At 40.8% G+C, this 71,758-nt stretch overlaps 2 protein-coding genes across 11 annotated transcripts; one reads left to right on the top strand and one right to left on the bottom strand.

Moving 5' to 3' along the window:
- Positions 1-14,920: 14,920 nt before the first annotated feature.
- si:dkey-154p10.3 (zinc finger protein 454) lies at positions 14,921-27,324 on the bottom strand. 4 transcript variants are annotated; one of them, XM_021612701.2, is made up of 8 exons: positions 27,105-27,324; positions 26,175-26,727; positions 25,307-25,997; positions 23,225-23,321; positions 21,571-21,783; positions 18,887-19,020; positions 17,719-17,842; positions 14,921-17,514 (listed from the first exon to the last, which is right to left on the bottom strand). In XM_021612701.2, exons 2-8 carry the CDS (start codon positions 26,715-26,717, stop codon positions 17,307-17,309), a joined length of 2,010 nt encoding a protein of 669 aa, XP_021468376.2. In that variant the 5' UTR covers positions 26,718-26,727; positions 27,105-27,324; the 3' UTR covers positions 14,921-17,306. The 4 variants fall into 4 exon arrangements, with proteins under 4 accessions (XP_021468376.2, XP_036841415.1, XP_021468375.2 ...); XM_036985520.1 differs by having other exon boundaries at positions 27,045-27,323; XM_021612700.2 differs by having other exon boundaries at positions 27,079-27,322.
- Positions 27,325-27,514: 190 nt separating this feature from the next.
- LOC110529981 (serine/threonine-protein kinase PRP4 homolog) lies at positions 27,515-69,674 on the top strand. 7 transcript variants are annotated; one of them, XR_005052887.1, is made up of 17 exons: positions 27,515-27,614; positions 28,153-29,298; positions 30,024-30,161; positions 38,427-38,567; positions 39,041-39,122; positions 39,368-39,583; positions 43,672-43,745; positions 45,119-45,228; positions 45,467-45,614; positions 46,255-46,392; positions 59,995-60,148; positions 62,686-62,800; positions 63,246-63,397; positions 63,622-63,708; positions 64,704-68,320; positions 68,697-68,746; positions 69,347-69,674. XR_005052887.1 is itself a non-coding variant. In XM_021612697.2 (15 exons), exons 1-15 carry the CDS (start codon positions 27,562-27,564, stop codon positions 64,908-64,910), a joined length of 2,934 nt encoding a protein of 977 aa, XP_021468372.2. In that variant the 5' UTR covers positions 27,515-27,561; the 3' UTR covers positions 64,911-69,674. The 7 variants fall into 7 exon arrangements, 2 of the variants coding, with proteins under 2 accessions (XP_021468372.2, XP_021468371.2); XR_005052886.1 differs by having other exon boundaries at positions 64,704-68,339; XR_005052884.1 differs by having other exon boundaries at positions 68,697-69,674.
- The last annotated feature ends 2,084 nt before the right edge of the window (positions 69,675-71,758 follow it).

Genomic DNA, 71,758 nt, shown 5'->3' with positions numbered 1-71,758 from the left:
ATTGAGAAAAAAATTGCAAACAATAACAGAAATGTTAAAGAAATATCCATATAGAAAAACATTGTGTAGCAATCTAATAAAGAGATTATGACAATTTTCACAATACAATTACAGGGAATAATAGGAAACATAGGCTTTTAGCGTTTTTGTTTTTGTCGTTGCCTGTTTTGCATGTTATTTTGGCATTAATACGTGTCACATATCAGTTTGCAAACAATGTAAAACATTATTGAGTTAATAAAGCTGCATACAAACATGGTCTCTTTTTTTTGCTTTCTTGAGTAAGGCAGCTCCAAAATGCTTTCTGTGGTGGTGGGGCAGCCAGCAGAAAATACGGAGCATAGGAGTTGGTCATGTTCTCTAGTTTCACAGTGATTGGCTCAGTGTTCTGTCACTCATGGGGACACTACACACAAAATCTACGGGGAGAGCTCGGAAAGTCAAGCCATAGAGTTACATTAGAAGTGCCCATCCAAGAAGGCTCAAGGTCATTGGCCACAGATAAAATTACGTCAAATCACATTATATCTACCGTAGCTTTGATTGGCATGATCATGTCAACATCATACTTTCAAAATCTTAGCTAGAAAGCTAGACAAGCAGTCATCATCATGAATCAAGTTGACAATCTACTGGCAAATCATTTTCTATCCTTGTCATATGAAGAGAAATTATAGATAAAATGTATCGGTGCTCATCGGCCATTGGACATAAACATTACACAACCAGTCGGAAATCCCAAATTCAAAAATGAGTGGTTTGGAAGGAAGTGGCTAACTGCAAGCGTTCCAAAGCAATCACTAGCCTGCTATTCAGTGGAGAGGATGTGTGGTCCAAGTCTGGGTTTAAGGGTCTCTTTTCCAAGCTTAAAAGGATAAACACTCAAATGCTAGCACCATGGGTCAGAAAATGTTGAATACATTGGCCATGCTGTCAATCCAGCATGACTTCTGCCGTGTTCAAAACAACTAGATACTCGGAACTGGGAAATCTCAGATTTCAGTGAGTTCAAGACAACTGGGGACTTGGAACAAAATGAGCTCTGACTAGGAAAATATATTTTGAACGGTAATCCAAATCGGAATTCCAAGTCAGGAACTCGGGTCTCTTTCTAGAGCTCCAACCTGAAGATCACTGGCGTCATGACTCAACCTTGTTTTTTTGTTGTCTTGAAAGCACCATACATCCAGAGAATGCCAGACTTTGATGACAAAGTTTGCTGACAAAATTTACCCACAAGAAGTATCGCCGCGCCAACAAGGTGAGTCCAAAAATGTATTGTATGCTGCTGCATAGATTATGTAATATACCAGAGAGATATATATACACAGTAGCTAAGAAAGTAATACTAAGTGTATGTTGTGTAGTAAGCTCTTAGTAGCCCATGTGTCTCACACTAATAATTTGGTCTATTTACCCCTCCTAACTTAGCCTACGGTTCTGACTTGGTGTAACCTAACCATGTAACCTATAGCCTGTTTTAGAGAAATATCATCATCGAATATTGTAAGAGCTTTCAATGTCTTCTTACATGCCCCATTATTTATCCTACGCTTCTGACTTGGTGTACAGGGAGAATACTGTCGCTGTACATTTCAAAATTAATGAACAAATAGTTATATTGACTACGTCCATCTTATTTCACTCATTAATGTCTTAATTGAAATTAAGGATTGCCTCTTATCCGCTTATCATTCCCGTATGCCATATTTTGTATATCTCAATTGTCAGTAGAAACCACATTTGTTTAAGCAAGTCAGCCATATCAGCTATGTTTTTTAAACTTTTTGTAAATGAGGATGAATTAACTGTTTCGCTGCCAGACAATGCTCCTCTGATAGCCAGGTGTAGCTGTTGTAAGGATTCAATCCAGGGTGCTGAAAAGAAACCTCTGATGTTGGGACAGCTTTATATAGGCCCTACAGTTTGTGGACACCGTTTTTCAATGTTATAATGCAAGTAATGTATTGTTTAGTGTTGTGTTGTGTAGTGTAGTGGCTTTCCTGACATGCAGCTTCTCAGTCAGTGAGCGAGCACTGCAATTCCTCTTCCAACTACATACAGTCCCTGAACCCACATCAGATCTATATTGTACATACTGATCAATGCATTTCTAGGTTGTTATTGATCATACCTCTGACTGCTCTATTTTCATACTCTGGTTGGCACTGGTTGTCTCTGTTGTGTTGTGTTGGTGGTGGCAACTCATCAATGAAAGATAAAAAACTGTAATTGACATACCAAAGGGATAGTTCACCTACATTACAAAATGACAAAGTAATTTAATGCAGATGCTACCATGATTACGGATAATCCTGAATGAACCGCGAATTATGATAAGTGAAAAAGTTAGACGCATAAATATCATAGCCCCAAGGCATGCTAACTTCTCACCATTGCAATAACAGGGGAGGTTAGCATTTTTGGGGGGGTGTGCCAGAACCCCGGAGTCGCCTCTTCACTTTTGTCATTGAGACGGGTGTTTTGCGGGTACTACTTAATGAAGCTGCTAGTTGAGAACTTGTGAGACGTCTGTTTCTCAAACTAGACACTAATGTACTTGTCCTCTTGCTCAGTTGTGCACCTAGGCCTCCCACTCCTCTTTCTATTCTGGTTAGAGCCAGCAGTAGACAGCATTGTACGAGTTCAGTTTCTTGGCAATTACTCACATGGAATAGCCTTCATTTCTCAGAACAAGAATAGACTGACGAGTTTCAGAAGAAAGTACTTTGTTTCTGGCCATTTTGAGCCTGTAATCGAACCCACAAATGCTGATGCTCCAGATACTCATGGTATAAAGGCCAGTTTTATTGCTTCTTTAAATCAGAACAAGAGTTTTCAGCTGTGCTAACGTAATTGCAAAAGGGTTTTCTAATGATCAATTAGCCTTTTAAAATTATAAACTTGGATTAGCTAACACAACGTGTGATTGGAACACATGAGTTATGGTTGCAGATAATGGGCCTCTGTATGCCTATGTAGATATTGCATAAAAAATCTGCCGTATCCAGCTACAATAGTCATTTACAACATTAACAATGTATACACTGTATTTCTAGACCCACTCCCATTTGCATACAACCCCCACAGATGATGCAATCTCTATTGCACTCCACACAGCCCTTTCCTACCTGGACAAAAGGAACACCTATGTGAGAATGTTATTCATTGACTGCAGCTCAGCGTTCAACACCATAGTACCCTCAAAGCTCATCAATACCCTGGGACTAAACACCTCCCTCTGCAACTGGATCCTGGACTTCCTGACGGGCCGCCCCCAGGTGGTAAGGGTAGGTAATAGAGGTTGACCGATTATGATTTTTCAACGCCGATACCTATTCCGATTATTGGAGGACCAAAAAAGCCGACACCGATTAATCGGACGATTTAAAAAAAATGTATTTGTAATAATGACAATTACAACAATACTGAACACTTATTTTAACTTAATATAATACAACAATAAATTCAATTTAGCCTCAAGTGAATAATAAAACATGTTCAATTTGGTTTAAATAATGCAAAAACAAAGTGTTAGAGAAGAAAGTAAAAGTGCAATATGTGCTATGTAAGAAAGCTAACGTTTCAGTTCCTTGCGCAGAACATGAGAACATATGAAAGCTGGTGGTTCCTTACCACATGAATCTTAAATATTCCCAGGTAAGAAGTTTTAGGTTGTAGTTATTATAGGAATTATAGGACTATTTCCATCTATACCATTTGTATTTCATTAACCTTTGACTATTGGATGTTCTTATAGGCACTTTAGTATTGCCAGTGTAACAGTATAGGTTCCGTCTCTCTCCTTGCTCCTCCCTGGGCTCGAACCAGCAACACAACGACAACAGCCATCATCGAAGCAGCATTACCCATGCAGAGCAAGGGGAACAACTACTAGAAGGCTCAGAGCGAGTGACGTTTGAAACACTATTAGCGCACGCTAACTAGCTAGCCATTTCACTTCGCTCACACCAGCCTCATCTCGGGAGTTGATAGACTTGAAGTCATAAATAGCGCAATGCTTGACGCACAACGAAGAGCTGCTGGCAAAGCGCACAAAAGTGCTGTTTGAATGAACGTTTACGCTCCTGCTTCTGCCTACCACCGCTCAGTCAGATACTTAGATACTTGTATGCTCAGTCAGATTATATGCAACGCAGGACACGCTAGATAATATCTAGTAATATCATCAACCATGTGTAGCTAACTAGTGATTATGATTGATTGTTTTTTATAAGATAAGTTTAATGCTAGTTAGCAACTTACCTTGGCTTACTGCATTCGCGTAACAGGCAGTCTCCTTGTGGAGTGCAACAAGAGAGAGGCAGGTCGTTATTGGTGCAACTAGTTAACTGTAAGGTTGCAAGATTGGATCCCCCGAGCTGACAAGGTGAAAATCTGTCGTTCTGCCCCTGAACAAGGCAGTTAACCCACCGTTCCTAGGCCATCATTAACTGACTTGCCTAGTTAAATAAAGGTATAAAAAAAAACGGCAAATCGGCGCCCAAAAATACCGATTTCTGATTGTTATGAAAACGTGAAACCGACCCTAATTCATCAGCCATTCCGATTAATCAGTCGACCTCTAGTAGATAACAACACATCCGCTACGCTGATCCTCAACACAGGGGCCCCTCAGGGGTGCGTACTCAGTCCCCTCCTGTACTCCCTGTTCACTCATGACTGCACGGCCAGGCACGACTCCAACACCATCATTACATTTGCCGATTACACAAAAGCAATTACTGACAATGACCAGACAACCTATAGGGAGGAGGTCAGAGACCTGGCCGTGTGGTGACAGGACAACAACCTCTCCCTCAACGTGATTAAGACAAAGGAGATGATTGCGGACTACAGGAAAGAGGACCGAGCACGCCCCCGTTCTCATCGACGAGGCTGAATTGGGTTGAGAGCTTCAAGTTCCTTGGTGTCCACATCACCAACAAACTAACAATGTCCAAGCACACCAAGACAGTTGTGGAGAGGGCACGACAAAACCTATTCCCCCTCAGGAGACTGAAAAGATTTAGCATGTGTCCTCGGATCCTCATAAGGTTCTACAGCTGCACCATCGAGAGCACTGGTTGCATCACTGCCTGGTATGGCAACTGCTCGACCTCTGACCGCAAGGCACTACAGAGGGTAGTGCGAACGGCCAAGTATATCACTGGGGCCAAGCTTCCTGCCATCCAAGACCTCTATACCAGGCGGTTTCAGAGGAAGGCCCTAAAAATGTTCAAAGACTCCAGCCATCCTAGTCATAGACTGTTCTCTCTGCTACCGCAAGGCAAACGGTACCGGAGTGCCAAGACTATGTCCAAGGGGCTTCTAAACAGCTTCTACCCCCAAGTCATAAGACTCCTGAACATCTAGTCAAATAGCAACCCAGACTATTTTCATTCCCCCCCTCCCTTCACACCACTGCTACTCTCTGTTGTCATCTATGCATAGTCACTTTAATACAGTGCCTTGCGAAAGTATTCGGCCCCCTTGAACTTTGCGACCTTTTGCCACATTTCAGGCTTCAAACATAAAGATATAAAACTGTATTTTTTTGTGAAGAATCAACAACAAGTGGGACACAATCATGAAGTGGAACGACATTTATTGGATATTTCAAACTTTTTTAACAAATCAAAAACTGAAAAATTGGGCGTGCAAAATTATTCAGCCCCTTTACTTTCAGTGCAGCAAACTCTCTCCAGAAGTTCAGTGAGGATCTCTGAAGGATCCAATGTTGACCTAAATGACTAATGATGATAAATACAATCCACCTGTGTGTAATCAAGTCTCCGTATAAATGCACCTGCACTGTGATAGTCTCAGAGGTCCGTTAAAAGCGCAGAGAGCATCATGAAGAACAAGGAACACACCAGGCAGGTCCGAGATACTGTTGTGAAGAAGTTTAAAGCCGGATTTGGATACAAAAAGATTTCCCAAGCTTTAAACATCCCAAGGAGCACTGTGCAAGCGATAATATTGAAATGGAAGGAGTATCAGACCACTGCAAATCTACCAAGACCTGGCCGTCCCTCTAAACTTTCAGCTCATACAAGGAGAAGACTGATCAGAGATGCAGCCAAGAGGCCCATGATCACTCTGATGAACTGCAGAGATCTACAGCTGAGGTGGGAGACTCTGTCCATAGGACAACAATCAGTCGTATATTGCACAAATCTGGCCTTTATGGAAGAGTGGCAAGAAGAATTTCTTAAAGATATCCATAAAAAAGTGTCGTTTAAAGTTTGCCACAAGCCACCTGGGAGACACACCAAACACGTGGAAGAAGGTGCTCTGGTCAGATGAAACCAAAATTGAACTTTTTGGCAACAATGCAAAACGTTATGTTTGGCGTAAAAGCAACACAGCTCATCACCCTGAACACACCATCCCCACTGTCAAACATGGTGGTGGCAGCATCATGGTTTGGGCCTGCTTTTCTTCAGCAGGGACAGGGAAGATGGTTAAAATTGATGGGAAGATGGATGGAGCCAAATACAGGACCATTCTGGAAGAAAACCTGATGGAGTCTGCAAAGACCTGAGACTGGGACGGAGATTTGTCTTCCAACAAGACAATGATCCAAAACATAAAGCAAAATCTACAATGGAATGGTTCAAAAATAAACATATCCAGGTGTTAGAATGGCCAAGTCAAAGTCCAGACCTGAATCCAATCGAGAATCTGTGGAAAGAACTGAAAACTGCTGTTCACAAATGCTCTCCATCCAACCTCACTGAGCTCGAGCTGTTTTGCAAGGAGGAATGGGAAAACATTTCAGTCTCTCGATGTGCAAAACTGATAGAGACATACCCCAAGCGACTTACAGCTGTAATCGCTGCAAAAGGTGGCGCTACAAAGTATTAACTTAAGGGGGCTGAATAATTTTGCACGCCCAATTTTTCAGTTTTTGATTTGTTAATAAAAAAGTTTGAAATATCCAATAAATGTCGTTCCACTTCATGATTGTGTCCCACTTGTTGTTGATTCTTCACAAAAAAATACAGTTTTATATATTTATGTTTGAAGCCTGAAATGTGGCAAAAGGTCGCAAAGTTCAAGGGGGCCGAATACTTTCGCAAGGCACTGTAACTCTACCTACATGTACATGCTACCTCAACTAACCGGTGCCCCCGCACATTGACCCTGTATCGGTAGCCCCATGTATATAGTCTCGCTATTGTTATTTTTCTGCTGCTCTTTAATTACGTGTTACTTTTATCTCTTATTCTTTCCGTATTTTTTAAAAACTGCATTGTTGGTTAAGGGCTCGTAAGTAAGCATTGTAAAAACATCTAGCTGTTTTAGTAAGTTTCACACAACCCCATGTGCTACACTCATCTGAGGGGTCGGCTGTGAATGCACTCACACGCTATTAACTTATGATAATTGCTTAGGTTCCGCTCACTACAGTGTTGTCCGCTTAGAACATAATGTTGATGTCCATTACTCTCTTAATTGTCACCACCACACACACACACAGTGCTTCAATTGAAGGTAGCTCTTTATGTGTGGCAATTTGAATGACTTGAAATCTTATTGTTGTGGTTATTTCGATGCATTCAGACATTCGTGTTGTTGTCAACAACAAAAAGTCCATCTGCGTCTTCTCTCTTAGTATGACAATAACTCTGACCTGAGGGGTGGCTGTACAGTCATGGCCAAAAGTTTTGAGAATGACACAAATATTAATTTCCACAAAGTTTGCTGCTTCGGTGTCTTTAGATATTTTTGTCAGATGTTACTATGGAATACTGAAGTAGAATTACAAGCATTTCATAAGAGTCAAAGGCTTTTATTGACAATTACATGAAGTTGATGCAAAGAGTCAATATTTGCAGCGTTGGCCCTTCTTTTTCAAGACCTCTGCAATCCGCCCTGGCATGCTGTCAATTAACTTCTGGGCCACATCTTGACTGATGGCAGCCCATTATTGCATAATCAATGCTTGGAGTTTGTCAGAATTTGTGGGTTTTTGTTTGTCCATCCGCCTCGAGGATTAAGCACACGTTCTCAATAGGATTAAGGTCTGGGGTTTCCTGGCCATGGACCCAAAATATCGATGTTTTGTTCCCCGAGCCACTTAGTTATCACTTTTGCCTTATGGCAAAGTGCTCCATCATGCTGGAAAAGGCATTGTTTGTCACCAAACTGTTCCTGGAGGGTTGGGAGAAGTTGCTCTCGGAGGATGTGTTGGTACCATTCTTTATTCATGGCTGTGTTCTTAGGCAAAATTGTGAGTGAGCCCACTCCCTTGGCTGAGAAGCAACCTCACACATGAATGGTTTCAGGATGCTTTACTGTTGGCATGACACAGGACTGATGGTAGCGCTCACCTTGTCTTCTCCGGACAAGCTTTTTTCCGGATGCCCCAAACAATTGGAAAGGGGATTCATCAGAGAAAATGACTTAACCCCAGTCCTAAACATTCCAATCCCTGTACTTTTTGCAGAATATCCGTCTGTGCCTGATGTTTTTGCTAGAGAGAAGTGGCCTCTTTGCTGCCCTTCTTGACACCAGGCCATCCTCCAAAAGTCTTCGCCTCACTGTGCGTGCAGATGCACTCACCTGCCTGCTGCCATTCCTGAGCAAGCTCTGTACTGGTGGTGCCCTGATCCCGCAGCTGAATCAACTTTAGGAGACGGTCTTGGCGCTTGCTGGACTTTCTTGGGAGCTCTGAAGCCTTCTTCACAACAATGGAACCGCTCTCCTTGAAGTTCTTGATGATCCGATAAATGGTTGATTCAGGTGCAATCTTACTGGCAGCAATATCCTTGCCTGTGAAGCCCTTTTTGTGCAAATCAATGATGGCGGCACGTGTTTCCTTGCAGGTAACCATGGTTGACAAAGGAAGAACAATGATTCCAAGCACCACTCTCCTTTTGAAGCTTCCCGTCTGTTATTCAAACTTAATCAGCTTGACAGAGTGATCTCCAGCCTTGTCTTCGTCAACACTCACACCTCTGTTTAACGAGAGAATCACTGACATGATGTCAGCTGGTCCTTTTGTGGTAGGGCTGAAATGTAGCGGAAATGTTTTTTGGGGGATTCAGTTCATTTGCATGGCAAAGAGGGACTTTGCAATTAATTGCAATTCATCTGATCACTCTTCATAACATTCTGGAGTATATGCAAATTGCCATCATACAAACTGAGGCAGCAGACTTTTTTTAGGGGGTGGATCAGCTTAATATTGCGAAAAGAATGTTGCTTCCATCAATGTAATTGTCTGCATCATTTCCAATCCCCCATATATTGTTTGGGTAAATATATTTTTCCATACACGCATTCAAACATATACACATACGCATACCTATATAGACATAAATACTTAAAAAAAATAATATACCTTTATCATTATTCCCCGCAAACCCTACCACCCTTCCCCCAATTGGAGTAAACTAATAAACACTTTGGCTTTTACCTTCAATTTATACATCTTATACACATTTTACAGACACAGTCTACTTTACAATAGTTCTCTCTTGTTTGTTCTTAGTCCTTCCTCTATTTCTATTTGTAACTGTGCTATTTCTCAAAAGTTCTGAACCTGTATACATTTTACAGACCCTGTATGGTTTACATTGTTTATCTTGTTATTAGTCCCACCCTTCAGCTCCATTCAACCCCTCCCATCTATCTCTCAACATCAACCATTTCGGGATTTCTATTTGCCATATATTTTTCAACTGTGCTGTGATGCTTCACAAAATAACTGAACCTTTCTATTCTCATAGCTTCTACAGATTGTAAATTTAAAATAATAATTATATTATTGATTGATTGACTATGGCTTTTCAGATCACCCAGTATTGCTATCTGTAGCGTTAGTTCTAGGCAAATGTTGCAATTCTTCAGCCATTCCTGGACCTGTGACCAAAAACGAGCTACATATGGACAATACCAAGATAAATGATCTAAAGACTCTGCCTCCTCACAGCAGAATCTGCAGAGCTGGGAAGATTGTATCCCCCATATATATAACATTATATTAGTTGCAAGAATTTTGTATACTAATTTAAATTGAAAAATTAGAAGTTTTGAATCCGGTGTTGTTTTGCGTATCAATTCATAAACCATGTGCCATGGAATGGGTACATTGAAAATCTCTTTCCAACTATTTTGCAATTTATATGGCACAGCTGTCAGTTTTTTGGTCCTTAAATGAAATTGGTATGTGTTTTTATTTATCACACTTTTCTTTAACCATTTTATGTTCTTTAATACAGGGCCGACATACAAGTTCCTTACTTTTTTCCCCTTCTACTTGCCTCTTCCATTTTTGTGGTAATGCTGCAATTAATTGGTTGTAATTTTGGGTAGAGCAGACATATCCATATGTCTATGTTAGCTGCATTTGTGACATAACTCCACCAGTCCTATTTATGATATCATTCACTAAAATGATACCTTTTTTAAAAATGTATTCTATCAATTAGTATATTTGAATTTAACCACAATATTTGTTGTATTATTTGTCTTTATTATTTGTCTTTTCAGGTGGATTAAACTGAAATTGCAACCAACTTTCTAAGGCTTGTTTAAAAAAATAAAGATATTTTGGAGATTATTTCCTTTTCAAACAACCGAAGATGAGCAGGTGTTATCTGAATAAAGGGAAAAAGGCCCTTCTTGAACATAGGATGAGACATTCATACTAATTTACTAGAGAACCAGTTTTGATTTAAGTATAACTTTTGTATGACTGATGCCTCTAGTGAAAGGTCTAATGCTTTAATATTTAATCATTTCTGCCCTCCGAATTCATATTCATTGTATAAATATACCAGTTTAATTTTATCTGGCTTGCCCTTCCAAATAAAATTGAATATTTTTGGTTCATATAATTTAAAAAGCAGGTCACTAGGTGTAGGCAAAACCATAAGCAAATATGTCAACTGTGATATGACTAAAGAGTTAATCAGGGTGATTTTTCCACAAATAGACAGGTATTTTCCTTTCCATGGTAGCAAGATCTTATCTATTTTTGCTAACTTTCTATAAAAATGTATTGGAGTGAGAATTTTTCTTTTGGGATTTGTATACCGAGTATATCCACATCTCCGTCAGACCATTTAATTGGTAAACTACATGGTAATGTAGAATTTGCATTTTTTTAGTGATCCAATACGTAATTGTCACGACAGATTTCCTCCTCTTCCTCTGAAGAGGTGTAGCAAGGATAGGACCAATATGCAGCGTGGTAGGTGTCCATGTTATTTAATAAGAAAACTCAACATGAAAATATATTACAAAATAACAAAGTGAACTGGCAACGAAACAGTCCCGTGTGGCACAAACACAGACACAGGAAACAATCTAGCCCGGCCGATACGAGGAGATGGAATGTATCGCAACGGGGCATGCACCCTTACTGGGGACACCGTGCGCTCCACAGCATAACACGGTGCCTGCCCGGTCCCTCTCGCTCTCCGGTAAGCACAGGAAGTTGGCACAGGTCTCCTACCTGGCGTAGCCACACTCCCTGTGTAAAACCCCCCAATACATTTTTGGGGCTGCTTCTCTGGCTTTCTTGCCAGTCGCGTTCCCTCGTATCGTTGGCTCCTCTCTCCGGCTGCCTCCACCTGTTCCAATGGTAGGCGATCCCTACCAGCCAGGATCTCCTCCCATGTGTAGCAACCCTTGCCATCCAAAACGTCATCCCATGTCCAGGAATCCTGACATTGCTGCTGCTGCTTCTCCTGCTGCACTTTGGGTCGGCGATATTCCCCTGGCTTAGCCCAGGGTCCTCTCCCCTCTAGGATTTCCTCCCACGTCCAGGAGTCTTGTGTCCTCGGCCGCTGCCTGTCACCACGCTGCTTGGTCCTGTTGTGGTGGGTGGATTCTGTCATGACAGATTTCCTCCTCTTCCTCTGAAGAGGTGTAGCAAGGATCGGACCAATATGCAGCGTGGTAGGTGTCCATGTTATTTAATAAGAAAACTCAACATGAACACAAATACAAAATAACAAAGTGAACTGGCAACAAAACAGTCCCGTGTGGCACAAACACAGACACAGGAAACAATCACCCACAAAAGCCAACACAAAACAGGCTACCTCTGATTGAGAACCATATCAGGACAAACATAGAAATAGACAAACTAGACATACAACATAGAATGCCCACTCAGCTTACGTCCTGACCAACACTAAAACAAAGAAAACACAAAAGAACTATGATCAGAACGTGACAGTAATATAGTACACTTATCATAATTTGGTTTTAATCCAGAAATGATAGCAAAAGTATCTAGTTCCTCTATGAGGCCGTGGAGAGACTCTAATTGTGGTTTTAAAAGAAAACATGAATCATTAGCGTACAATGACACCTTAGTTTTTAAGCCACGGATTTCTATTGTTTGATCTAATCTTAACAGCTAACATTTCGATGGCAATAATAAACAGATATGCCGATAGTGGACAACCTTGTTTTACTCCTCTAGATAGTTAAAAACTTTGAGATGTAGCCTTTATTTACTATTTTACACCTAGGTTTACTATACATAACTTTAACCCATTTTATAAGAGATTGAAATATTCTAGGCATTTATATATAAACTCCCGTCGTACTTTATCAAAAGCCTTTTCAAAATCAGCTATGAAAACCAGGCCTGGTGTCCCTGATATTTCACAGTATTCTATTGTTTCCAGTACTTGTCTTGTATTATCTCCAATGTATCGTCCATGTAAAAAACCTGTCTGATTAGGATGAATAATATCTGACAATACTTTTTTAATTCTATGCGCCAAGCATTATGCTAGGATTTTTGCATCACAACACTGAAGTGTAAGAGGTCTCCAATTGTTTTAATGGACTGGATCTTTATATATACCACTTGGGTCCTGTTTCAGTAATAATGATGTCAGACCTTCTTGTTGCGTATCTGATAATCTACCATTTATATAGGAGTGGTTAAAACATGGTAATAATGGTCCTTTGAGTATATCAAAAAAAGTTTTGCAAACTTCCACTGGTATGCCATCCAGCCCTGGAGTTTTCCCATCCTTAAAGGCCCCAATTGCATCAAGCGGTTCCTCCTCTGTAATTTGGCCTTCACATGAGTCTTTCTGTACAGATGTTAATTTTACATTATTAATAGGAAGAAAATCCATACAATTAGTTTCAGTTAGTGGAGATGGAGGAGCCTGAAACGAAAACATATTCTTAAAGTACTTTACTTAACCAAAATAATAAAGAAAACAAAGATAACTAAGGCCAGGGCGTGACAACTTTCCTCTTTCATAATATCATTTGGTGAATCATGCGTGACTCCATAATTTGTAACAAGTTTCAATACATTTTTTTTGGTAGCATTTCTATGTTGAAGATTGAAAAATAATTTGGTGCATTTTTCCCCATATTCCATCCAGTTCACTTTATTTTTATAATATATTACACTGGATCTTTCTTGAATAAATTCCTCCAACTTATTCTGTGCCTCTATGTTACCGTTTTCATTGCTATCTAACTGTACTGTTAGTCCTTCCATTTCCTTTGTTAATATGGACTCTTTTGATCTAAATTGCTTTTGTTTTACAGATGACTACTGAATTGCATGGACTCTAAAGGCACACTTAAAAGTGTCCCATACAATATGGGGATCTGCTGTACCTATGATATGTCTGGAAAAAGTCAGTTATACATTCTTCTGTCGTAGCTCTAAACAATTTATCATCTAGTAGGCTTTGATTAAATTTCCAATATCCTCGCCCACGTGGAAATTCTGTAAGAGTAATATATATGCCGATTATGTGATGATCCGACCGCATTCTGTCCCCAATCAACGCTTTTTTACTTTTGGAGCCAGAGAGAATGGCATAAGAAAGTAGTCAAGATGACTAGCTTGATTAAGCCTCCTCAATGTACATCTCACTAGATCAGGGTATTTAAGTCTCCATATATCCACTAATTCCAATATATCCATGACATTCATGATTTCCTTAAGTGCCTGAGGGTGATAGTTTGTAGTGTGATATTATATTTTCAAAGAAGCTTGGATCATCATTATTCGGACCGTACAGGTTAATAAGCCATATCTGTTTATTGTCCAATAACATATTTAAATAATCCATCTACCTCGAGGATCTGTTTGGACAATTTGCACATTTGGATCAAAATGATTGTTAATAAACGTCATGCCCTGGCCATAGAGAGGCTTTTATTCTCTATTTTGGTTTGGCCAGGATGTGACTAGGGTGGGCATTCTAGTTTCTATTTCTTTGTGTTTGGCCGGGTGTGGTTCTCAATCAGAGGCAACTGTCAATCGTTGTCTCCGATTGAGAATCATACTTAGGCAGCTTTTTCCCACCTGTGTTTTGTGGGTAGTTATTTTCGGTTTTGTGTTTCTGCACCTGACAGAACTGTTCGTTGTCGTTTTGCTCTTCGTTATTTTATTCAAGTGTTTTGAGAATAAATCATGAACTCTTACCACGCTGCGCTCTGGTCCACTTCTTCATCAGATGAGCGTTACAATTAAAACCATCACCCCTGTACCATGATATTTGCATTTCTACTAGGTCCCTACTATTCCACCAGCTAAAAGCCCTCCTCATTCCGAGTTGGGTTGTCATCCCAATGCCCGGTAGACCACCTGTATCCCATAGCCCTGAACCGACTAGGATCCATCCTTTGAAAAGAGCACACAGTGCCATTTACCGAATTGAAGTAGATCAGCTGCCAAATGCATTTCCATCGCCCTCACCTCGATTTGTATTATATATAGCTGTGGATCATCCTCTATTGTCCCTAACATCTTTTACTCCTTCGCAACAGTTGTGGGATACACACATACACCCCCACACACTCAACCCTTTCCCCCCACACAACCATAAGCTCACATTCTCAACAATTGCACCATCCCAGAGCCCAATTCAAGAAATGTCTTGATTTGCAAATGCACTACAGAAGGCCTGCAAGAAATTGAGAGATTTTATTAACGATTGTCACATCCTAGATAATGGAGGTCAAGTGTACACCTTTTCCCTGAAACACCTACAATATGGTCACCCGTATTGACCATATTCCCAAGCATCTCCATGCAGTCAGACGCTGCCACCAGTCACAATAATATACCCCCTCTCTGAATGTCCGAGTGTGACCCCCTCTCCATGGGTTACTGCAGCTAGTGTTGCCAGCACTGCCACTGCCTGGGTGGGGGCACCCCACCGGCTAGGTACAAGGTCGTCAAGGTTCTCATTAGCAGCTTTGAGAATTTCCTTGTGTAGTATGCTCTCCCTTTAGGGGGCTTTGGCTTTGCAGGACCAACCCTGCCAAGCAGGCTCAGAATCTTGAGGAGGCAGTGCTGCTCTTGGTCTCTGACCTCATTTTGGCTGCATACAGACCGCTTACAGCAGGCACATAAAACAGTTAGGGACTTCTCCTTAGTGTCTGGGTCATTCAGGTGGCTGTCTAGGGTATAGGGTCGTGGACCGTACCATTAAAATAGGATCATAAATAAATAATTAGATATAATTTATTTAAAAAAATGTAGATTCCCATGATAGGACAGTAAATAAATTAAACGTATAATTTATTTAAAACTGTTCCACAATCATAGGACAATAAATAAATAAGACGTATTATTCAATATAAAAGACATTGTGGCAGCAGACTTTGTGAAAATTAATATTTGTGTCAGTCTCAAAACTTTTGGCCGCGGGTGTAGTGTCCAAATACGCATTTCCAAACGCTCCGATTGGTTGGGAATAGCAGCGTTATAATGGGTGAGGGATAACTAAGGTAGGCTGAACAGCCAAACTAATGGGACTTAAGGGACTGTGAGGGAAAGTCAGGTAGAGAGGAGGAACAGGACAGATTATTTTACAGGCCTACTGCATAGAAAATGTATGTTTGGGAAAGTGGAGGAGAGAAAGTGCATTGGTGTGACTACTTTTGGCTGGTTATGATAACATTGTCGCACTGATGCATTGCAAATGGTGGCACAGGACATACAGAGATGAACACAGTGAAAAAGCAGACCCAATGGAATTGACAACCATTACAAAAATGGAAATCACTTGCAAACCACTTAAGCAATGAGGCAATGACATGCTGTAAAAGATGTGCAGGCTAAACTGAGTTTGTTGTTGAATTACTACATTTAAGTATGAATTACTATATTATTTCTCGTTAGGCCTACATTTACATTGAAGTATTATTTGCAGTTGTCACTATGACAATGAACACACACTGTAAGCACTGAATGGTCTGAACCAGCGTCTGTGAGTTAGAGACCTCATGAATGGTCTTGTGTTAGCACCTTTTTAATAGGTGGCTTGCAGTAGGATAAGTTGATTGAAAGGGTAGGACTGTAGAACGATAAATTATAAACTTTCCTTTAGTGTGGATGCTCACCAACGTTTTACAGTTACTGTATGTAGCCTATAGTTGATCATTAGTTGTCGTTATAGTTATTGGCTTGCTGGATGGCCCAGGCCTTAACTATACAACAACACTAACGTTATTATCACAACAGAACTAGCCTACTATAAAGTCTACTTACACTAATTCATGTTTACTTGACTTTTATTCTCCTAAAATTGACTCTTTCAAATAATTGACTCTGGCAAGTTTGGCACAGGCGTGCTGCAGTAGAGAGGTAAAGCGGAAGTCGAATCCATCACTTCTGTTATTTGGTTGTGCTCATAGCAACGTTCGAAAATGGGGTGGATTTGAGATTAAAAATTACATTTACATGTCGGCTATGCCCGGAAATGCCCTTGTCTGGAGCAAAGGATCCCAATTTCAAACTCTCCAAAAAAAGTGTTCCAAATTCAAAAAAACTGGCAATAATGAATATTACATGAAAAAAGATTGTATGTAGTTTCTTGCAATTGTCCTCTCTGACTTTAAATAATGTCTCTCTCAAAACTGTGATCCCTAAAAAATGTGTCCGGGGATTTGGTCAACTCCGTCAGATTTGTCTAAAATCCTACATTTATCAGGAATGAGCAGGGTCAGTTACACCATAAGGACCCCTTCTCCAGCCAGCCTGTTCTCTCTGTTCCTGCACGGCAAGCGGTACCGATTCAACTTCAGAAACTTCACAGAAAATTATTTGGTTATTACTATGTAATTACCAATTACCATTTAATTTCTAAAGAAATATCAAGTATTGTGAGGTATAGTAAAATAAATGTGCTTGTTTAATATGATTAAAGACACATTTTCATTCAAGACCAGGTTCATGTTCCATTAGGCCACATAATGGAAAAGGAAGTCCAGGTAGTCCCTCTCAATCAGTCAGTTTTCTTTCGTTTGGTGTCTACTGAACATGACCCAGAAAAGGTTATTTGTCAGGATTACTGGACCCTTCCTGCAGAGACAGAGGATTTGGGACGTTTGGGTGTCCTTGGTCCCAATACGTGGGATGGTTCAGAAGAGTGGTGCTTGCGCACATGGCGCAGCAGCAGCTGGCGATCCGGTGTAGCGTACGGACAGAGGTGGCAGGGGAAAGACTCGCCTGTGTGGTGGCGTCGTGCGTGGAGATCTAAGCTCTTTTTCTGGATGCTACAGAAAGATTGAAAGAGAAAGAGGGAGATAGTGAGAGTGAGACAGAGATAGACAGGGAGGGAGAGAGAGAGCTAACTTACAGTGTCGGCAGTGTGGGAGACTGGCGAGGCACACAGAGTAGGTCATTGAGGAGTAGAGATAGAGTTAGCAAACGATTAACATGAACTCTAAACATACATTAGTGGGTGTGTGTGTGGTTACCTGCTGTAGGGACAGTACTGGCAGCAGTAGGGCCTCTCCTGTGTGTGCGTGCGGGAGTGTCGGCGCAGGGAGCTGCTGTCGATGGAGGCGTAGGGACACTGAAGGCATTTGAAGGGCTTCTCACCTACAGGTAGATAGTTGACAGCTCAGAGGTCACAAAGACAGTAAGGCTTCAATCTGAACCTTTTATCACATATTATTGTCACACTAAAAACTCTGTACAAGATTATTGGTGGGCTCAGAACATTGTTTTTTGGTTTGAAAAGCTGCCTTTTCACTAGTCACTACTGTGGGTATTTAAAGGCAAGTACAACAATCTATGTGACTGTGGCCCTCAAGGACAGGTTGGGAACTCTGCACCCCTTGTATAGTAGAAAGACATTTTTAAACCCAAAGCTGCTGTAGATAACTGTTTTATTGGGCCAGAGTAGGTAGCTACTTAAAGGGCAATTTCACCACTTTTCAACCTTACTATTATGGGGTTCAGTAGCTTTCCAACTATTGACAAAAAAAAATGTTTTGCTCAGAATCAAACTGCAAATTATTACTCTGTTGCCCAGTGCACCCCAATTCCTAAAGAAAATGGCTGCATTATATAGTAAATATTGGTGTCGGCTTTCCTGCATGTTTCTCGGGGTGGCACTACCTGGGAGAAACACTGAATTCCCCTAAACATTGTGTTTGTTATGTATATATCATGTCAGTGGAATGGAAAATTGACCTATATGGGATGAACATTTCAGTCTTCAATCTGATGGCATATTATGCAACTTCACTACTGTTACCATGGCCACACAGCTCTCAAAGTCATTGCTGGGAGAGAAGGTGCGGGAAAAGTTTTCTAATAAATTTGGGCAACATCCCCCCCGCCCCTTGGTAAGAACCAACGCACAATGGGCAAATAATTGAGGGTCCAGTTACTCCTCCAACAGTGTTCCCGACACTGGATTTTGCATGTCCAGCTATTCTGGACTTGTCTCTTTACAATACAAATGTAACACTCCAAAACGTACACATTTCCCACATGTCACACACACAGTAATATGTGCCTTACTACACAGGTAGAACATTGAGGTACAACAATGTAATGAATAACACCAGTGTGTGTGTGTCTTTGTGCGGACTACAGTACCAGCTAGGATGATTGAATATGGTCTAAAGACGTTACCTGTATGAACACGGAGGTGCTGTACCAGTGAGGCCTTGAGCCGGGTGCTGTAGTGGCAATGGGGACACTCAAAGGGCTTGTCCCCCTGGTGGATGCCCATGTGGCGACGCATGGTCAGCTTGGTGGAGAACTTCCTGTCATGGCAGGAAACAGGGCTCATTGAGATGCATTTGCAACCTGGTCATACTTTAAATAAACAACACGTTATGAAGGCTTTATATGTCATTCAGAAAGTCTTTATAAGCACTACATCAATGCTTCAGAAATTGTGTATACATTAGGCCTTAAAGGTTGTAGTTTGTTTAAAGTGGGCTTCCTCTATGCAAGTCTCTCAAACACACACTGTAGCATTTACTTGATATGTGCTGCAACTATACCACCATAAAGTGGCAATGATTCTATGAAAGTTTTACACATTGAATTAGAACACTAGAATGAACATGAACCTTCTTTTAAACCACATTTCCATCCACAGCTTTTGTGCATAAAGTCATACCATATATTTAAAAAATTCATGACAGCTGTGATTGAAACAGGAAGTTTCAGTACAATTTTGTAAATGCCGACAGATAATTTGTTCGTTTGACATGGTGGGAACTTTTTGTGTTGGTAAAATTAATTATGCAAGAAATGTCAGTAGAAATGCTTTTATGCGCAAATATTGATATAATAACCATCATATCAAAGTAAACTTTGACTCCCACTACAACTCGTCGGGAAAACATGCATTTTACTAGGCTACAGATGTAATAAGTTATGATGAACTGATGAGCTTGATGCTCCTTTACAAAAAATATAGAGGGTCTTATTCTGGTGACATGATGATCGATGCTTGGCAAACTAAAATATTATTGCTCTTATCATAATAATCTCATCATTTAGACTAGCCTACCTGCACTGTATCCGTTATTGGCTAGAGCACACGTGCCAAGACCAGAGGAGGCACATTTGCTATTCAACCCAAAGGTTTTTGTGATGCAAAATGTGATGCAAACACATTGAACTTTAGATTTTTATTTTGAACATGAAAACTTAAGCGAAAAATTACTTTGTGTGCACTACGCCATCACGCACTAATTTCTATCCGCACAAAGTCCGTTTGGTGGAGACACCACTGGTGAAATTTTTTTTTATTTTCTTAATGCAGATTTTAGAATATTTGCATTAAAATCTGTCGCCAATTGGATTGAAACCTAGCTACTGATGCAGTAAGGCCAATGGAACTCGATCAAACAATGGAAACGCACGGGGCAAAGATTTGACGAATATCCACTTTGTTAAAATCAGATTTGTTGAATGTGCACCAATCTGGCATCCTCCTTCTATCCGCCATGGTCTCCGTTCAATTGACCTCTTTACCGCATCTATGATGGTATGAAAGGTCAGCCATTTTGGCAAGGGAGTTGTTCAACTATGGTTTGCCAGTGCTGTGCTAAGAATCTTAAAAAATTCATAGTTTTACACTATCTGCACTGTGTGTTTGTTAGCTAGCTAGCCATCCAGTTAGCTAGCTAGCCATCCATTTCCATAAATGTTTCTAAATAACTGCCAATATGGCAACATTCCATTTGTACAAAACCTGTATAAACAGTATTTTTAATTGTTAAATGTGATACGCTGTGTGTAACATCCATTTGTAGTTTACTCCGCTACTTGAGTCGTCATCATCTATGTCAGTCAGTCAGTCAGTCAGTCACTCACTCCACACAGACCTAGTACCACACCGTCACTTAAGGAGCGCTCTACCAGTGCTGGCAGGGGCCTAAATCAGTATGTTGTTTGTGCAACAGTATCTTCTAAATCAAAGAGGAATAGGCAAAGCATGAATGTGTTGGCTACATGAATAAAGATTTAATGTAAGATTATAGGGTCCCCTAAGAAACACAGATCATCACTTTGGTTCCTACCCTGTCACAATAACTCGTCCATGGCATTTTAATTTGTTGTCATGTCAAACAAACAACACTGTATTCAAAGTGCCCAGTATTATTTATATTCTAACTATAGACTTGTTCATCCAAGTGTTTTGATCTATAATCTCACAATTGCAACATTTGGTTAAAAATAAGGCCTATTTTTTTTGCCCATATCGTGACAGTGTGGAAATGAAATGCTGAAATTGATGGAAATGCAGGAAATTATTTTAGGTTGAAGTTGAATTGAACAGTATAAAACAATCAATCAGAATGGAGAAAGACCCATTGAAATAATTTAGAATGTATTTGTTGCAACCCTAGGGTCAGGTACTGCTCAAAGCAAATGTAGAACTTTTATTAATCAAAAACATAAAATACTGTCAAATAGTCATACCATAAAATTAAAATACCATATATGATATGATATTTTGGCCATATCGCCCAGCCCTAATCACATGCCTTACTTTTATTTTCCTGCACAAGTAAAAGCAGGAAATGCATCACCTATGCCTCTACTACCATTCATTAGACTGGTTTGGATTTCTCTCTGACCACAATGGCTGCCATTTTCAGACCATTCTGGAACTTTGAGGGGTTTAATTTAATAGGATCTCTATGGTTTTTACGGCCCAGTTTTATATGGTACTGAAAACACACAGAAAAGGAAATAAACAAACAAAGCTTCTGCAATACTCTTTTCTTCCACAACAAACTGTACTCTGACCCCTTGTGGTAAAATGTGTTACTGACACTTCTGAGTGACTGTACCTGTTGCAGAGGGCACAGCAGAACTCTTTCCTCCCTTTCTTCCTCACCGATTCCTCCGCTTTCTGCCCTTGCTCCTCTCTGCGCTCCTCTCTGCCCTCCTCGTCGTCCTTTCTTCCCCTCTGCTTCGGCCTCCACTTATTCCACTTTTCTGGCTCCACTCCTTGCAGATCTTGTGGGTAATTACTTTCGTGGGTGAACTTCCTCAAAGCACACCTGTGAGTTGGAGATGGCAACGTTAAATGGACAATCTGCACTTGAAAACAACAACAAATCGCTCACGACGCCATTGTCGTTTTGGTAAACAGCTGAGGGATGGATGGGTTGTCGAAATATAACCAGTCTCAAATTCATAAAGACAGCCATTAATGCAAGGGCTGACCATCCATGAGATCAAACTTATAGTTTTAACCATTTGAGGCTATAAAATGTTTGTTCTAAAAATGCTTACAGTGCATCCGGGAAGTATTCAAACCCCTTTACTTTTTCCATATTGTTACTTTACAGCCTTATTCATAAATGGATTCCACTGTTTTTTTCCTAAATCAATCTACACACAATACCCCATAATGACGAAGCAAAAAAAATTGGACACACCTGATTCCAGGGTTTTTCTTAATTTTTTACAATTTTCTACATTGTAGAATAATAGTGAAGACATCAGAACTATGAAATAAGACATACGGAATCATGTAGTAAGCATAAAAGTGTAAAATCAAAAAATATATATATTTGAGATTCTTCAAAGTATCCACCTTTTGCGTTGATGACAACTTTGCACACTCTTAGCATTCAACCAGCTTAATGAGGTAGTCACCTGGAATCCATTTCAATTAACAGGAGTGACTTGTTAAAAGTGAATTTCTGGATTTTTTTTCCTTCTTAATGCGTTTTAGACAGTGTTGTGTCAGGGTAGGGGTGATATACAGAAGATAGCCCTATTTGGTAAAAGACAAAGCCCATGTTATGGGAAGAAAAGCTCAAATAACCAAAGAGAAACAACAGTCCATCACTACTTTAAGACATAAAGGTCAGTCAATACGGAAAATCTGCAGTTGCAAAAACCATGTTTCTACCACTAATCAAGTAGTAGAAACATCAAGGATGATCAATGGAAACAGAATGCACCAGAGCTCAATTTGAGTCACAAGGGTCTGAATACTTATGTAAATAAGGTATTTATGAAATTTCATTTATAAACAAATTTAAAAACTGTTTGAGACAAAAGTTATATTCGTCACTAATCAATGGGTATACAGTATATCTTTACCAAGTATATTATCAAGTCCAAAATGGTTGTACCAATACCAGATTGCCCCTTTAATGGTCAAAGACGTATGGTTGAGATAATCAACTCTCTCAACTGTGTTCAAAGACCAACTTGTGAAAATTCATCCAAATAGATTTTATACAGTATTCCCATTAAAATTCTTTAAAAAGTCAATTTTTCCTGAAAGCCATTTGATTGAGCCATTGTGCCATGTCTAATCATTGATTACTTCACAGAATAGAGGGAAGAAGGATGCATTTTTATGAAACTCAAATATGGCATATGTCCAGACCAAATGCTTTTTAAATATTTTGGGTGCACACAATGAGTAGGTTGGTTTGTTGCTCTCAGACTATGGCGCAGGAAGTGAACAGGCAAACTACTTACACAACATGGGTGCTCAGTCCATCCGGGTTTGTCAGTCTGTCCCCAAAGGCTTTGTGCTCTGAGAGAATGTGTTTGTGCAGTTTGTCCCACGACTTATCTGGAAGACAGACAGAGATGGTACAGCTGGGTAAAATTTGTATCATCTGTATTAATGTAAATGTGTTCATCGCTGAATAGAGTTGGAAAGCTGCTGGTAATTTACCAAAGTTAACAGAATCTTTGGTAACTTGGGGAATTAAAGACACACTCCTGATATTTTCCTTTTGAAAAACAATATCCCAAGAATAAATACAGTACTGTATACACATAGGGTAAAAAAAATACATTGCGCAAATAGTGTACTTTTTAGATTGAATGTCCTTCTTGAAGCTTGCAGTTCTAGGAGTTGTTCTGATCGTGGTATTGTCGGTCCCCACCCTTTCTTGCGGGAACAATTAGCTTGAGTTATCAGGCTATGGTTTGGAGGGCTACTCCGATCCAGACTCATTGCGGAGAAGAAACTAATGTACGTGAGCGTGGCTTTTAGCCGGAGCAAGGAGTCTGGGTAGCCAGTCAACCCAAACCCCACACCAAGCCCAACCCAATGGCCAGTATACAGTATCAGTTTGACAAATTGTATGAAGCTGCAACTCAGAGCATTGTTTATTCAGACTGTGTAATGTACTGTCAGTGTTTTTTGTGATGTTTTTGTTTTTTCCCCCTGATCAGAGAAATTAGCAATTGAAGTCGCATGCGTTTCCCCCCAAAATGAAGTGAAAGTACCAGCTACCGGGATGTTCCTGCTTTTATCCATTTTGCTGGTCTCTTGTGTAATCAAATGTATCACAGCATTTTCTTTGCAGCTTTGGGTAGAAAACCAATAGCTTTTTGTGTGGTTATCCTCACAAGTTAAGCTAGTCCCCCATGAAAGCAATTCATTTTGTCCTTCTCTTAGCAACCCAACTCTCCTTGAATATGTCCAACATGTGGCAGCTCTCTGAGAGGGCTATGCCTATGGTGCAATTATCATATGAAGACCAAAAATGTGATGGAGAAATGGGTTATTGACTAAACACAACCCAATACCATTACAAAACACTATACAGTGTATGTTTGGGACTTTTACCATTGAAAACCCTTAGAGACAATAACATAACTGCTGTAGCCTAACGGTTTGCTGTAGTCTAAGGGAATAAACTACACACAGGGGCAGTTTCCTGGACATAGATTAAGCCTAAGGGAAGGAAAAACTGAATTGCTTTCATTGAGGACTGGCTTGAATTGTGAGGATGATCACAATTTATTTTCATCACAAAAGCTATTGGTTTTCTACCCAAGGTTTGAAAGAAAATGTGATACATTTAATAAACACAAGAGACCAGCAAAATGGATAAAAGGGTGTGGCAATAGCAGGAACAGCATCTGGTGAGCAAAACATTGTACTTTGACACTTATTTATGGGGGAAAATGCAAGCGACTTCAATTAATACTCTTTCTGAATGGGCAAAAAACATCACCAACAATACTCCAAGCAGCAGCTTCATATTGTCAAACATAGAGAACTGATACTGTATATTGGCCGTTGGGGTGGGCGGCTTAAAAAAAAAAGTCTTACTCATTGTTAGGATGAAGTTTTGTCCAAATCAGATGTTACGTACTATATTTATTGAATGTTATCTGAATCCTATAAATTAAAATTGCCAATTTGGGTGCAATCAATTAGATTAAATTCTTCAGAGATCAAATTATATTTTAACAAAACAATATTGCAGAAATGCTTATCTTATTAGTTTCTAACTAAAGAAACAATTTCAGAACAATCTTAAATGTTGGGTGTCAAAATCCTCTCGCATTTTTTGAGGTGGAACTACCCCAGAGATAATTACAGACATCTGTGATAATATGTACCCAAAAAGTACCCAAAAAGGCAACCGGATGTCACCTGATAAAATAAAAAAAACTTGACAGATACCAAAATTTGAATAGTTTACTGGTAAAGATTCCAGTAATAAACCCCCCCTTTGCAACTCTATCCCAGAACAAGTTCAATGTTAGGTGGAATAGTAGGGTAAAATTGGAATAAACACTGGAACAGATCCTCACCACTGTAGTCACAGTGCTGGCACGTGAAGCATTCTTGAGGACTCCGCCGTTGACTGTGGTGCCGCCGCTCATGTGCATCCCGGGACTTAACACTCCGGAACTTCCGGAGACAAACCTGGCAGCCATGGGGCCTTGACCCCCTCTCTTTCTCTTTTTTCCCTCGCCGCATCCTCTTCCCGTGGGCCCTCCAGTGGCGCTCCATCTCCCCCCACCCGGCCGACGTCCAGCCGCACTGAAGGCACTTGAAGCCCCTGTCCCCGTTGTGGCATTTAAGGTGGACCTCAAGCAAGTGTCTAGAGGTCAGGGTGGCGCGGCAGAGGACACAAAACAGTGACCTCCGCTGCTTGGAGCCATGAGGAGGAGGGGACTGCTTTCCCTGGGACTGGGGCATTTTGTCATCCATCTTGTCATCCAGGGAGGTGTCTGACTCCAAACCCTCTTGCCCGATGGGAGTTGAGGGAAGCTGGGTAACCGCTCGGCCTGAGAGGCCCTTGTTGGCTGTGGAGATGCGACAGAGGCCCAGGGTCATGAGGTGAGCTGACTGGGCCATTTCATCATCCTTGGCCTCGTTTATCACCACCGAGCCCATTGGACACGACAGGTTGACGGAGTCGGCAGCATCCAATCGGAACACGCTCTCCTCTTCGTCCTCCTCACCATGTCTCTCGTCCTCCTCAAACAAAGTGCTCACCTGTATAGGACCAGAGCAGGATAAACAAAACTGATTCTCAGCTACAAATCTGTGAATATATTGCCTACATAGAATTGGAAATTACTAGTCCACCTTTAGTGACGAATCCACTCGACTGGAATTTTCACTGCATTTGAAACACAATTTTTTCCCACTCCAGTTAAACTTCTCTCTTACCTCACAGGTCTGTGCAACGTGGAGGCTCCCGTCCGAGTTGGAACTCAGGGCCATGTCACATGACTGGGGACTGATATTGGGCAGCATGCCGTACATGGGCAGCAGGAAGGACATGCGCTCCAAGCCCATATGATCCATCTGGTTATCATCAGCATCCTTTGAGACAGAATGGAGGTCATCCTCCAGGTTGTAGCCTGGGGAGCCATTTTGGTCCAGTTCATCATCATCATCATCATCTTCTCTGTCAACTCCCACCCCTGTCTCAAGGCCATTGTCCTTCTCAAGACAGGGAAGACCAGGGCAGGAGGAGGCTCCTAAATCGTGCCTCTCCAGTACGTGTGTTTGGATACTGCCTTTTAGGCCACTGGTGAACTGGCACACTCTGCAGCGGTAGACTTCAACCAGGAAGGCTTCGACTAAGGAAGCCACTTGGGCCTCCAGCCCCTTAGCAGTGACACAGTACAAGGAGGTGACCGTCTCTTCTGGAAGGTGTAGTGTGACTGGCCTGATGTCCTGGAAATCATAATTGACTGGACTCATCATCTGGGTTGAGCTAACATGGGGAGACAGAGGGATTGCATGAGATTAGCATAACTAAAATGTTGGGGATGCAACATTACCTTCGTTTGAACTACACTTGTCCTAGCCATACTCTGATTAAGCAAGATATTCTGTATTCAAGAGAGATAATGAATAGAGAAAGTCTTGCTTAGTGTCTAACCTTACACTTGTTGACCATGCATAATAGGAAGAACTTAGTCATAGTACTACAAGTCAAGCTGGCTAGCTGTGGAAAATGCATGCATGCGAAACTGAAATCTACAATAAATACAAACACATGCACGTAGGTAGATAATGAAGAACACACACTGAATTTGCTGAAATATGCAACGTTTCTATTTACCACGATAGCTAGTTAGCGTTCATTACGTTTGATAAACATAGAATCGCGCTGAATTAAACTCGCTCGTCACCACATAGCCAAATTCCAGGTAGCTAGGTAGCTAACGTTACCTAGATCTACAGTACATAGCAAGACATATACGACAATAACGTCACATTTATATCAGCGATGAGTTCATGCTGTATGAAATGTAAACACGTCCAAAACGAACTGGATCCCAGCTGCCAATGAGCCAACCTGCTGACTTTTTTAGGGACCACTGACTGTTAGTGGAATAGTTCGTTTCAGTGCAGTAAATCACATTTTGTCTTATTGACTTATAATTATATAATAGTGTGTCACATCAAAATATAGGCCCAAAGAAGATTCATTATTTCGAAATCTCTTATATAAGGGGTACAGACAAAACGCAAAATTGTCATTACTTTTACAGACAGTGCCTTGCCTTGTCTTCCTATCCATTGCGCATGTCCAAAGTTAATAATGAAAATGGCTGCTATGGGTTTCATACCTGCCGACGGCGAGAGAAAACAAGCGTAAGACATTTTTAAAATTGTGTTTTAGGCAAGATGTATAGTTGTCGCGATAGGGTATTCTGCGTGTGGTCGTAACTAAAGTTAATGAGAAAAAAAAAATTCGTATATAACAGAGAGCCTGTTTCAATACTGTAGCTAACTAACGCGGCTAACTACAGTAGCTAACGTTAGAAGAAATTAGAAGACATTTGCCGTTTGTAATTGAAACTAGCTAACTTAGTTATATAGCTAGATGTTTAACGTTATTTAGGTAGGTAGCTAACGTTATGTAGCTATCTTCCAAGTCAATGTCAGTTATGAAACTCGGAGAAATACTCGACAAGTTTAGACTAATTGAATCAGGTGTGCTTGTTCAAGACTAGAACACAATTGTGAAACGACTGAGGGTCCCCAAGGAAAGGTCTGAGAGACACTTAAGTTGCACCACTAACGTTAGTAGTTGTGGAATAAACCAGCATTAGTTGTCAAATGAACCAATTACAATAGACCTTCCCAATTGACTAATCATTACCCTTTCCTATATCTTTTTCGTTCGCAGGGGAGAGGATGCAGAGAGCTCAGAGAGGAGTGGCAATGAAGAGGAAAATGAGGACCTGTCATGTGAAGAGGAGGAAGAAGGAAGTGCCGGGAAGGTCGAAGCCGGTTCGTTGAAGCTCCGCGTCGCCGTGAGCTCGGCCCAGACCAAGAAGAAGAAACACAAGCACCGCAGCAAACACAAGCGACAGAAGCACGTCTCCCCAGAGGTCAAGGAGCGGCGCCACCGGCACAAGCACAAGAGGCACAAGCGTAAAGACAACCCCTCAACCGATGTCTTCTCAAACTGTGGCGATGACGACGCTTCCCTGTACTCCTCCTCTGCCAAGCACCCAAGACTGGAAGATGATGAGATGGCACTTCTGGAGGAGCTGGAGAAACAGAGGGCCCTGATCCAAGCCGAGCTAGACGGTGAACTAACTGAGGGGGGCAGGGGGGTACAGTCGGACATGGGGCTCATACTCCAGGGCTACCACTCTGATGAGGATGGGGAGCTTCAGGTGGAGAGGGAGCACAATGGGCAGCACTGGTGTATAGGGGCAACAGGTCCCGGGTCCGGCTCACAGACCGCTAAGGACACCTGTAGAGGACGGCGAGAGTCGACAGATGCCGGAAAAGCTAAGCAGAGCAATCCCAATAAAAATGCCAGGAAGAGCAGGACAGACGGGAAGACCAAGGATCGGATGAGAGGACGGAGCACGTCCAGGGATAGAGACGGCAGAAGACATTCCAGGAGTTCAGTGTGCTTTAGGTCTCCTCCTGGTACCAGCAAGCAGCCTTCCCCACCGGCTCAGAGCAGAGGAGCCCAAAATCAGGAGCCCAGCGGCAGCAACCACAAGTCACCCGAGCACTACAAGGCCAGGTGGCCAGATAAGGAAAGGGACAAGAAGGCGACCAAGTCCCCCGCTAAGGACGCTTCCTCTGGGAAGGAGAACCGCTCTCCAGGCCTGCGAGGGAGGCCGCCAGGCCCCGCCCTCCAGCTGCAGCGCAGCACGTCCCCATCACAATGTCAGAACTCCCTGGACTCATCCTCAGGCCCCCAGGCAGCTGAGCGAAGGGCCATGTCACCGTCACCACCCAGAGGGGGTCACCCACGCTCCCCGGAGAGTCGAAGGAGAGTGATTGACCGACTGAGACTTCCACCTGGCAGGTCAGAATTTTTGGGGGCCAAATATCAATTCCAAAACAAACACAGGTGTATCATAAACATGCACACATCCGTCATAAACACACATTCATTTGTGTTAAATACAGATAAACACGTGCTATTGTTTTCGAGGAGGAGATGTGTCCTCTCGCAACCAGGTACAGAATCCACAAATGAATTTACCGGTAACATATTGTGACAAAACCATCAGCTCCTGGGTTATCACTCTCCTCCCGGGATAGACCATGAGCATTGGAATGGGAAGCCCTGGAGTGTATTGATTAGTGTACACTGTAATGCCTTTTTTTGCAACAGAAAATGTTTTGAAACTAAAAGTAGCGTTTCTTATCAGGCAAGTTCAGGTGAGACCCCATTTTGTCCGGTTGCTTCCATTTGGTTTCTAGTGAATACACCCCTAGTAATGTGAGGGGAGGAGGATACTTGCAATATCACTGTTATTGCCGGTAGACCCTTGACAGCTATCAGCAGAGACAGTGCCAATAAGAAAAAACAAGTGCAGATGTTAGTGCAAGAAAGACGAGTACTTAATTGCTATATGGGAGATAGCACTTTACATGTCGTCATGCCACAATATTCCCAAACAAACACGGTCCATTGTACATCATCCCCACATTGAATCCTGTCCAAATAAAATCAGACCGACTTTAGGTAATGCATGGAGAATATTGAATGTGTAACACCTTATCCTTTTGTCACGTGATCTTCAGGATGTGGAGCCAGGAAGAGGCAGGGGTCCGTAGGGACACTAGCCCGGCCCTAGGTGCCCGGCGACGGTTCAGCCGCTCACCTTTCAGGCGGAGATCGCGCTCTCCCAGGAGATGCAGCAGGTCACCATTCAGGAGGAGGTGGGTGGAGGACAGGTTCAAAAGTGTTTTTTAGTATCCATGTTGGTGCATGTCTCATTATCTGTATAACCACTACCTGTGTTATGTATTTGAGTCTAAAACTACAGATGCAGTGCCTTTGGAAAGTATTCAGACCCCTTGAATTTTACCACATTTTGTTACGTTACAGCCTTATTCTAAAATGGATTAAATAAAGAAAAATCCTCAGCAATCTACACACAATACCCCACAATGACAAAGTGAAAACAGCTTATTAGAAATGTTTGCAAATGTATTAAAAATAAACAACAAATGCCTTATTTACAAAAGTATTCAGACCTTCTGCTATGAGAGTTTGAAATTGAGCTCAGGTGCATCCTGTTTCCATTGATCATCCTTGATGTTTCTACAACTTGATTAGAGTCCATCTGTGGTAAATTCAATTGATTGGACATGATTTGGAAAGGCACACTTCTGTCTATATAAGGTCCCACAGTTGACTGCATGTCAGAGCAAAGCCATGAGGTCCTAAAGCTGACCGCCTGACCAAATTAAGCAAACGGAGGAGAAGGGCCTTGGTCCGGGAGGTTACCAAGAACCCGATGGTCACTCTGACAGCGATCCAGAGTTCCTTTGTGGGCATTGGAGAACCTTCCAGAAGGACAACCATCTGTGCAGCACTCCACCAATCAGCCCTGAATGGTAGAGTGGCTAGACAGAAGCCACTCATCAATTAAAGGCACATGACAGCCAACTTGGAGTTTTCCAAAAGGCACCTAATGGACTCTCAGACCATGAGAAACGAGATTCTCTGGTTTGATGGAACCAAGATTGAACTCTTTGGCCTGAGTGACAAGCGTCACGTCTAGAAGAAATCTGGCACCATCCCTACGGTGAAGCATGGTGGTGGCAGCATCATGCTGTGGGGATGTTTTCTGGTGCAGGGACTGGGAGACTAGCCAGGATCAAGGGAAAGATCAACGGAGCAAAGTACAGAGAGATCCTTGATGAAAATCTTTGACTGGGGCAAAGGTTCACCTTCAAACAGGACAATGACCATAAGCACACAGCCAAGACAATGCAGGAGTGGCTTCGGGACAAGTCTCTGAATGTCCTAGAGTGGCCCAGCCAGAGCCCGGACTTGAACCCGATTGAACATCTCTGGAGAGACCTGAAAATAGCTGTACAGCTACGCTCCCCATCCAACCTGACAGAGCTTGAGAGGATCTGCAGAGAAGATTGGGAGAAACTCCCCAAATACAGGTGTGCAAAGTAGAGGTCGACCGATTATGATTTTTCCATGCCGATACTGATTATTGGAGGGCCAAAAAAAAGCAGATACCGAGTAATCGCACAATTTTCATTTATTTATTTGTATTAATGACAATTACAACAATACTTAATATAATACATCAATACAATCAATTTAGCCTCAAATAAATAATGAAACATGTTCAATTTGGTTTAAATAATGCAAAAACAAAGTGTTGGAGAAGAAAGTAAAAGTGCAATATGTGCTATGTAAGAAAGCTAACGTTTAAGTTCCTTGCTCAGAACATGAGAACATATGAAAGCTGGTGGTTACTTTTAACATGAGTCTTCAATATTCCCAGGTAAGAAGTTTTGGGTTGTAGTTATTATAGGAATTATAGGACTATTTCCCTCTATACCATTTGTATTTCATTAACCTTTGACTATTGGATTTTCTTATAGGCACTTTAGTATTGCCAGTGTAACAGTATAGCTTCCATCCCTCTCCTCGCTCCTCCCTGGGCTCGAACCAAGAACACAATGACAACAGCCACCCTAAAAGCAGCGTTACTCATGCAGAGCAAGGGAAACAACCACAGGCTCAGAGCGAGTGACGTTTGAAACGCTATTAGCCCGCTCTAACTAACCTTTTTTTCTCCACACATAGTTGTGTGTTCCTTCCAAACATCTCAACTTTAGTTTAATCTGTCCACATATTTTGCTAGTAGCGCTGTCCAGGTGCACTTTTGCAAACTTCGGACGTGCAGCAATGTTTTTTTTGGACAGCAGTGGCTTCTTCCGTGGTGTCCTCCCATGAACACCATTCTTGTTTAGTGTTCTACGTATCGTAGACTCGTCAACAGAGATGTTAGCATGTTCCAGAGATTTCTGTAAATCTTTAGCTGACACTCTAGGATTCTTCTTCACCTCATTGAGCATTCTGCGCTGTGCTCTTGCAGTCGTCTTTCCAGGATGGCCACTCCTAGGGAGAGTAGCAACAGTGCTGAACTTTCTACATTTAGAGACCATTTTGTCTTACCATGGACTGATGAACATCAAGGCTAGATACTTTTAGAGATACTTTTGTAACCCTTTCCAGCTTTATGCAAGTCAACAATTCTTAATCTTAGGTCTTCTGAGATCTCTTTTGTTCAAGGCGTGGCTCACATCAGAAAATGCTTCTTGTGAATAGCAAACATTTTGAGTTTTTTTTATTTTTATTGGGCAAGGCAGCTCTAACCAACATCTCCAATCTCGTCTCATTGATTAGACTCCAAGTTAGCTGACTCCAATTAGCTTTTGAAGAAGTAATTAGCCTAGGGGTTCACATACTTTTTCTTTCCATAGTGGTTCGTCCTTTAAAAGTTGCTGTACAGCTTGCGTGATGCTGCAGAATTCTATGGCACTTTATTTAAGTGCCAACCACTGGTACCATTAATGCTAGTTAGTGCTAGTTTGACCACCAAGAGGGCATCTTTGAAAAGCATTTGATAGCCTTCAATAGTGGCTGTACTAGAAAATGTAAAACCTTTTTTTGTAAGAACACAGTATATGGGACTGATTTTTAGAAATTTAGCTTAATTAATTTGCTTAATATTATGGTGTTTCTAGTCCAAGAACAACTCAAATTTCTCTGGGTTTCCATTAGGATGGAACGGAAAATATGTCACTACAGCGTGACGGTCGGGAGTAGGCTACAGTACTTGGCTATTTTGCTAAAGAATCCCTCTGTTGTGCGGGAGACGGGTTCAATTCTCTGATGGGGAGGAAGGAGTAGGCTGTCCTTGTAAATAAGAATTTGTTCTTAACTTACTTGCCTACCCAAACAGATTCAGTGAAAATAAAAATCTCATTGATTTATCAAGACCAGTCCCCATGCTTGTCTCAGAGCAGCGCGAAACAGTGCTAAAATAGTTGTAGGCTATTGCTTCAAATCCTATTGCTTCTAACTTCAATATGCTCTTCAAATAAATAAGACCATTTTTAACAGCACATTACTCAAAACTAGTGGCGGCCAACACCGGGAGACCCATGAGGCGGCTTTTGGATTTAATTCTGAATCCTCTATATGTAATTATTGGCAGTCACGTCATATTTTTCGATATACTGTAGGCCTACCATAGACTCAGTAGTGTTGAGTAATGTGCTGTTAAAAGTGGTGTGGGTCTTATTTGAAGAGCATATTGAAGTTGGAAGCAATAGAATTTGAAGCACAAAGTATCAAAATACAGAGTGGTGTTGGTAAAGGAATATTGTCCTGCTAATAGCCCATAATGGGTTATATTATTACTGTACGTGGTGTCCAGGTCAGGAAAACCAAAGCATTTCTTAAAGACTATCAGAAAGAATGTTGGTACTTATTTGTTTTGATCCAAAGCCATGAATGAGTGAGTCACTCAGCTTTATGTAGGTGCCGGGCTATATGACTTTGCCATCAACTTGAAAATATATAACAATATTTTGGAGGTTATTTTGTTTTTTTTAAAACGAAAGTGAGCGATTGTAATCTGAATAAAGGCCAAAACATTTATTTCTATTTTTAGAGGGAGAGAAATGCTGGGCCAATTGTGCGCCGCCCTATGTGATTCCCAATCAGGGGTCGGATGTGATCCATTATATTTTTTGTCTTTTCTGGTGGATTAAACTGAAATTGCAACCAATCACGGCCAACATAACTACCAGCTACCTGCTAATAGCCATGATGTTGCTGGACAACGTGACCATGTGTGTATTTTCCAGTGAACAACAATTTCTTTACCTTCATTAGACAACTTTGTTCCAATATTTCTGTAATTCAGTGATATTTATTCCCATAGTAATTTGTTATGGATCCATAACTAAGTAAACACCTGCATTTTGAAAGGGTATTTTTTTTAATCATTATTTATTAACGAGAGCATAAAGATACGGATAGAGAAATACAGTACTGCAAAGTATATGCTTTTACATTTAGATAATAAAGCATTTAAAGCGTTTTGCATATATAAGCCACCTGAATTTGTTTATTAGGCTATAGCAGAACAGCACAACGGTCCGGACCGCCCTTGCTGTGCCTGGGTAGCAGTTGATCAAGTTCTGTTGTCAGAAGAGGAATGGGAATGTCAGGATGAACCGACGACCTGATGAAACTGCCAGGTATGTTGACTCTGAATGTCGGAGGTGGAGTTCCAGAGCTCACTGGTGTGCCTGGCATTGTGACTCCATCTCGTTCCTCGCCCTCTTCAACGCGTCAGTCTCCGCCAATGCCACCTGGCTCTGGACCAACGCATCAGCTTTCGCCTGTATCTGCCCTCAGATGTTTATCTTTCTGCTGGTCTGCCTTCAATGGCTCGATCTCGGTCTTCAAAGTTTGAATCTGATCCATGTGCACCTTCATCAGGTGAGCAGAATGGTACCGCCCTGAGCCCCCATCGATTAGTGGCCTATGAACAGGTACAGTAGGCGGCAATACTGTAAAGTAGGCCTAATAATGCAAAAAAACATGCTTAAATCGACTGCTGGTCTTTACTGTATGCTGCACATTTTTACATTGTATTCCATTTCCAGCGAGACTATTCAAGCCATCGACTCACTGATGAATGAAGAATATGAGCGATCGGCAAAGGCAATCTGTAATCTGCTGGCATCACGGCACAACATCAACATTGCTCTAATCACTGTCAGAAGACAGTTGAAGAAACTGGCGTGTACTTATGGAAAGGCTCGGTAAGACATATAAATATATATTTTTTAAAACATCACTCCCCCCCCCCCCCCCCTTGAACATTAACCATGTTTGTTCGCTTGTTTTGTACTGCTCTGTAGGTTCGACCCGATAATTTGTCTGACGAACAAAGAACTTTACGTCCTGCGGGTCCAGGCATGGATCAAATCTGGCAAGACATTCAATGTTATCTTCACAGACGAATCAACCGTGGCCCTTGAGCAATTTGCTTAAAATTGCTACAGAAAAAAGAAAGAAGGTTAAGCAAGCCGAGTCCCAAGCATCCGCTCAAACTCGACGTGTGTGGGGCAATTTCTCGCCAGGGACCAGGCCCAAATTTGATTTTTGATGGTTAGCTTGGCTATTTACAAATCAAAGGGTACATCAAATATTGTAGCCTACAACGCACGGACTGCTATGTGTTCCACAATTCACTGTTGCCTCCTTTTTCAGGTGTCATGGATCAAGATTTCTTTGAGGAAGAAATCAAGAGATATGCTGGACCGTAAGTCAGAGAGGTGTTTCTGGGACCACATTGTTTCTTTCAAGGTCACTTGCTCTGAGACCTTGAAGTAGTGGTTCCCCTTGCTCTGCAGGGGCCGCGGCTTTTGTGGAGCGATGGGTAACGATGCTTCGTGGGTGACTGTTGTTGATGTGTGCAGAGGGTCCCTGGTTCGCGCCCGGGTATGGGCGAGGGGACGGTCTAAAGTTATACTGTTACATTTAGGCCTATGTATATTTCTAGTGTTGTACCTAATGTTGGCTGTTAGGCTAAATGTTTTTTTTTTTTTTTTTTTTTTTTTTCTCAAATGCGGACAATGACCCAAAACACACTGCCGTCCGGTTTGCATTGCAAATGAGGGCATAAACTGAGTCAAGATGCCAGCAGATTTTATGTAGTAAAATAAAGGTTAAATAAATAAGACAACACCTACGGTATGCCTACAGTATATCTAAAAATGTTTTTTATTAATCTCATCTTGTAGGTCTACTGATTTTAAACCCGATCGAACTTGTTTGGCATCAACTGAAAATATTAATCCATATCTCTGCCAAGCCTACAAGCAAAGATGAACTGGTGAAGGACATCAAGACATTTTGGCAAGAGAAATTGATGATACTACAATGCAACAAATACATTGATCATCTCAGCGTGGTTGTGGAGCTGGGTGGAAGTGCAACTAAATTGTAGTTTAAATAACCATCTGCATTTTGAATGTCTTTTTTCTAGTTATTTTATTAACAAAAGCATGAAGATGTTGATGAAGAAATACTGTACTGCTGTTTTCAGTTATAAATGTAACACTTCAGAGTACTTAAGCGTTGAATACATTGCAGGTAGGGTTGTTCGCACTTTAGTAGCCAGGCTATAAAAAAGTCTATTGTCCTGCTAATCGGGCAACAAGTGTTTGAAAACCTGTTTTCATAATTCCACCGTCTGTCCATCACTACTGTAAATAAAAACACTATCTTGTTTACATTCTTTATTGTAACCATAATGTCACAAATAATTTGTATATACCTTTCCAATTACTTTTAGAGTTTGGGATTAATTTGATTAATAATATGGTGTTTCTAATTCCAAGAAAAACAAACCCTCTGGGTTTCCATTAGGATGAAAAGGAAAATATGGTGCTGTACAATGTGACTGTCGGGAGTAGGCTACAGTATTTAGCTAAAGAATCCCGGGTACCGGGGTTCAATTTCCCTAAGAATTTGTTCTTAACTGACTTGTCTAGTTTAAAGGTTACACTGAGAGTATAACATTTCTACACCCTTATTGTATAATTGTAGTCTAACCAATACCCAAACGGAGATTCAGTGAAAATATAAATGTCATTGGTTTATCAAGACCAGTCCCCATACTTGGCTCAGAGCAGCGTGAAACGGTGCTAAAATAGTTGTAGGCTATTGCTTGAAATCCTATTGCTTCCAACTTCAACATGCTCTTTAAATAAGACCTACACCACTTTTAACAGAACATTACTCAACACTAGTGAGACTTATGTCACCTACAGTATTTCGGGAAATATGACATGACTGCCAATAATCACATATAGAAGATTGGAGGATATTTCTGTAATTCAGTGATATTTATTCCCATAGTAATTTATGGATCCATAACTAAATAAACATTGGCATTTTGAAATAGTATTTTTATTTTATTAACGATAAGTAGCTATTATTAGTTACATTGTTTTAGTTTGAACGCGCAGACTAGCACTAAGAACAGTGGGAACGTTTCCCTAGTCAGCACCATTATTAGTGCGATGCCCCTTAAAGTGTTCTGTACTACCCAGGGTGGGCATCCACCCCTACCCTCGTGCCTTGAACCTTGCACGCTTTCAGTGGTTACAGCTGGAGAACTGCAAGGCAATCCCATTGTGCGCCACTTGGGAGACATGACCAATATGATCAATATATTGTCCTGCTAATAACAGGGTTAATAATATATCTGTGAGAATATACAAGGGGCTTTTATATAATTCAAAATTAATAATAATCATTTTGTTTAAAAATATATATAATTTGGAGATTTCGTTGTCAAATAATGTAAAATGAGCCAGAAAAAGGCCATTCTTGAATATGGGGAGAGACATTGTTGCCAATTTGTAAATAAAGCCAGTTTGTTATTTAGAATTATTTTTTTCTGTTTTTAAAGGGAGAGAAACCAAAAACCTACTGTCATCTTATGGGTCTCCTAGTCGAGGTCAGCACGGGTATTGAACCAGCATCTGTAGCAGTGTCTTAGACCTGGTCTGGAGCAATGAAGTGGTGACGCAGGGTACCGTACTAATCCACAAATTACCTCTAAGTACCGCAGTATAATCGCAAAACTTTTAGTGGAGCAACCACTGTATGTAAGTGTGATATTTCCGTTTTTTATTTTTTATAAATTAGCAAACATTTATAAAAACCTGTTTTTGCTTTGTGATTATGGAGTATTGTGTGTAGATCGATGAGGAAAAAAACTAATTGAATCTATTTTAGAATAAGGCTGTAACGTAACAATGTGGAATTGTCAAGGGGTCTGAATACTTTCTGAAGACACTGTAGGTCACTAGTCCTATTGTCTGTGCATTGAAGGTCTGCATAGACTGAAACTTCATTCTTTATATTGATATTTAAATACAATAACGATTTTTATAATGGAGAGAATTGCAACTCACATAAGTTTTGGGTTATGAAATTTTGATTATAAGGTGTTTTGTTATTCTTGAAGATTCAATGGTAATAGCTATATCATTAATATAAATTACCAATGATCAGCAGGATGTCTTCCATATTGCACCTGTAAGATGCTCAGGCTTTTTCTTCGCTCTTCTCCATAGGTCGTTGGATCGGTTGGGACGGAGGCTGCGGTGGCGTTCCAGATCCCAGGAGAGGAGATGGAGCCGGGACAGAGAGGACAAGTTCAAAGGCAGCCTCTCGGAGGGAATGAGGGTCGACAAGGAGGACTCTGAAGATGAAGTGTAGGCAGTGCACTAAGGAATTTTAGTTGCTTATACCCTATGAAAGTAATACTTCTGCATCATGTCCCCTATTCTTTTGAATGGGCATAACGATTATATCATAACATTTGTGGAAACGTAGTCATTTAAGGTGTGTATTTATACAATTATATTTGTGTTTGTGAATACATTTACTTCTGCCAGATGCCATTTATAAGTTTTGCCTTGAAAACGCTTAAAAAACCTACAAATGTTCAAAAACTGGAAAATGACAGATCACTTTAATAGGGTATTGCTTACCTCAGATTTTGTCTTAAGTGTTGACTGTATGGTTCATACACATGATTCAACATTAATCAATTTCAGTCTCAATTAACCACACCATTTTTGTTTTAGGGCAGGCTTTTTGTAATATAAGCTTTTGTTCATGAGTGTGGTGAGGATGACCACATTGTATGTGTTCGTCGAGAGTTGACGTGGTGTTTCCTGTCCAGGCTGGAAGATTACGATGTGGATGAGGAGGATGAGGAGGCTCTCATTGAACAGAGGAGGCTACAGCGCCTGGCCATCGTCCAGGTGGGTGATAAGACCTCAATAATATCATCCTCGATGCACTGACATTACTTTAAACAGAGCCATAAACAGACGTTTAATGTCATGATATGCCATTTACCCTGTATTATTGGTTATTGTCATCCACTGCATGCACACATGGCACACACAGGTGTTTGATTGTTAGTTCATCATGTGTGTACATGTTGGCGTGCCTGTGCTTGGTATTCATGCTTATATTGTGTGTCTATCTGTGTTCCCATGAACAGAAGTACAAGGGAGGGAACGAGGGTAGTAACATGTCGGCACCATCGGAGCCCGGCAGCCCCCAGAGCAGCCCACGCAGCCGCTCGCCGTCGCCAGACGACATCTTGGAGCGCGTGGCGGCCGATGTCAAAGAGTATGAGCGGGAAAACGTGGACACCTTCGAAGAAAACATCAAGGCAAAGCACAACTTCATCAAACAGGAAAAAGACGGTACACTGGTGTGTGTGTGTGTTCACCAAACCTGTGGAAAACTAAGACATATGAAATACTTTCAGATACTTGAGCCACATTTGATTTAATTTGCTCAGTACAAACACCATGAAGTATGTACAGTGCCTTGCGAAAGTATTCGGCCTCCTTGAACTTTGCGACCTTTTGCCACATTTCAGGCTTCAAACATAAAGATATAAAACTGTATTTTTTTGTGAAGAATCAACAACAAGTGGGACACAATCATGAAGTGGAACGACATTTATTGGATATTTCAAACTTTTTTAACAAATCAAAAACTGAAAAATTGGGCGTGCAAAATTATTCAGCCCCCTTAAGTTAATACTTTGTAGTGCCACCTTTTTATGCGATTACAGCTGTAAGTCGCTTGGGGTATGTCTCTATCAGTTTTGCACATCGAGAGACTGACATTTTTTCCCATTCCTCCTTGCAAAACAGCTCGAGCTCAGTGAGGTTGGATGGAGAGCATTTGTGAACAGCAGTTTTCAGTTCTTTCCACAGATTCTCGATTGGATTCAGGTCTGGACTTTGACTTGGCCATTCTAACACCTGGATATGTTTATTTTTGAACCATTCCATTGTAGATTTTGCTTTATGTTTTGGATCATTGTCTTGTTGGAAGACAAATCTCCGTCCCTGTCTCAGGTCTTTTGCAGACTCCATCAGGTTTTCTTCCAGAATGGTCCTGTATTTGGCTCCATCCATCTTCCCATCAATTTTCCCTGTCCCTGTCCATCTTCCCAACCATCTTTCCTGTCCCTGCTGAAGAAAAGCAGGCCCAAACCATGATGCTGCCACCACCATGTTTGACAGTGGGGATGGTGTGTTCAGGATGATGAGCTGTGTTGCTTTTATGCCAAACATAACGTTTTGCATTGTTGCCAAAAAGTTCAATTTTGGTTTCATCTGACCAGAGCACCTTCTTCCACATGTTTGGTGTGTCTCCCAGGTGGCTTGTGGCAAACTTTAAACAACACTTTTTATGGATATCTTTAAGAAATGGCTTTCTTCTTGCCACTCTTCCATAAAGGCCAGATTTGTGCAATATACGACTGATTGTTGTCCTATGGACAGAGTCTCCCATCTCAGCTGTAGATCTCTGCAGTTCATCCAGAGTGATCATGGGCCTCTTGGCTGCATCTCTGATCAGTCTTCTCCTTGTATGAGCTGAATGTTTAGAGGGACGGCCAGGTGTTGGTAGATTTGCAGTGGTCTGATACTCCTTCCATTTCAATATTATCGCTTGCACAGTGCTCCTTGGGATGTTTAAAGCTTGGGAAATCTTTTTGTATCCAAATCCGGCTTTAAACTTCTTCACAACAGTATCTCGGACCTGCCTGGTGTGTTCCTTGTTCTTCATGATGCTCTCTGCGCTTTTAACGGACCTCTGAGACTATCACAGTGCAGGTGCATATAAAAGGAGACTTGATTACACACAGGTGGATTGTATTTATCATCATTAGTCATTTAGGTCAACATTGGATCATTCAGAGATCCTCACTGAACTTCTGGAGAGAGTTTGCTGCACTGAAAGTAAAGGGGCTGAATAATTTTGCACGCCCAATTTTTAAGTTTTTGATTTGTTAAAAAAGTTTGAAATATCCAATAAATGTCGTTCCACTTCATGATTGTGTCCCACTTGTTGTTGATTCTTCACAAAAAAAATACAGTTTTATATCTTTATGTTTGAAGCCTGAACTGTGGCAAAAGGTCGCAAAGTTCAAGGGGGCCGAATACTTTCGCAAGGCACTGTATTGAAAGTATTTGACATATGCATTTGACGCAGGTGCGTGTGCGTGTTTTTTTCATGCTGATAGAAGCTCATGCTGGTACATGAATCAGTAGTGGGGATAGAAACTAGAGAGCGACCGATTAATCGGAATGTCCAATTAATTAGGGGCCGACTTCAAGTTTTCATAACAATCGGTAATCAGCATTTTTGGACACCGATTATGGCCGATTACATGTTATGCGAGTGCAGCAAGGATCCAAGGTAAGGTGCTAGCTAGCATTAAACTTATCTTATAAAAAACAATCAATCTTAACATAATCACTAGTTAACTACATATGGTTGATGATATTACTAGCTTATCTAGCTTGTCCTGCGTTGCATATGATCGATGTGGTGCCCGTTAATTTATCATTGAATCACAGCCTACTTCGCCAAACGGGTGATTTAACAAGTGCATTCGCTAAAAAAGCACTATTGTTGCACCAATGTGTACCTAACCATAAACATCAACGCCTTTCTTAAAATCAATACACAGAAGTATATTTTTTTAAACCTGCATATTTAGTTAAAAGAAATTTATGTTAGCAGGCAATATTAAACTAGGGAAATTGTGTCACCTCTCTTGTGTTCGTTGCACGCAGAGTCACGGTATATGCAACAGTTTGGGCCGCCTGGCTCGTTGCGAACTAATTTTCCAGAATTTTACGTAATTATGACATAACATTGAAGGTTGTGCAATGTAACAGCAATATTTTGACTTATGGATGCCACCCGTTAGATAAAATACGGAACGGTTTCGTATTTCACTGAAAGAATAAACATTTTTTTTTCTCGAAATGATAGGTTCCGGATTTGACCATATTAATGACCTAAGGCTCGTATTTCTGTGTGTTATTATATTATAATTAAGTTTATGATTTACTAGAGCAGTCTGACTGAGCGGTGGTAGGCAGCAGCAGGCTCGTAAGCATTCATTCAAACAGCACTTTACTGTGTTTGCCAGCAGCTCTTCGCAATTCTTCAAGCATTGCGCTGTTTATGACTTCAAGCCTATAAACTCCCGAGATTAGGCTAGCAATACTAAAGTACCTATTAGAACATCCAATAGTCAAAGGTATATGAAATACAAATGGTATAGAGAGAAATAGTCCTATAATAACTACAACCTACTTCTTACCTGGGAATATTGAAGACTCATGTTAAAAGGAACCACCAGCTTTCATATGTTCTCATGTTCTGAGCAAGGAACTTAAACGTTAGCTTTTTTACATGGCACATATTGCACTTTTACTTTCATCTCCAACACTTTGTTTTTGCGTTTATTTAAACCAAATTGAACATGTTTCATTATTTATTTGAGACTTAATTGATTTTATTGATGTATATTATATTAAGTTAAAATAAGTGTTCATTGTTCATTCAATTGTCATTATTACAAATATATATATAAGAATTCATTGTGTAAAATAGGATATGACATAATGAATAATGGACTTTGGAACTACATTTGTAACTCGATCACCATCAAAAGTATTAGTCTGAAGCAATGCAAAATATGACAAATTATGTTTCTATTAGAGGTCGACCTATTATGATTTTTCAAAGCCGATACCGATTATTGGAGGACCAAAAAAGCCGATACCGATTAATCGGACGATTTTTATATATATATATAAACATATAAATGTTTTATATATATATATATATATTTTTTTGTATATATATATATATATATTTATATTATTTATAAAAATATAACTGTTTTATATATATATATATATATATAAAACATTTCTATTTTTATATATAATATAAATATATATATATATATAAAAAAAAATATATATATAAGAAATATATATATATATAAAACATTTCTATTTTTATATATATATATATATTTTTTTATATATATATAAAACATTTATATTTTTATAAATAATATAAATATATATATATATATATATATATATATATATATAAAAATATATATATATATATAAAACATTTATATGTTTATATATATATATAAAAATCGTCCGATTAATCGGTATCGGCTTTTTTGGTCCTCCAATAATCGGTATCGGCTTTGAAAAATCATAATAGGTCGACCTCTAATAGAAACATAATTTGTCATATTTTGCATTGCTTCAGACTAATACTTTTGATGGTGATCGAGTTACAAATGTAGTTCCAAAGTCCATTATTCATTATGTCATATCCTATTTTACACAATGAATTCTTATTTATAAATCAAATGTATGGCCTTTTGACATCAGCAGTATTCACAAAATGCTTTTACAGTTTAACAGTGCTTATAACTGTACTCCCTTTCTTTTTTAGAAGGAACCAACCCGAAAAAAACATCCGCCCCTGATATGTTCACTGAATCGGATGACATGTTCGCCGCCTACGATGTGAGTACTCCTCCTGTTGCTATGATTCCATTCCGATTCTGACCACGAGTCAACTTTTAATTTAAGTTGTCTATGGAATAGGATTCTGGCAGATAGTTGCACAGTGTGGTGTCCGGGTCACCTTTGTATTACTGTCAAAACAAGCTTCTGTCAGTGGTAACTGTAAACTGGGCCACAGCGTTTTCTCTGGTGACATTTCTGTGAGAACTGCTAGTTCGATTTAGAGTCTGGGTTTCACGTAAATCATTAACTGAGGTCAGTGGGGAACTTGCACATTGATCCCAAGTCAGAATACCACCTCAACTGTGTCTGAATAGGTTTTGTATTGCAGCCTGACAGTCAGACCTGGGTTCAACAATTATTACACTGAACAAAATTTAAACGCAAGTGTTAATCCCATGTTTCATTAGCTGAAATAAAAATCCCAGAAATTTTCCATACGCACAAAAAGTTGATTGCTCTCAATTTCTGTGCACAAATTCATTTACATCCCTGTTAGTGAGCATTTCTCGTTTGCCAAGATAATCCATCCACCTGGCTGGTGAGGCATATCAAGAAGCTGATTAAACGGCATGATCATTACAGAGGTGCACCTCGTGCTCGGGACAATAAAAGGCCACTCTAAAATGTGCAGTTTTGTCACACAACATAATGTCACGGATGTCTCAAGTTTTGAGTGAACATGCAATTGGGATGCTGACTACAGGAATGTCCACCAGAGCTGTTGCCAGAGAATTGAATGTTAATTTCTCTAATATAAGCTGCCTCCAACGCCGTTTTAGAGAATTTACGGTACGTCCAACCGGCCTCAACCACAGACCGTGTGTAACCACGCCAGCCCAGGACCTCCACATCTGGTTTCTTCACCTGTGGGATCGTCTGAGGCGGGGTGGGGGGTGGTGCTGAGGACTATTTGTGTCTGTAATAAAGCCCTTTTGTGGGGAAAAACTCATTCTGATTGGCTGGACCTGGCTCTCCAGTGGGTGGGCCTGGCTGCCAAGTGGGTAGGCCTATTGAACTCCAAGGCCCACCCATGGCTGCACTCCCAGCCCAGTCATATGAAATCCATATATTTCCATTAATTGATTAATTTCAATTGACTGATATCCTTTTATGAACTGTGACTCAATAAAAATGTTGAAATTGTTGCATGTTGCATTTATATTTTTGTTCAGTATAGATTATTTTTATTCTATGAGTGTTTGATTAATCCTGCTTATGGCGCCAGATGGACGTGATTTACGCTTTTGGGACTATTAATTTGGTTCCATTGCGCCAGGCAAGCTCAATCAAGCACACTTAATAATAACTTATTACTTGAAAGGATATATTTATTTTTGTTGTTGTTGAAAAAACATTGTTTTTTTACTAAGTGATTTATGGTCACTGCAGAGTGCAAGGCTTCGAGCAGCAGGCATTGGGAAGGACTTTAAGGAGAACCCCAACCTCCGAGACAACTGGACAGACGCAGAGGGATACTACCGTAAGTCTATGTGGCACAAAGTTCCTTCCTTCCTTTGTTCCTACCTTCATTTGTTTGTTAGATTGTTAGTTCATTAATCACTCATAGTGAAGTGTTTTGGTTAGATCTATTCTGTTGTATGTTGATATGTTTGTGCACAATTGTGTATTTTGAATCTACATTATCCGTCAAAATTGTTAGAAGAGAAGGTTCCCTATCCATAACCAGCTAATATATTCTGTCTTTTGATGTTTGACAGGACTAAATATCGGGGAGATACTGGACAAGCGGTACAGCGTGTACGGCTACACGGGCCAGGGGGTGTTCAGCAACGTCATCCGCGCCCGAGACGTGGCCCGCGCCAGCCATGAGGTGGCCATCAAGATAATTCGGAACAACGAGCTCATGTGAGTGTCAGTCTACCAATAATTAGTCCTGGGCCCTGTTCAGCAGCTAAATGGAGGGAAACAGGGGAGATATTACCTGAACTTGCCTGTTGCAAAAAGTTTTGCTCGGTGTGCACCACTGAACACAACTCATCAAACTCATAATGTGAACTTTCCCTCAGCATTATGCCTTTGTTACATGGAAGAAGCTTCTATTTAATATTTTTACAAGGGTAGCCACCTTCCTCCTGGAGGGATGGGTGTGTAGGCTTTTGTTCTAACCAGGCTCTAACACCGGATTCCACTAACCTCTACTTCCTTAGCTGAATCGGGGCTGTCAGAGCAGGGTTGGAACAAAATACTGTGTATTCATTAGTCTGATTTTGCAACGGAAACCGTTTACTCTAAATGGGAAATGTTTTCCAATGAAAATTTTAGTTTCTATTGGACAAATGAATGTATGACCCTCCCAGTTTGGTTCCGTTTGCTTCTGTTTGGTTCCTAGAGTAAATGGTAAATGGTTTCCGTTGCTAAATGTTTTGCAACAGACGAATGGATACTCCCCAGTACACCCAGTAGCTCTCCAGGTGGACCTGTCCTACTGGGACGCTAGTGTGTCCATAACTTGAGACTCATCCCAGTGATCTCTCTGTCCTAACAGGCAGAAGACTGGGCTGAAGGAGCTGGAGTTCCTTAAGAAGCTCAACAATGCTGACCTGGAAGACAAGTTCCACTGTCTGCGGCTCTTCCGACACTTCTACCACAAGCAACACCTCTGTCTGGTCTTCGAGCCTCTCAGGTACACCAACATGTTCACTTGCTCCCCTAGATTGAGTACAGTGTTTCCCCTTTCACTGTATAGGCAGTAGGGCTTACCCCATTTACAGTGCCTTGCGAAAGTATTCGGCCCCCTTGAACTTTGCGACCTTTTGCCACATTTCAGGCTTCAAACATAAAGATATAAAACTGTATTTTTTTGTGAAGAATCAACAACAAGTGGGACACAATCATGAAGTGGAACGACATGTATTGGATATTTCAAACTTTTTAACAAATCAAAAACTGAAAAATTGGGCGTGCAAAATTATTCAGCCCCTTTACTTTCAGTGCAGCAAACTCTCTCCAGAAGTTCAGTGAGGATCTCTGAATGATCCAATGTTGACCTAAATGACTAATGATGATAAATACAATCCACCTGTGTGTAATCAAATCTCCGTATAAATGCACCTGCACTGTGATAGTCTCAGAGGTCCGTTAAAAGCGCAGAGAGCATCATGAAGAACAAGGAACAAACCAGGCAGGTCCGAGATACTGTTGTGAAGAAGTTTAAAGCCGGATTTGGATACAAAAAGATTTCCCAAGCTTTAAACATCCCAAGGAGCACTGTGCAAGCGATAATATTGAAATGGAAGGAGTATCAGACCACTGCAAATCTACCAAGACCTGGCCGTCCCTCTAAACTTTCAGCTCATACAAGGAGAAGACTGATCAGAGATGCAGCCAAGAGGCCCATGATCACTCTGGATGAACTGCAGAGATCTACAGCTGAGGTGGGAGACTCTGTCCATAGGACAACAATCAGTCGTATATTGCACAAATCTGGCCTTTATGGAAGAGTGGCAAGAAGAAAGCCATTTCTTAAAGATATCCATAAAAAGTGTTGTTTAAAGTTTGCCACAAGCCACCTGGGAGACACACCAAACATGTGGGAGAAGGTGCTCTGGTCAGATGAAACCAAAATTGAACTTTTTGGCAACAATGCAAAACGTTATGTTTGGCGTAAAAGCAACACAGCTGAACACACCATCCCCACTGTCAAACATGGTGGTGGCAGCATCATGGTTTGGGCCTGCTTCTCTTCAGCAGGGACAGGGAAGATGGTTAAAATTGATGGGAAGATGGATGGAGCCAAATACAGGACCATTCTAGAAGAAAACCTGATGGAGTCTGCAAAAGACCTGAGACTGGGACGGAGATTTGTCTTCCAACAAGACAATGATCCAAAACATAAAGCAAAATCTACAATGGAATGGTTCAAAAATAAACATATCCAGGTGTTAGAATGGCCAAGTCAAAGTCCAGACCTGAATCCAATTGAGAATCTGTGGAAAGAACTGAAAACTGCTGTTCACAAATGCTCTCCATCCAACCTCACTGAGCTCGAGCTGTTTTGCAAGGAGGAATGGGAAAAACTTTCAGTCTCTCGATGTGCAAAACTGATAGAGACATACCCCAAGCGACTTACAGCTGTAATCGCAGCAAAAGGTGGCGCTACAAAGTATTAACTTCAGGGGGCTGAATAATTTTGCACGCCCAATTTTTCAGTTTTTGATTTGTTAAAAAAGTTTGAAATATCCAATAAATGTCGTTCCACTTCATGATTGTGTCCCACTTGTTGTTGATTCTTCACAAAAAAATACAGTTTTATATATTTATGTTTGAAGCCTGAAATGTGGCAAAAGGTCGCAAAGTTCAAGGGGGCCGAATACTTTCGCAAGGCACTGTAGCTGACTGGTAGATTGTTTGGTCGATTGGCTGTTGGTCGCCCGAGATTTCTTTAGTCGAGCAGTAGCATGGTGTACCTCTATCTGATTCGCGCCTGTCTGAGTGGATTCATCCATTGTAGGGGCCGTGGGGATGGCACAGTCCACTCTAAGACATTTGCTACTCAAATTGTATATGGTTATGTAAGAACAATGGTGCAACACTAATACAAATTATATTGTTTTATAACAAATGCGCTTTTCTCCCCGTCGGATAGCGGTCGCTGTCCTCGGTTCTGAAACGCATCAGTGCGCTGTTGAATTGGCGCCTTTTCCTAGACCATGTTGCTATGTGCATAATAGCAAAGTTAACCAGCATATTGGTGTTGAGAACAATGCGGTAGAGGCAGCAGCAGAGTTAGGAGTTGAGAAAACAGCCCCTGCCTTAATTGTCTAAGAAAAGTGAAGGAATCCCCAACTTAATTGGGTCTGTAATCAATAGCTTAATTGTTAAATGTGCCTGGCTTTATAAATCATCCATATATACTGTATCTACAGAAATAAGATAGATCCTGCTTCTGTTGCCTGTTGGAGTGTTTAATTGCCTACTGATTCCGTTAGCCCCAAGCCTCACGCAACCACAACATGTCGGATAAACAATTTCACAAATGCGTCTGTGTTTAATCTTTGCAACGCTGTAATAAAGGCTTTACACCTTTTTTTGTTTTTTTGTTAGAACAGCCTCTCGGGTATTTATAATTTATTCACACGGTTCCATATTGTCCTGAAAAATAATATAATAGCCTTTGTTTTTCTTGATCCTTATTGTTATTATTACTATTATTGTAATGTCATTAGCATTAGTAGGCATAGTATAACAACCATCGAGCTGTAGGCCTAAGGGCGTCAGCACGCTTCAGTTCGGCTGGCGGCTAGTCAAAGTCAGCTTGGCGGACTGAACACGTGTGCTCGCAAAAAAAGCAGAAATATTACTGTTTTTCCATTTTGAGACAGATTGTGACAGATTAAGAAATTTGTCATAAATTGATGTTTTTGCCGAGGAGATCTTAGATGCACAATTTTACATATAACTAAGATGTTTGGTGCAGTATTTCTAAATGAAAAAATATGCATGAAAATGAATCTTCTCTTGTTGAATGACAACAGACTTTACTGAAGAATCCCTACTGTTGACCAATCACAGACAAAGGGGCGTAGACTTCGGCTATCGGCTTCGGCTACCGACATCGGGTTGCCTGAGAATTTTTTTTGTGTGTCTGAATAACCGAAAAAAAACTTACCAAAGTCCAAAACGAACAAAACACCACAAAAAGAAAGGATGACCAAGGCACTCTTCATATAATTAATTAAAATGCCTTTATTTGTATGGCATGTTAAATAGAAACAAAGTTTTAAAAATCTGACGCGTTTCGGCTGCATGGCCTTCGTCAGGGAGTACAAAGAAATAATACAATGTCCTTTTTTTAACAGCTTTTCCAATTAGCCCTAATTTGAAGAGGGAGTGGTTACAAAATTGATTGGACACACCTAGTAAACAATACTATACACATTAAAAAGTGAAATACTGTAGCAATGTTATCAAAAAATGTAACTCCAAGCTAGAAGTATCAGAACACCTAGAAAGGTAGTTCTATCCTTAAATATGACTGGGAGAAGCGTCAAAGAATAAGAAAGCAATTATATTCCATAGTACACTAGAACACAGCAAATATGAACAACAACAGTCTAAAAATAGCTGACGGCAATTGAGCAAAATGTCTACTAGATGACAGCAAATGGACCCATCACGACCCTACAGGAAGGGTGAGAAATCCATATCTTCATTTAAACCAGGGTACTTAGTGGCCTGTAGTTTGTAAATAAAAAAACTTTCACTTTGGTTTAACTGTTTAAGATGGTCCCCTTTTCTAATTGAGGCCGGAACATGATCAATATCCATAGCTTGTAGGGAGGCAGGGTTGCCATGGTGTAAGGACTTGTAGTGCCTTGCCATGGTGTAGTCTTCATTGCCTACCCGTATGGCGTACTTGTGTTCCACTAAGTGGTCTTGAAGGCGTCTCTTTGTCCGTCCAATGTAGAACACCTTGCACTGTGGACATTCCAATCTATAGATGACATGAGGGATTTTGCAGTTAATGAAATGCTCAACGTAATACTCCATTTTAGAAGCTGTGTCACCAAAATACTTTTTCTGTTCAATATTTCTGCAATGGTTGCATTGGTTACATTTAAAAGAGCCTTTGGGTTTGTGGTCAAGCCAAGTTTTTTCAGAGTCACCCAGAAGATAACTGTGGACTAATTTGTCATTTAGGGTAGGACATCTCTTAAAGCTTATGACTGGTGGCTCAGGAAAGACTTGGTGTAGTAGCGTATCACTTTGGATGATTCCCCAATTATTTTTAATGATTATTTTAATGTTCTCTGCTTCAGTGCTGTATTTTGTAAGAAAATATACTCTCTCCGATGTATCACGAGGCACTCCCCTTCGCAACAAGTTCTCTCTGTCAAGTAATCCAGCCCTTATACCTGCATCTTTGAGGTAGCCCCGTTTCAAGAAGCGATTCTCCAATTCAGCACATTTGACATTGTAGTCTGTTTCCTGATTGCAAATTCTACTGACTCTTTGGAATTGGCCATATGGAATGTTTTATTTAGCCTTTTGGGGTGAAAGCTATCTGCCCTCAGAATGGTATTCCCATCTGTAAGCTTCCTAAAGATTGATGTGTGCAAACAACCTTTGTCATTTTTACTGATGTCGAGTTCCAAAAAATTGTTTGTTGTTATAGTTAGTTTGATGTTGGGGTTAATACTGTTAAGGTATTGGTGGAAGGAAATAAGTTCATCTTCTGAGCCGGACCAAACAAGCAAACATCATCAATATAGCGTCCCCACCATATTATCCGGTCAAAGAAATGGTTATTAGAAGGATCCAAAATGAATTTATTTTCCCATTTACCCAAGTACAAACCAGCGTAGGAAAGGCTGTAGCAAGCTCCCATGGCACATTCTTTGACCTGTTTAAAAATACAGTCCTGAAAGATGAAGATGTTATGATTAAGAGTCCATTCAGTCAGTGAGACAATTAGTTATGTAGGAGGCACCTCAGTTTCAGGCTGGGTACTCAATAAATGGTGCATAGCTGCCAATCCTTGTTCATGTTCAATTGTGGTGTATAGAGACTCCACATCCATGGTGACTAAAAGGGAAGCTGTACCTATATTGTTAAATTCCTTAATTTTATTCAACACATCTGTGGTATCTTGAAGATAGGCTGGGAGTGACGCCAGAAAAGGATTGATAAAGTAATCAATGAACTTACTTTCATAACCACTAATGACTGGTCTGCCTGGGGGGGTTTCAAGATTCTTGTGGACTTTTGGAAGAAGATAAAAAGAAGCCATACACTGACTGCCATTGAAAAGAAATTTGAACTCACTGTCTGAAATGTAGCCATTCTCCTTAGCCTCTGTGAGGATCCCTTTCAATTCAGTTTTTAGGTCCTCTGAAGGGTTGAAGGTAAGCGATTGGTAGAATTCATCATTGTCTAATTGATGGTAGGCTTCTGTCACATATTTGTCTTTACTCCACACTAGAGGTCGACCGATTAATAGGAATGGCCGATTAATTAGGGCCGATTTCAAGTTTTCATAACAATCGGAAGTCGGTATTTTTGGGGAGCCGATTAAAAAATAAATATATTTAAAAAAGTATACCTTTATTTAACTAGGCAGAACACATTCTTATTTTCAATGACGTCATAGGAACGGTGGGTTATCTGCCTCGTTCAGGGGCAGAACAACAGATTTTCACCTTGTCAGCTCGGGGATCCAATCTTGCAACCTTACAGTTAACTAGTCCAACGCAATAACGACCTGCCTCTCTCTCGTTGCACTCCACAAGGAGACTGCCTTTTACGCGAATGCAGTAAGCCAAGGTAAGTTGCTAGCTAGCATTAAACTTATCTTATAAAAAACAATCAATCATAATCACTTGATAACTACACATGTTTGATATTACTAGATATTATCTAGCGTGTCCTGCATTGCATATAATCTGACTGAGCATACAAGTATCTAAGTATCTGACTGAGCGGTGATAGGCAGAAGCAGGCGCGTAAACATTCATTCCAACAGCACTTTTGTGGTTTTGCCAGCAGCTCTCCGTTGTGCGTCAAGCATTGCGCTGTTTATGACTTCAAGCCTATCAACTCCCGAGATGAGGCTGGTGTAACCGAAGTGAAATGGCTAGCTAGTTAGTGCGCGCTAATAGCATTTCAAACGTCACTCGCTCTGAGCCTGTGGTTGTTTACCTTGCTTAGAATGGGTAATGCTGCTTCGAGGGTGGCTGTTGTTGTTGTGATCCTGGTTCGAGCCCAGGGAGGAGCGAGGAGAGGGACGGAAGCTATACTGTTACACTGGCAATACTAAAGTGCCTATAAGAAAATCCAATAGTCAAAGGTTAATGAAATACAAATGGTATAGAGAGAAATAGTCCTATAATTCCAATAATAACTACAACCTAAAACTTCTTACCTGGGAATATTGAAGACTCATGTTAAAAGGAACCACCAGCTTTCATATGTTCTCATGTTCTGAGCAAGGAACTTAAACGTTAGCTTTCTTTCATAGCACATATTGCACTTTTACTTTCTTCTCCAACACTTTGTGTTTCATTATTTATTTGAGGCTAAATTGAATTTATTGATGTATTATATTAAGTTAAAATAATTGTTCATTCAGTATTGTTGTAATTGTCATTATTACAAATAAAAAATATTTAAAAATCAGCCGATTAATCGGTATCTGCTTTTTTGGTCCTCCAATAATCGGTCTCGGCGTTAAAAATCATAATCGGTCGACCTCTACTCCACACTACTGTTGCGCCACCTTTGTCTGCTTTTTAACCACAATCTGTTAATTTTTGGACAATGATTGAACTGCATCCCTCTCTGTCTTCGAAATATTATCTTGTGTTTGGTTGGAGTAAATTTTACCCTTAAACAGATTCTCCACATGAAAATTCACCTTTTTGGCAAATGTATTTAGTGTGGCATTCTGGACGATGGGACAAAAGGTGGACTTGGGCTTACAAGGTGTTTTGAGGGCAAAGAAACTGCCTGACCTGAGACACTGGTGTCTGTAGTTGGAGAGATGTTTTGCTTGTACCAGGCCTTCAGATGTAGATTCCCGTAGAAACTAAATAGGTCAATCGTTGTATTCCATTTATTAGTTGAGTATGTGGGGGGGGGGGGGGGGCAAAGGACAGTCCTTTAGACAAGACCCTTATGCAATCATCAGAAAGGGGTTCTCCAGAAATGTTGATCACAGCCTTGTTCTGGTCCTGCTCCGTGTGGTTGGATAGTCTTGATTTCTTCCTCCCCCTCCGTGTTGGCCTCTTCCGCGTCCTCTCCTTGTCTTGTTGAGGATCCTGCGTGACTCCTCTTCCCGATCTAAAAAATCTTGGGAGGAGCTGGCCTCTGAGTGTCTGGGGTGATCCTCATTGTCACTGCTCGTAAAGTTGAAAAATAAAGATCTACTCTTCCTCCTCTGCGGATGTGATTCTGAATTCTTGCTCATTGGTTTTCTCCAGGTAAAGACCTTGCCATCTCTATAGTCTACTTCACAAATTGTTGTCATTTATATGTGCAAAACTCTTTCGGCTTGGAAGTATGCGGACATCTTAAGAGCGCATCCTATTTAGTCTTAAAACTGTAGCTTACTTAGGCCTATATTTCAATACTTATATAGGCTACTGTATTCATTCATTCATTTCATCACACAGCAGACGAGTCATTCATGATTTGAAATGCAATCAAGCATTTAGTTTTAAAATAAAATAATGCAAACCTTGAATAATTTGCGTAGAAAATAAATAAACAGTTCCATTTCGGAAATTGCATTCACAAAATAATCTTTGCTGTAATAAAGGCTTACTGTTTACATTGTTCCAAACGGTCAGAGAAATGATATTGTAATCTAACAACACCTGTTTTGCACACATAATATGCATGCAGCATTTGCTCCTTACCTTTTTATTGATTTTCCACATCTCGTCAAATTTATTCCACACATCTGACTTCCCCATTATCTCCTGAGCAACCAGCAAAGTCTAGTTTGTCACGCCCTCTGCATCCATTTTGCATGCATACATGTCACGTAAAGAAAGCAAGGGTTGAGGGAATAGGGAATGATTTCCCTAAACAAATTAAGGATTTCGGTAACAGAACTTTTCAGTCAGAAATGGCTGTAATTATGTTTTGACTTCAGCAACACAGACAGCGCGATAAACACTGTTGATGTTCTGTGGTGGTCACTGCGTTGAGAGACAATGGGTGCTAGTCACTCGCTGTACATTTTTTTTAACACACTTCAGCAATTCTATGCCCGGCACAATCAAATCAATTGTGATTGGACTCCCTCAAGTCATTTATGTGTCTTAATTATTTCATCAAACACTGCACTCCAAGCATCAGACAAGCTTAGTGCATATAGTTGATTTGATTAAAATACATAGGATGTGTCTATACAGTGCATTCGGAAAGTATTCAGACCCCTTCGCTTTTTCCACATTTTGTTTTGTTACAGCCTTATTCTAAAATCAAAAAAAAAAAATGTAAATCATCAATCTACACCAGGCCTGGGCAACTCCAGTCCTCAGGGACCTGAGTGGTGTCACACTTTTGCCCCAGCTAACACACCTGATTCCAATAATCTACTCATGATCTTCAGTTAAAAATGCAATAAGTTTAAATCAGGTGTGTTTGCTAGGGATGGGGGAAAAATGTGACACCAGTCAGGTGGACTGGAATTGCCCAGACCTGATCTACACATTACTCCATAATGACAAAGGGAAAACAGTTTATGGAAATTTCATAAATACCTTATTTACATAATTATTCAGGCCCTTTGCTATGAGACTTGAAATTGAGCTCAGGTGCATCCTGTCTCCATTGATCATCCTTGAAATGTTTCTACAATTTGATTGGAGTCCCCCTGTGGTAAATCCAATTCATTGGATATGATTTGGAAAGGCACACACCTGTCTATAGAAGGTCCCACAGTTGACAGTGCATATCAGAGCAAAAACCAAGCCATGAGGTCAAAGGAATTTTCCGTAGAGCTCCGAGACATGATTGTGTCGAGGCACCACCAAAACTATTCTTAGAGCTGGCCACCTGGCCAAACTGAGCAATCGGGGGGAGAAGGGCCTTGGTCAGGGAGGTGACCAAGATGGCGCTGACAGAGGGGGTCGCCTCGCTTCTAGTCCAGAGGAAACAATGCCGAATTGTGTATTTGTGTATTATGTATTATTTCTTACATTGTTTGCCCAGAAAATCTTAAGTGTTATTACATACACTTAAGGGAGAACTATTGGATATCAGCGCGACCGGCAATTTAGCAACATTACGACCAGGAATAAGACTTTCCCGAAGCGGATCCTTTGTTTGCACCACCATCCAGGGCATTTGATCTGATTCCAGAGGCTGACCCAAAACGTCGCCACAGAAGAGAGAGACGAAGCGGCCTTCTGGTCAGACTTCGGAGGCGTACACACCACCCACCGCTTCCGAGTTTATTACTCGCCTATGGAATTGTAATATACTCTGTTTAATGGAAACATGGCTCTCTCAGGATATGTTGTCGGAGTCGGTACAGCCACCGGGATTCTTTATGCGTCGCACCAACAGAAATAAACATCTCTCTGGGAAAAAGGGCGGGGTGTATACTTCATGATTAACGACTCATGGTGTAATCGTAACAACATACAGGAACTCATGTCCTTTAGTTCACCTGACCTAGAATTCCTCACAACCAAATGCCGACCATATTATATCCCAAGAGAATTCTCGTTGGTTATTGTCACCGCCGTGTATATCCCCCCTCAAGCCGATACCACGACGGCTCTCAAGGAACTTCACTGTACTTTATGCAAACTGGAAACCCTACATCCTGAGGCTGCGTTTATTGTAGCTGGGGATTTTAACAAAGCAAATTTGAGAACAAGGCTACCTATATTCTATCAGCATATTGATTGTAGCACTCGTGCGGGCAATACACTAGATCAATGCTACTCTAACTTCTGCGATGCATAAAAGGGCCTCCTCTGCCCTCCCCTCGACAAATCTAACCACAACTCCATTTTGCTCCTCCCATCCTATAGGCAGAAACTCAAATAGGATGTACCTGTGACAAGAACTATTCAACGCTGGTCTGACCAATCGGAATCCACGCTTCAAGATTGTTTTGATCAAACGGACTGGGATATGTTCCGGGTAGCCTGAAAATAATATTGATTTATACGCTGATTCGGTGAGTAAGTTTATAAGGAAGTGCATTGAAGATGTTGTACCCACTGTGACTATTAAAACCTACCCTAACCAGGATAGATGGCGGCATTCGCACAAAACTGAAAACGCGAACCACCGCATTTAACCATTGAAAGATGACTGGGAATATGGCAGAATATAAACAGTGTAGTTATTTCCTCTGCAAGGCAATTAAACAAGTGAAATATCGGTATAGGGACAAAGGAGAAATTCAACGGCTCAAACATGAGGCGTATGTGGCAGGATCTACAGCCAATCACGGACACTGACGTCTTGCTTCCAGACAAACTAAACACCTTTGCCCGCTTTAAGGATAATACAGTGCCACCGACGGAACCCACTACCAAGGACTGGGGGCTCTCCTTCTCTGTGGCTGACGTGAGTATGACATTTAAACTTGTTAACCCTCGCAAGGCTGCCGGCCCAGACAGCATCCTTAGCCGCGTCCTCAGAGCATGCGCAGACCAGCTGGCTGGTGTGTTTACGGACATATTCAATCTCTCCCTATCTCAGTCTGCTGTCCCCACATGCTTCAAGATGGCCACCATTGTTCTTGTACCCAGGAAGGCAAAGGTAACTGAACTAAATGACTATCGCCCGTAGCACTCACTTCTGTCATCATGAAGTGCTTTGAGAGACTAGTCAAGGATCAAATCACCTCCACCTTACCTGCCACCCTAGACCCACTTCAATTTGAATACCGCCCCAATAGGTCCACAGCCGATGCAATCGCCATCACACTGCACACTGCCCTATCCCATCTGGACAAGAGGAATACCTTTGGAAGAATGCTGTTCATTGACTATAGCTCGGCATTCAACACCTCCAAATCAAATCAAATCAAATTGTATTTGTCACATACACATGGTTAGCAGATGTTAATGCGAGTGTAGCGAAATGCTTGTGCTTCTAGTTCCGACAATGCACAGTGTAAGGGGATAAAGAATATGTACATGAGGATATATGAATGAGTGATGGTACAGAGCAGCATAGGCAAGATACAGTAGATGGTATCGAGTACAGTATATACATATGAGATGAGTATGTAAACAAAGTGGCATAGTTAAAGTGGCTAGTGATACATGTATTACATAAGGATACTGTCGATGATATAGAGTACAGTATATACGTATGCATATGAGATGAATAATGTAGGGTAAGTAACATTATATAAGGTAGCATTGTTTAAAGTGGCTAGTGATATATTTACATAATTTCCCATCAATTCCCATTATTAAAGTGGCTGGAGTTGAGTCAGTGTCAGTGTGTTGGCAGCAGCCACTCAATGTTAGTGGTGGCTGTTTAACAGTCTGATGGCCTTGAGATAGAAGCTGTTTTTCAGTCTCTCGGTCCCAGCTTTGATGCACCTGTACTGACCTCGCCTTCTGGATGATAGCGGGGTGAACAGGCAGTGGCTCGGGTGGTTGATGTCCTTGATGACCTTTATGGCCTTCCTGTGACATTGGGTGGTGTAGGTGTCCTGGAGGGCAGGTAGTTTGCCCCCGGTGATGCGTTGTGCAGACCTCACTACCCTCTGGAGAGCCTTACGGTTGAGGGCGGAGCAGTTGCCGTACCAGGCGGTGATACAGCCCGCCAGGATGCTCTCGAATAAGTCAAAGGGTCTGAATACTTTCCGAATGCACTGTATATGGAAAATTACACATTTAAACATTTCAGCCAATCAATTGGTCGAAAGAACAGACTCTCAGTCTACCAATATTTTGGGGGGGTCAGGGGCAGTCCTAATAGGCAGTGTGGGTCTCCGCATAGGTCTGCTCTCCCTTTCTTTGTAAAGTAATTTGGTTTCAATTGAACAAGCCCCAGCTGCTGATTTTGGGAAGCCTTTGCACCCTGCCCTAAAAATAATATTGGGGAAAGTGAACATAGAGTCTGTAAAGAGATGGTCTTGTTGATGCAAAGATACTGTTTGACATCTGAGTCTGCTGGTTCATCCTTGGGAGCAATTTCCAAACGCCTGAAGGTACCACGTTCATCTGCACAAACAATAGTATGCAAGTACAAACACCAAGGGACCACGCAGCCGTCATACCGCTCAGGAAGGAGATGCGTTCTGTCTCCTAGAGATGAACTTACTTTGGTGCGAAAAGTGCAAATCAATCCCAGAGCAACAGCAAAGGACCTTGTGAAGATGCTGGAGGAAACTGGTACAAAAGTACCTATATCCACAGTAAAACGAGTCCTATATCAACATAACCTGAAAGGCCGCTCAGCAATAAAAAAGCCAGACTATGGTTTGCAACTGCATATGGGGACAAAGATCGTACTTTTTGGAGAAATGTCCTCTGGTCTGAAAATAAATAGAACTGTTTGGCCATAATGACCATCGTTACGTTTGGAGGAAAAAGGAGGAGGCTTGCAAGTTGAAAAACACCATCCCAACCGTGAAGCACGGGGGTGGCAACATCATGTAGTAGGGGGTGCTTTGCTGCAGGAGGAATTGGTGCACTTCACAAAATAGATGTCATCATGAGGGAGGAAAATTGTGGATATATTGAAGCAACATCTCAAGACATCAGTTAAAGCTTGGTTGCAAATGGGTCTTCCAAATGGACAATGACCCCAGGCATACTTCCAATGTTGTGGCAAAATGTCTTAAGGACAACAAAGTCAAGGTATTGGAGTGGCCATCACAAAGCCCTGACCTCAATCATATAGAAAATCTGTGGGTAGAACTGAAAAGGCGTGTGCAAGCAAGGAGGCCTACAAACCTGACTTTGTCACACCAGCTCTGTCAGGAGGAATGGGCCAAAATTCACCCAACTTATTGTGGGAAGCTTGTGGAAGGCTACCCGAAACGTTTGACCCAAGTTAAACAATTTAAAGGCAATGCTACCAAATACTAATTCAGTGTATGTAAATGTGATGAAAGAAATTAAAGCTGAAATAAATAATTCTCTACTATTTTTCTGACATTTCACATTCTTAAAATAAAGTGGTGATCCTAACTGACCTAGACAGGGAATTTTTACTTGGATTACATGTCAGGAATTGTGAAAAACTGAGTTTAAATGTATTTGGCTAAGGTGTATGTAAACTTCCGACTTCAACTGTATACTGTATACACACACACACACACATACACACTACCGTTCAAAAGTTTGGGGTCACCTAGAAAAGTCCTTGTTTTTTAAAGAAAAACACATTTTTGGTCATTAAAATAACATACAATCGATCATAAGGACAGTGTAGACATTGTTAATGTTGTAAATGACTATTGTAGCTGGATTTTTTAAATGGAATATCTACATAGGCTTAGAATGACTTAGAATATGTGGACAACTACAAATACCTAGGTGTCTGGTTAGACTGTAAACTCTCCTTCCAGACTCACATTAAGCAGAGGGCACTGGACAGTTACTTTACAACTTTATGCAAACAGGAAATTAAGTGGAGTGACAGGCAAGTGGTAAAAACAATGGGAAGGTTGGTCACAGGGATTGAACCCTGGTCTCCAGTGGGATATGTGGTATGCCAGGGAGTGTTACCACTACGCCATAGCTTTGCACAATGCACCTCTAGATTGTAAGTGTCATCTCTCTCTACTCCTCAGTATGAACCTGCGCGAGGTACTGAAGAAGTATGGCAAAGACGTGGGCCTCCACATCAAGGCGGTGCGCTCTTACAGCCAGCAGCTCTTTCTGGCCCTGAAGCTGCTGAAACGCTGCAACATCCTGCACGCCGATATCAAACCTGACAACATCCTGGTGCGTCTCCTCTAACCAACCAAAGCACCCAGAGAGAGTCAATAACACTACAAAAATACATGTTTAAAGCAGGTTTTGGTTTAGAAAATTGTATTTGTGTCACGCCACAATGATACAATAATACAGATTTGTTTGTTTTTAAACACATTGTGAACCACTCAAATGTAGTTTTGAGAGTCTAACAATCATTATCAAACATGGTAAAGGCGTCGTCTAGAATTCATTACATCATCTATACACATGTATGCATAAACAAAAAAACTGAGTACAGAAGATAAAAGGACAATTAAGCACTTATAAAGAAACATCTCCATTGTGGGATAATGTGGCAGGCTTTGGCGCAGGCATTTAAATTATTATTACTTGACGATAAAATGTCACCCAATTTATTATTTTAATCTAGACTGTTAATTATAATTTTGTCTGGACAGCTGACTAAAAACATCATCCCTAATGTTGTTTTATAACCCACAGAAAAGCAAGACATGAGCTTCTGTTTCAATTGAACCCTTGTTCCAAGAAGTACCTACACGTTTTTTTAAGGGAATGTTTGTGTATCGACGAGTCTCAATGGTGAGAGGGGCCACTCCACATCTAAATTTAACAAAAGAGCTTTGATATTACTTCGAAAAAACTGTGTGTACATAGGCAGTAAGTGCACAGTTTATTACTTTCAGGTTTATTTATCAGTTGGTACCACTTTAGTTAATTGTGTTCATAAAAGCGCTGATTCAAAAGCATTTTGGGTATTTCTAGAATACACTCTAGCTTTGACATTTTTCTTTGCAACATCACAAGCCCATACAAATACACTTTAACACGTTCATTTGGCATACTGCAAAATCTCTGCAAATGTTTTTAAATGCATAGCCACTAGTGATGCCATAGAGTTTTCCAGACCATATCACCTTGAATAGCAGCACAAAGGTAACATCTGCAGGCACGGTTAAAAACAGCATTAACACAAGTACAATTTATCTGCCCACATACTGCTGCAGCATAGGTAATAATAGGAAGCACCAGTGATTCAAACAGTTTAGTGAAACATTTAAAAGGTAGGCCACCCATTCCTTACCATGGCGCAGCGGTCTAAGGCACTCCATCTCAGTGCGAGTGGTGTCACTACAGTTCCTGGTTCGAATCCAGGCTGTATCACATCTGGCCGTGATTGGGAGTACCATAGGGCGGCGCATAATTTGCCCAGCGTCGTCCGGGTTTGGCCAGGGTAGGCCGTCATTGTAAATAAGAATTTGTTCTTAACTGACTTGCCTAGTTAAATAAAACTATTTACACTTCACAATGACGGCATCAAGGGCACGATTTGCATCGTTAGCTATGCACTTAATCCAAAACTGAATTAATAATCACCCCCAGATACTTGTACTCACTGACAACATCTGTGGCAGGACCACAGGAGAAAATAAGGTGTTCTAGGCACTGATTAATTTCTACCTAAGTTTTGTCTACATTGATTTTCCATTTGTATTGTTCACACCAGTTAAAAGCAATATGATATTTTTTTTAACTCATCTTCAGTTTCAGAGATCAATACGATGTCATCTGTATATAAAAGAGTAGACACTCGTTCATTGTTAAGACCTTTTCCTCAAGCTTTGATGGCCAGAGTGAGATCATTAATGTACATTGAGAACAGAATAGGTGATTAAAAGCAACCCTGTTTCCCTCCAATGTCAACAGGTAACCAGTCAGTTAGGCAGCCAGTTAGACAGTTCATATTATCATACATAAGGCATTTCAGGATGTTACCATTTAGACCAATTTGACTCCAGCTTGTCCCATATGTCATTGTGGTCAAAGGCTTTAGAGAAATCTATTAAAGAACAGTAAGTGGACTTGTTCATTTTTTTATTTGAATCTGATTGTGGTAAATCGGGTGGTGTATTCCAGGCAACTTTGTTTCTTTCTGAACCCATTTTGCGCATCTGCTATATTGTTGTATGATTCTGAATGATCCATTATGCTGTCTTGTTGGCATTATGACCCAGTTGCACTGATAACTGAGGCACTCTGGCACTCTGCCCTGACCTGTTTTGCCCGGTCATGTGACCAGCCGTGGCTGGTCTAATTGTGTGAACAATGTGATCTTTTGGGGGGGATTAACACTGTTAACTAGAGATGACCGTTGTACAATGTCAATGCTCTGAATATAAATTAGATACAGTACATTTAAAATTGTATCACTTACCTAAGAGTTTAGTTTACAGCAGGGTTGTCTCACTTGCTAACTAGCCAGTAAATAACTAGATGCTTGCTGACTAGTATTTACTGACCTGTGACTGTGGCACGCAGCACTCCTTTTCCACAGTGACGTAATAGTGGAATAGGGTTATTCACTTCTGCATCTCAGTTCTTTTGATAGCATGTGGTTTGTCATTGTGCTTGAACTCTACAATAAATGCATTTGGTGGAAGGGGAATGCTGGGAGATTAGCCATCACCATTGACCTTTTGAAACATGTTGGCTGGAGTTTTACATAGGTCGAGTGGCATATTTTTTGATTAGTTTGTTTTCAACAGGTCAACGAGTCGAAAACCATCCTAAAGCTCTGTGACTTTGGTTCAGCGTCGCACGTGGCAGAGAATGACATCACGCCCTACTTGGTCAGCCGGTTCTACAGGGCGCCTGAGATTAGTGAGTCTTCGCTTTTCTTATTCACTTTTGTGTTCTTCTCCTTTGTTCTTTTTTATTTTCTTCTCTTTGGATTGGTTTAGAATTAATCCTCTCAACTTTTTGTCACCAACCCTTGACCTGAAGTACTACTATACTTAGTGTGCAGGCTTTTACATCCCAGCACAAACTACATTAACTACATTAAACTAATCACCTCTCATCAAGTCCTTGATTAGTTGAATTAGTGCATCCAGAAGCTCTCCACAACCAGTTGGTGACCACTGCTGTAGGTCTTAACTTGTAGGGAAAATGTACAACTGTCATGTTTAGTCGGCACCAAACGGAAGAAAACAGATTATTTTTAATATTTTTGAGAAGGTGTGCCTTTATGAGCACATCACTGATCAAACATACTCATTTGCTATGGTTTGTCATAGTCCCCTAAAGCCTACAACTTTCCTTGCAGTCATCGGGAAGCCTTACGACTATGGGATCGACATGTGGTCCGTTGGCTGCACTCTGTATGAGCTGTACACGGGCAAGATACTTTTCCCAGGGAAAACCAACAACCACATGATTAAGCTCGCCATGGACATCAAGGGCAAGATGCCCAACAAGGTGAGACCAACTGTACTGTAGGGTCCATCCAGAAACACACCCTTACCCCTACTACTGGAAATGTACAGAAAGAAAAACTATTCAGAAGTGAAATAAGAATTCTGAAATATCAATGAAGTTTCCTATCAATGAGGAAACTTGGAACTTGAGTTTCTGGTTTCTTCCTGGACAGATACATTTGAAATGGAATTGATCCCAACTGATATCTTTCTACCCCTTCACAGATGATCAGGAAAGGCGTGTTCAAGGACCAGCACTTTGACCAGAACCTCAACTTCCTGTACACAGAAGTAGACAAAGTCACTGAAAGGGTAGGTTGTTGTCTCAGAGTGGGAATGTTTGCATGAAAACCCCTCTGGTATCAGTATCAGTCAACTGATTTTAGACTGAACAAAAATATAAATGCAACATGAAATGATTTCAAAAAAATTACTGAGTTACAGTTTAAATAAGGATATCAGTAAATTGAAATAAATTGATTAGGCCCTAATGACTGGGAATGGGCGCAGCCCTGGGTAGGCCCGTGGTCTGCGGTTGTGAGGCCAGTTGGACATACTGGCAAATGATCTAAAACAACGTTGGAAGCGGCTTATGGTGGAGAAATGAACATTCCATTTTCTGGCAACAGCTCTGGCGGGCATTCTTGCAGTCAGCTTGCCAATTGCACGCTCCCTCAACTTGAGACATCTATGACATTGTGTTGTGTGACAAAATGGTACATTTTAGTGGCCTTTTGTCTGTCCCCAGCATAAGGTGCACCTGTGTAATGATCATACTGTTTAATCAGCTTCTTGATATGCCACAACTGTCAGGTGAATGGATTATCTTGGCAAAGGAGAAATGCTCACTAACAGGGATATAAAAAAAATGGTGCACAAAATTTGTGTGTACGGAACATTTCTGGGATCTTTTATTTCATCTCATGAAACATGGGACCAACACTGTACATGATGCCTTTATATTTTTGTTCAGTATATTTCCATTTTGTGCAAAGTTAGCTAAGCCCATTGTTCATTCTCCTTTTCCTGCTATTCCAATCACCCCCTCTACATCTCTATGCCAATTTTATTATTTTCTCTCGCCTTCTTATGAAATGGTTTGTTTTCCTCCCTGGTTCTTTCTCGACACTGATCCCTTTCGCCACACCCCACCCAACCCGCACACTCATATCTGTTCCGCTTTTCATCCTGACTCCTTCTCTTCTATCTTTCTCTCTCTATCGCATGCCCTCCCTTTCTTTCCTGACTCCCCTCTTTCCATCCCCCCTGTACCACCTCTGTCCTTCTTCTGTCCCATCTATCCACAGGAGAAGGTGACAGTGATAAGCACCATCAACCCCACCAAGGAGCTGCTGGCTGACATGGTGGGCTGCCAGCGTCTCCCTGAAGACCAGCGCAAGAAGGTTGCCCAGCTCAAGGACCTGCTGGACCTGACCCTTATGCTGGACCCGGCCAAGAGGATCAGCATCAACCAGGCCCTGCAGCACCCCTACATCCAGGAGAAGATCTTCTGAGCATATCTTACTGTACCACTCACAGTCATGCATTGATTGATTGACACATCCAGAAGCTAGTACTGAGTCCCTAGTTTGACTATGTTTGGACCCCACCCCAGCCCAATAAATGTATTTATTTGAGCTGGCAGACTCTGCTGATGGAGAGGAAGTAGTATTATCTTTCTTCCCCTGTTTGAACAACACACACATGCTCTCCCGTTTTACATTGATCTAAGGACTTGTATTATATAACCATAGTAGGGGTGTGAACATTTCAATGTTTAATCGAAATTGAATCCTTAATGTTAAGGGAAAACATTTAATTGTGTTTTTTTTTTTTTTTCTACAAAATTTAAATCCCAGTGCAGTTATCACAAAACTACCACTAACAGGTCCTGATCATCATAAAGGGAATAGGCCTACCTAACACAACAATGCTGTAACGTTAGTAAGAGGGGATATGCATCCGCACGTCATCGTCGTTAACAGTTTGAAAAAAAGTGCTTATTACAGTTGGTATGCATCTGTTTTCAATGGACTATTTGAGTTGTGAGGTCATTTGTTAAATGAAGAACTGCAAACGCCATTTGAGCCTCGACTCACGCTACTGAAACGGGTGCGTCTTTCTCATAAATTTCGCAGTTTACTCCCATTTCAACAGGGTGTTATTCCTTTTATAATGGTAGTTGAGACATATAGTCAACAGCATTAGAAAGCTAAAATGATTCCCTTTTTAACCAATCTGTATTTAGTGGGATTTCTTTTGCCCTGTGTTTAATTTGTGAGCTTAAACTTGGTGGCAGGCTTTTGTTAATCATGAAATAAAGTAGACCCCTAGACTATTGAATACACAATTTGCCTTCATCAAAATAATGTTTTTGTTTCATATTTTATTATGGAACCTGCTTAGGTTTAGGGGGGGGTTGTAACCTATTCTAAATGGAACACTATAGCAGTTCACAAAAAAGCCTAAAATAGCAACTGCAGTTATTCCAAATCATGATAATGCCCTTTTAGTGTAAGAGCTGTTTGAGAAGACAGCCTGAAATTTCAACCTGTTTTGGTGAGATGAAGTTTTGGCCTGCCTGGTGACATCACTGGGTGGGAAATTAGTTAAGACCAATAAGAAAGAGTTCCAAACCTCTCTTTCAATAATTTTCAGTTTTCCCTTCCCCACTAAGAGCACTCCCAGACAGTCCTAGCAAAATTCTTGCTTGTGAAATTACTGTTAGCTAAGAAGCTATTTTTGTTTCTTTTTGACCATTTTAATTGAAAACATTCACGGTAAGGTACTTAATTGTTACCCAGAAATTATTTGATATTGAGATAAAAATGGCTGTATTAGACCTTTAAGGCCTATTGGGAGCTTGGGTGCATGTGTGTAGAGGGAGCGGTCGGATCGTAATTTCACCTGCAGAAGCCCATTCCAGATGCCACCTACTGTAAGCCCACGGTAGAACTTAATTTCCCCCTAGCGGTCATACCATGCAATATGATTTGACATGGAATTTTGTTAAATGTTCTTATCGTTTTAACGGGGGGAAAACTTTTTTTTTTTAAATGGCAGTTTAAACGTTAAGAAATATTTTCCATTTGTCACATCCCTAAACCATAGTAGGGCTCCAAGCAGAATGTCTGCTTTACAACATATTTTCCATCTCCGCCTACCTGCAAGCCAGATAAAAAGCTTATAATGACGCACTCATAAAGAGTTTTGAGTTTCATCCACTTGGATTTTCAGTTTTTGATTGGCCCCTTGCAGGTGACTGAAGGTGGATGATATTGTAGCTGTAAAAATATAATTCTGATTGTTGGGGTTTACTGTCATTCACCAGTTGCCAAGGCTGTGACGAGCAGGGAGGGGGTCCAGATAATGATCACAGTTATTTAACTTGGGCTTTGTTTGATTGGTCGCAACCCAATTGTTCGTAACCCAATGCCCTAAACCTTTTGAATGGCATGTTTGTACAGTCTGTAGAAGGTGAAGTCTTGCAGACTTGGCAGCTCCTTTGACTTACTATTATTCTGTGCGGTTATTACCTGTCATGCCCTGTGTTGTGTTGTGGTGCAGGGCCAGCGTAAATGCTATTTATATCCACGTCTCCCCCAGGTATTGAAAACCCAGAGTGCTCCCCCACTCACCCCGTCCCCCACCCTGGTGTCTGTGCAGGCCCTGGTCCGCATGCCCGTTCTGCCGCTGCCTGTAGGTCTGTCAGTGCTGAAAACCCAAACTGTTGGGGGTCCTACTTGAGCCCACCTGCAGGGATGGCCCCTCCTGTTTAAAGCAGATTGTATACCACTTTCAGTACATTGAAGGTAAGCTATCCCCCCTCTTCCAAAAAACAAAACCCATCAACTTCACCTGGTTATTACCTCGTATGTTTATTTATTTTTAAAATATATTTTAATATTGTACACATTGTTTTAGCCAGATGCCATAATAGACATGGTTTACATGTTGTTTAAAAATATGTCAAAGACAAACTGGATAAAAGTAAACTTAATCAAGTCACGCACCCAAATTGTGGAGAGGAAGTTGGGTCGGGTATGGGGGGGCTGCATTCAACAAGCTATGATGGACAAGAGCACCTTCAGTGTACTTATCTTAATGGAACAGCTCAGAATTTATTGCTCTCCTGTAACGAATACCTTTTTGTTTTTCATGTGTTCCCTTGATACAATGTTAGAAACTGCATGTGAGGATAGCAGTCTTGCTATGTATTCAAACTCATGTGTTGCAATTATTTTAGGCATGTTCCTCTAAAAAAGAAGGATATTTAAGTGTTTTGTTTCCCTCTATCATTGGTTTTCATGTTTTGTATGACCATGTTGTCTTTTGATACAGGGATATTTATTCTCTGAGCTTTGAGTCTGCTTGTTATGAGCGGTAATTGCCTCTACTTTATTTTGTGTTATATATTTTAATGTTCTTATAGGAGCAAAACAGAAATAAAAGAGCCCACACATGTGTAGCTGATGGAGAATTTATGCCTTTTTCCACAAATGTCTTCCCTACATACACATGCCAATGTTCAGGCCCCTTTAAGTGTCTAACAATTAACCGAAATTCTGTATTTTTAAAACTAATCCACAAACCTTAACTAGAATACTTTCGTTTTCATCAGCTTTTTGTGCAGTTTTTAGGCTGGAATCCCAACTTGATTTGTGCGCATAACTTGATGAACACAGATCTCAAGTTAGGATTTGGCACTTGTATGCTAAATTTAGTTTCAAACCAAATAAGCAAAAGACAACACAAAAAATATATATTTTTGTGTGCTTTTTTTTACTGACACTAACTGATGTTTGATGTTTTTCCCAACAATGATGTTTCCTGTGGTGGCTGAGAGCGAGACAGAGCCCAGCACCTTCTCCAGCCTGGGCTCCACTTTCAGAGAGACAAGACCTCCACAAAGCCACTTATCAAGGTCCTTTTTGATGGCATGGGTAGATACAAAAAGCAAACAACACTGGGGTGATAGAAAAGACAAGATGGGGAATCACTTTCACTTACTATTTTATTAAATGCATTTATAATAGACACTCATAATAACATACCTTAAAAGTTTGTTTCCATACGTTTTCTCTCACAATACTTTTATGGCCTCCTTCCTTTTCTCCACATGACATCTACTCTTTCTGGTTAAAAATATAATTCCAAGCTGCTCATATACCTGACTGTGGATATTTGGTTAATCATATGGCTCTAAACTAGTTCCAGATTGCTACAAGCAAGGCTTCAGGTATCTTGTCTTTTAACTGTGTTAAAGTTGAACCAAGATACTTTTCATTTGTTCTCTATAGGTGCTGCCACTTTAGAGAAGAAACTCACAAGGAACCTCATATGGACAAAGGTTTCTGTTCTGGAGATAGTTACTGTATTTGTAAAGGTGGAGTCGTCAATATGACAATCATACAAAACGGGGCAAATTACTGCATACATAAATCAACAACAGTATTCAAATCTTCTGAGATTGCTACTTGAGGCTTTTCCCAATCTGGGCGAGGCTCAAGGGAGGGTGCAGATTTGGCATATTTCTTATTCTGTTTTCTTTAAGCAGAAAGAAGCCCTGCTGTGTATGATGTAATTTTGATAAGTCAACCTTTTATAGACATGATGTCATGATCTGATTTGCTGTTATTTTTCAAACATGTTAGCAGAAACTACTGTAGTTACCATAATGAGCCAGTATTGGACACACCGGGTGATATTTTGGACCCATTATAGATATTTGAGATTTGTTCATGAACTCAATGCTTTGCTTATGGATTCTGAGCAAAGCCAAATAGATGGCAATCGTATTAGGTAATTTAGATTGAACATATGTTACAATTTGGCTAAATCTATGCCAAAGTGACCATCAACAATAAGGTAATACCGTTTCTTGTTATTGATAAATATGGCCAGATTCATATCACTGTGTTAACGTTGCAATTTTGTGTTTATTTTTCAGGGTAAGTCAGAACTTATTTTCCCTGTCTGGGTTTCATCAGTCTCCTTTTTCTGCTTTGGTGCACATGTAAGACTCAAGGCCAGAGAGATGTTCAACAATGGGCCCTGTAGATATTTCTCAGAAACATTTTAAAACAGAAATGTATTAAAACATATGGAACACTTTTGTCCATGTACTTAACTTTATTTGTGTAATCCAACCCAAATAATCGGACACCACTTTTTCCAATATATGATAACACATCTATGCATATTTTGTCTGCTGTTGAGAACATAACTTGTATTCATTTTCACGTGTGTTTTAATATAATAAACATGTCTGTGAAAAATATTTGGTATAGTCCGTGCCTATCTGATGATCAGTAAAAGATCTTTGGTAATAGCTTACTTGGACACTGTCAAAGCCTACATAATCATGTAGCCATAATGACATACTGTCACAAAAATCCTGACTTAGCCTGTCTGCTTAGGTGTAAGCTCTTAGATCGCAATATCTACTAAGCATTTCATACGTGTCAAAGGCTTTTATTGACAATTACATGAAGTTGATGCAAAGAGTTAATATTTGCAGTGTTGACCCTTCTTTTTCAAGACCTCTGCAATCCGCCCTGGCATGCTGTCAATTAACTTCTGGGCCACATCCTGACTGATGTTAGCCCATTCTTGCATAATCAATGCTTGGAGATTGTCAGAATTTGTGGGGGTTTGTTTGTCTACCCACCTCTTGAGGATGGAACACAAATTGGGATTAAGGTCTGGAGAGTTTCCTAGCCATGGACCCAAAATATCTATCGATGTTTGTTCCCCGAGCCACTTAGTTATCACTTTTGCCTTATGGCAAGGTGCTCCATCATGGTGGAAAAGGCAATGTTCATCACCAAATTGTTCCTGGATGGTTGGGAGAAGTTGCTCTCGGAGGATGTGTTGGTACCATTCTTTATTCATGGCTGTGTTCTTAGGCAAAATTGTGAGTGAGCCCACTCCCTTGGCTGAGAAGCAACCTCACATATTAATGTTCTCAGGAGGCTTTACTGTTGGCATGACACAGGACTGATGGTAGCGCTCACCTTGTCTTCTCCGGACAAGCTTTTTTCCGGATGCCCCAAACAATCGGAAAGGGGATTCATCAGAGAAAATGACTTTACCCCAGTCCTCAGCAGTCCAATCCCTGTACCGTTTGCAGAATATCAGTCTGTCCCTGATGTTTTTCCTGGAGAGAAGTGGCTTCTTTGCTGCCCTTCTTGACACCAGGCTATCCTCCAAAAGTCTTTGCCTCACTGCGTGCAGATGCACTCACACCTGCCTGCTGCCATTCCTGAGCAAGCTCTGTACTGGTGGTGCCCCGATCCCACAGCTGAATCAACTTTAGGAGACGGTCTTGGCGCTTGCTGGACTTTCTTGGGCGCCCTGAAGCCTTCTTCACAACAATTGAACCGCTCTTCTTGAAGTTCTTGATGATCCAATAAATGGTTGATTTAGGTGCAATGTTACTGGCAGCAATATCCTTGCCTGTGAAGCCCTGTTTGTGCAAAGCAATGATGACGGCACGTGTTTCCTTGCAGGTTAACCATGGTTTACAGAGGAAGAACAATGATTCCAAGCACCACCCTCCTTTTGAAGCTTCCAGTCTGTTATTCAAACTCAATCAGCATGACAGAGTGTTCTCCAGCCTTTGTCCTCGTCAACACTCACACCTGTGTTAACGAGAGAATCACTGACATGATGTCAGCTGGTCCTAAATGCAGTGGAAATGTTTTTGGGGGATTCAGTTCATTTGCATGGCAAAGAGGGACTTTGCAATTAATTGCAATTCATCTGATCACTCTTCATAACATTCTGGAGTATATACAAATTGCCATCATACAAACTGAGGTAGCAGACTTTGTGAAAATGTATATTTGTGTCATTCTCAAAACTTTTGGCCATGACTGTAGTATCGGTGGAAAAAAACTAAATTGTGGGGGTGCCCATGTTGCTTGGGATCAGAAGAGACCGGTTGAGGTTACCAGGGTTAGAGTAGATGTTGTAGTAGCACATCTGCATGAGGTGTCATATGCTAAGGCAGTGAAGAGAGTGGAAGGATGATGGGTCAAGAGTGAGTAGTATGCCTAGGCCAATACAGAGTGATATACAAATTTGTGCTTCAAAAAAGGTTGGCTTCTTACCATTCATTGACATTGTTATCAACTCTAATGCAGAAATGGAACGTAAATCACAGAAAATAGATGTTAAATTGGAAGCTGCAAAGAAGTACATGGGTGTATGAGGTTTTACTGCAGAAGAGTTACAAGGTGTGTTGAATGAAAGAGTCCTGTCCTCCCAGGCTGTCGGCATGGTGTAGGATCAGTTAGGGTCAAGTAGTGGGATCGGGTGGTAATTTTTATTTTGTATGAAATAGTGGTATATAGGTCAC

Source organism: Oncorhynchus mykiss, chromosome 8, assembly GCF_013265735.2.
Source record: "Oncorhynchus mykiss isolate Arlee chromosome 8, USDA_OmykA_1.1, whole genome shotgun sequence".
In the NCBI taxonomy this organism is placed as follows: domain Eukaryota; kingdom Metazoa; phylum Chordata; class Actinopteri; order Salmoniformes; family Salmonidae; genus Oncorhynchus; species Oncorhynchus mykiss.
This window is presented reverse-complemented; position numbering and strand designations above follow the sequence as displayed.

Bases quoted from the DNA above. Each gene is read 5' to 3' on its own strand.
- si:dkey-154p10.3 (XM_021612699.2), bottom strand. The intron at 21,784-23,224 runs GTAAGTAGTTTG...TCCAACTCACAG, and splicing joins GGACTGAGCACCCATGTTGT to GTGTGCTTTGAGGAAGTTCA. The intron at 17,843-18,886 runs GTAACGTCTTTA...ATCTACCTGTAG, and splicing joins GCACCTCCGTGTTCATACAG to GTGAGAAGCCCTTCAAATGC.
- LOC110529981 (XM_021612696.2), top strand. From the start codon at position 27,562: ATGAAAATGGCTGCTATGGGTTTCATACCTGCCGACGGCGAGAGAAAA. The intron at 38,568-39,040 runs GTAGGCAGTGCA...TTTCCTGTCCAG, and splicing joins GAGGACTCTGAAGATGAAGT to GCTGGAAGATTACGATGTGG. The intron at 39,584-43,671 runs GTGTGTGTGTGT...TTTCTTTTTTAG, and splicing joins AGGAAAAAGACGGTACACTG to AAGGAACCAACCCGAAAAAA.